The sequence below is a fragment of the Melozone crissalis genome, unplaced genomic scaffold (genome assembly GCF_028551555.1).
Source record: "Melozone crissalis strain CALT ecotype California unplaced genomic scaffold, PUWL_Pcris_2 ptg000114l_1, whole genome shotgun sequence".
Classification (NCBI taxonomy): domain Eukaryota; kingdom Metazoa; phylum Chordata; class Aves; order Passeriformes; family Passerellidae; genus Melozone; species Melozone crissalis.
The window spans coordinates 1,418,513-1,479,460 of NW_026535891.1; the positions used below are offsets into that span (position 1 = coordinate 1,418,513).

Consider the following 60,948-nt stretch of genomic DNA (forward strand, 5'->3'; position numbering starts at 1 on the left):
GGGCTCAGAGGGGTTTGGGGATTTGGGGATGGGTGTCCAGGGGAATGGGGGGTCCCAGGGATGGGTTCCCTGGGAATGGGGAGCTGAGGAGGGGGAGTCACTGGGAAGGGGGGTCCCCAGGGCTGAGGGGACTCAGGGTTGGGAGTACCAGAGGAATCTGGGCTCCAGGGATTTGGGGTCATGGGATGGGGATGCTGGGGGAATGGGGGTTCCCATGGGAATGGGGGTCCTGTGGGAAGGGAATTTTGGGGATGGAATGAGTTGGAGAGGATTCCTTGGGAATGCGGTGCTGGGCCATGGAGATCCTGGGGAATGTGAATACTGGGATATGGGTTCCAGAGAGGGGGAGACATAAGAAATGGGGTACCCATGATTTGATTTCCAGGGGAATGGAGGTGCCAGGGATGGGCAGTGGCTCGATGGGCCCATAGGTCCCAGTTCCTTCCCTGGGTGCCTCAGATTTTTGGGTGACCCAGGGCCCAGCACTGCCCACACAAGGTGCCAGCAGCCTGGGCATCACCCCAGACAGATTCCGAGGGGCTCTGGGTGTGTGGAGCTGCTGCAGAGGTGAGAATTCTGTGGAGCAAAAAGGCCTGCCCATGGTTTGCTCAGCCCTGCAAGAAGTACAGACTCCAAAGGGAGTCCAAGCAGTGGCTCTGCGAGGGCCTTTGATGGTTTCAGAGCAGAGCTGGCTGGAAAATGCCCCTGCAGGGGCAGCTGAGAGGGAACCAGTCCAGAAATGCAGCAATTGTTCATTTGTTCCTCTTTGTAAGGGACAGAGAGAACCACAAAACTACTGCACAACCTACAACATACTGCTCAACAACGTGCCTGGGACCCTCCTTCTTGAACTCTCCTGTGTTGGCTATATGATGCTTCTATCCCCAAACGTCTCATACTGTTTATATTGAATAATAAGTGTTGTACCTTTAAGAGTGTTCCAGAGAGTGTAGGGGGGAAGAGAAGAAGCGCGCAGTTTGTTTTCAGACACTGCACTCCTCCTCCACATTCCTGCTCCTGGACTGTGTTGTCTGCGGATGGACAGACAGCAGGACAGAGTTCTTCCTTTGCTTTTTAGTTACTTCTAGCTAGCTGAGACAGAGAAGTTCCCTGGACTGTTTTTTTTCTTTTTTCTTTGGACCTGTTGAAACTGCTCTGGACTGAACACCCAGGAGAGCACCGGCAGCTGCAGCTGTGGCCCACCGGGCCAGGCCTGGCCTGCGACAATTCCAGCACCAGAGGGACTGATCAGAGACTGAGTGAGCTGCAACCCGAGGACGGGATTTTTCTCAGTTTGTCATCTCTTTTAGGATGGCACGGGGTCTCATTGTTTGATATTGTTTTAGTTTTATTGTTTGATAAACAGGTTTTTTCCCACCTTTCTCCAAGGAGGTATTTTTTTTCCCTCCTGGACCAGTTGGGGGGAGGGGCTGATTGGATCTGCTTTTCCCACCGGAGCTCCTTTGGGGGATTCTTCTCCAAATTTGCTGTAAACCTGGACAAATACATGAATGTATTTTGGATGGCTGGAAAGTCTCATTCTTGGCTCCTCCTCTAACAGACTGAGTGTAATTACTAATAAATTCCCAAAATGTACTACTGGAATTGGGATGCAGGGTAGGACGAAGAAACCATAAACCATATATATCGTAAACAGAGGCCAGTATCTTTGTAAACGCTTTATAAATCATTATCACCAAGGCCAGCACAACAGCTATTCCAATCCGTACCCCTCTATCCTAAAAATTACTTGTTAAGGACAATAATCCTAGTGACCAGAAAGGTATTGAAACCTCAAAAAGGTCTAGAGCCCAGAGCCACACGGAGGCTTTCATAACCAGAGACATCAGGGGTTCAAGAAGCATGGCTACTAACTCCTTTAATAACAACAAACACACAGTTAATAGAGCTTTTTTCCACCTTTTCCAGCCCCATGTTGGGTGCCTATTCTTGTATTTGTCCAGGTTTACAGCAAATTTGGGGAAGAATCTCCCAAAGGAGCTCCGGTGGGAAAAGCAGATCCAATCAGCCCCTCCCGCAACTGGTACGGGAGGGAAAAAAAATACCTCCATGGAGAAAGGTGGGAAAAAACCTGTTTATTAAACAATAAAACTAAAACAATATCAAAAAATGAGACCCCGTGCCATCCTAAAAGAGATGACAAACTGAGAAAAACCCCGTCCTGGGGTTGCAACTCACTCAGTCTCTGATCAGTCCCTCTGGTGCTGGAATTGTCGCAGGCCAGGCCTGGCCCGGTGGGCCACAGCTGCAGCTGCCGGTGCTCTCCTGGGTGTTCAGTCCAGAGCAGTTTCAACAGGTCCAAAGAAAAAAGAAAAAAAACAGTCCAGGGAACTTCTCTGCCTCAGCTAGCTAGAAGTAACTAAAAAGCAAAGGAAGAACTCTGTCCTGCTGTCTGTCCATCCGTAGACAACACAGTCCAGGAGCAGGAATGTGGAGGAGGAGTGCAGTGTCTGAAAACAAACTGCGCGCTTCTTCTCTTCCCCCCTACACTCTCTGGAACACTCTTAAAGGTACAACACTCATTATTCAATATAAACAGTATGAGACGATAGGGGATCGAAGCATGATATAGCCAACCCAGAACATGAACAAAACCTGCAGCCTTCTGGAACCTCATGGAAAGAATTTTTAAGTTCTGGATGTGTCCGCACGATGAAAGGGAAAAGTGTGGAAATACTGAGCAGTGGCTCTGCCCGCACCCATGGTGGGGCTGTGGGGAGTGACTCTGTGTGGATTCCAGGTGTCCCCAAAGGAGCTCCATCCCTGCCCTGCTCACGTGACTGAAAGGCTGGGGGTTTGCAGGAATTGTGGTGTAAAGCCAGCAGAGGTGCTGCTGTGGACCCGAGACCTGCCTGGGGTCAGGCGCTGCCTTCCTTCCTTTCGGATCATGGAGAGCGGTTACGGGTGTTGTGCAGGGCGTGTCCCTGGCCTCAGGACACTGCTACGGTGCCAGCGGGGGCTGGGATCCAACCTGCTGCCTTGGCGGCTTCTGCCCGCTGCCGGTGGTGGTGCCGGGACCGATTGGTGCCCATGAGTTTGCAAAAGGAGCGATTTCCCCTCCTCCCTCCCGTCCGAGGCCGCCATGGCCCCTGAGGGGATGGAGCTGGACCAGGGCGCCCCCTGCTGGGCGGGAGTGTTCCCTGCACCGCCCCCTGCTGGCCGCGGTTATATCTACCACAAAAATCAACAGTGCTGAGCGGGAGGGAAAGTTCTGGGTTTGTGTTGTTTGTTCTGTTCTGGTTTATAAATTTCCCCGTGAAGAGCTGGTATTCCTTTTCCTACACTTTTGCCTGGTATCCCCATAATCTTTGAAATTAAAAAAGAGGTTTAGAGATGGGTCTTCTTATTCCAGGAAGGTTCCTACTTTCCTTGGCAGATATTTCTCATTTAAATGAGTTGCCAACTCCTTGGCTCCAGCGTGGATGGGACAGGCACCCCAAGAAGAGAAATGGTCAGGCACTTGCCCACCTCATGCTCTGCTTTTAAAGCCAGTTGGGCCAAAAAGGGCCCTCTTCCCAGGCGGCACTTCTCGTCACCCGGTCACTCAGCAGCTGGCTTTGGCAGAGCGTCACACTGTCCCCAGAGTGCCATGGATGACTGACTGATGGACAGATGGGGCCCTATCTCACCAAAAGCAAGGCCTGACCCATCCCTGCAACACAAAGTTTTTCGAAAATGCCTCCTGACATGAAACTTTTCCTGTCTCTGACACCCCACCCTGTGCCATGCCCTGATCCTGACTGTCTTGGAAAAGGGGGAGGCTCTGGAACCCCCACAGGGACTTTGTGTCATCCTGGTGTGGGGATCTCGGCAGAGGAGGGGTTTGGGACAGGGAAGAAGAAAATCTGGAGCCTCTTGAAGGCTGATTTGGCCATCAGAGCAATGCAGGTCCAGGACCCTCCTGGGTTCCTCTGGTGGAGGAAACGTGCTGGGGAAAATGTCTGGGATTTGTTCCTTATTGGTGGCTTTCCCTGGAAATTGTACTTTGTGTGACCATTTGGAGTCTGAACCTTGTTGCTGTTGCTGTTGGTTTTATTCGCTCTCATTGCTGTTTCAGGAAATTGTTCTTCTCTCAGCCCTTTGGGATCCTTGTGCCTCCACGAAGAGGGAGAGGGGCAGTTTTAGTGGCAGTACACACACGAGTGGGTGCCCATGGGTGGGGACACCCAGTGACCCCCAGTTCCCCCCAGTGTCACAGCACATTCCCGTAGATGTCACTGGGTTCCCGTGGTCACCCCTGGGGTCCCCGCAGCTCTGCGTAAATCACCTGGGGATCCTGGAGGGTGGTGGCACGGGGGGACGCTGCGGGAGACACAGGCTGTGGGATCTGGGTGGGGTGACACTTGTGGGTGACGTGTCCCTCTGCCTGTGTCCCCCCTGTACTCACCCCCTGCCCTCTTGGTGACCACAACGTGGGTGTACAGCACCTCCCCCTCCTCTGGGGGGCTGGGGGATCCAGGGGGCCCTGAGGGAATAAAGGGGATGTGGGGGAGGGAATGGGAGGTCTTGGGGGTTGGGGTAAAATGGGAGAGTGTGGTTGGAGCCCCCCACTCACCTTTCCTGGTTCTTCATGGCAGCTGCAGAGGAAAAAGGAAAGGGTGACTGCGGGGTCCCGGGGCCGTGACCCCTCTCAGGATTCCTGAACCCCCGCTGGACCCTCAATTTCCCTCAGGGCCCCCAAGCATCTCTGAAGCCCCCCAGAATTAATGAACATCCCCAGTGCCCTCGACCAACTCAGTCTCAAGAACCCGAAGCCCAGCAGGGACAGAGACCCCCAGATACCCCCAGGACTCCTGAAAGAACCCTCAACATTCCTGCAGGACCCTCCAGTGTCTCCCCAAACCCTTCAGGACCCCCAGACATGGTCACAATTCTGGGGCTGTGGGTGCTGCCCTATCGCTCCCCAACTCTGGGGGCCTCTACAGCTCCCTGGTAGCCCTGTCCCCACGTTGCCACCCACCCACACTGTGCCACCAGTGACAGGTCACAATGACACCCACAAGGAGGAGCAGGAAGAATAGGGCCCCACCGACCCCTGTGGCCACTGCAAGAAACAGAGGGGAACACATTAGGGTCACCCATAACCCCAGGGGTCTTGCACTCCCTGGTGACCCTGTGTGACCCCTCCTGTGACCCAGGGTGAGCCAGGTGTCACCTCCAGGGCCAGCTCTGGGCTCAGTGCCCGGAACACGCGGTGCCCGTCCTGTCCCAGCTGGTTGGTGGCCATGCACTGGTAGGGTCCTGAATGTCCCACAGCAACAGTCCCTGAGCTCCAGGAGGGGACCCTGGGCCACCTCCTGCCCGTTGTGCAGCCAGATGAAGGTGACAGGGGCTGAGCCCACCTGCACCGAGCAGCGCAGGGTCACGTTCTCACCTGAACACACCTGGTGTGCCAGGGGACCGGGGGTGATGGCGGCATTGGCCACGGGCACTGTGGGGACAGAGACAGGGCTGGCACCTGGCGAAGTGGGATGGGGGTGCCGTGAGTAGGGTCACCCCCAGCCCGAGGGTCCCACTCACCCAGGAGGGTGACATTCAGGGGGTCACTCTCGTCCACTCTGTCCCCGTCACTGACCTGGCACCGGTACTGGCTGCTGTCATTGTCCCCAACGTGTTGCAACTCCAGGTGGGGGCTGGTGCCCAGCAGTGCCCCTGAGCCCTCCCGGTGCCAGGAGAAGGACAGGGGACCTGTCCCTATGGCCACCGCACAGCTCAGCACCAGGCTGTCCCTGAGTGCCACCTGTCCCCTGGGGAGCTGTGATGATAGGGACATGCTTGAGAGTGGGACCCCTGTGGATGGACCCAGAAGGGATTGGGGACCCAGGGAGGGTGGGAGACACGGGAGGGGAAAGAGGGGATTGGAAGGGCACAGACAGGATCCCAGGGAGCAGAAGGGGACCCTGGGAGGCAGGTTGGGACCTAGGGACATTGGTGAGACCCCATGGAAAGGTGCAGAGACCCAGGCAGGGATGGGGAACCACAAGAGAGACTGAGGAGTCTCCGGGAATGATTTGGGGTTTATAGATAGGCCGGAGGACACATGGAAGGAAGGGAGAGCAGAGGGTGGAGCAGGGACCTTGGAAAGGGTGGGAAATCCAGGGAGGGATGGGGAGGACAAAGAGAGGGATGAGGGATCAGGAGGGGGAACTGGGCAGTCATGGGGGAAACCAAGAGGGACTTGGGAAATTTTATATGACCCAGGGAGGAGAAAAGGGAGGGAGGAAGGATTCAGGCAGTGATAGGAAATCCTTGGAGGATGTCGGGCTTCCCTGTCCCCATCGTTGCACTCACTGTGTACTGTCATTGTCACCATCTTCGACTCCCTCCACTTTGACACCACTTTGCTCACCCAGCCCTCACAGTGGTAGTTGCCTCTGTGGTGCTGCTGCAGAGGGGACAGGGACAGCTCGGTGCCATTGCGGATCCCCTCCATTTTCTTCCCCTCATGGTAAAATGACACCGAGGTGACTGTGTTGTTCTGCCAGCTCCGGCAGTGCAGTGTCACCGTGTCCCCCTCCAGCAGCGTCCGTGCTGGCACCTGCAGCACCAGCCCGTCTAGGGGACAGAGGGGTCCTGTCATACCTGATGGCACTGAGATCCCCAATTGGGTGCACCAGGGGTCCCCAATTCCAACAAAGGGTTCCCCCACAGTGGGATGTTCTGGGATGTCCCCACAGCACGGGACGGGGTCTCGTCACACAGCAGGTGACCCATGGAGGGGAACCCACCCAGAGCCCTTGGGGTCCCTGCAGGTGCCAGCCTGGGGACACCTGAAGCCCCCTCACCATCTAAGGCTCTCACAGCAGGACTACGCCCGGTGCCGGAACTGTCACAGGTGTAGGTGCCACTCTTGGTGACAGTGAGGCGGTCAGGTCCGTGCTGCCTCCAGCGCCATCCATCCTTGTACCAGGTGGTGGCACTGGCGGTCCCCGAGCCCTGGCAGGTCAGTGTCACCCGGTCCCACAGCACTGCCGGCCTCCAGAGGGGCTCCAGGAGAATCTGGGTGGTCTGGGCACCTGCAGGTGACAGGGGACACCAGCCTGCCAGGGCCAGTGTGGGGCTGGGGACAGCAGGATGGGGCCATGGCATCCCCCGAGGACTCACCCGTGAGGCTGAGGGTCTGGGCTGGAAGGGAGAAGGGGCAGGGCTGGGTGGGGGTGGCACTGCAGGGAAAACAGCACAGGGGCAAGGCGTGTGGGGGCTGTCCCCAAACAGTCCCTCTGGGGAAAGCAGTTCTTGTGGGAAAGTGTGGGTGGTCCCCAAAAGATTCAGAGTGGCAGGGGGACATGCCTGTGACGCAACCAGTCTGGGAATGCAGCAATTGATCATTTTGTGCCTTTGCCCAAGGGACTGAGAGAGTCCCATAACTACTGCAAAGACAACAACAATTGGGCTCCTTTTGGGTTTTTGTGCTGCTTTAAGGGCTGAGGAAACCACAGGCAGGGCCTTTTATCCCCACAGAATTCTCACCTCTGCAGCAGCTCTAAAGCTGCCAGAATCAAAGCCAAGGGGGCAGGGGGGACCCTCAGGTGCTGGCTGCCACCTGGGGCTGGCCAGAGCAGGGCTGGGCAATGGCCATCCCTGTGCAGTGGGGCTGGGCCATGGCTGGGCCCCATCCTTGCATTGACAGGGGTCCCCAGGATGTGCCACCCCTAGGACACGCACCCGGCCAGGAATGTGCAGGGGCAATTCTGGAGCTGCCACCCCTTGGGACAGGACCCCCCATGCCAGGATGTGTAACCCCCTGGGACAGGATCCCCCAAGGACAGGACCCTCCTGGATGTGCCCCCCAGGACAGAAACTCCCCCTTTTCCCATCTGACTCTTAACACAAACGGCCTCTTCCTCCTTGTCCAGGAAAAAGAATGTGTTGAGAGGGCACAGCCCAATACCTCCATCCCCAAAATCTCCTCCTCCCTCCCTGAAGCCACTTCTCCACATTTTCCCCCTCCCCTGGGTGCCCCCAACCCCTTCCTTGCTCAGGTGCTCTCCGGGATTGCTGGGCCAGGAACCGGGGGTGAGGGGACATGGCACGAAAGTGAAGAAAAAAAGGAAAAAAGAGAAATAAAGAGAGGAAAATTCAAAGGCAGGGGAGGGCGCAGAAGCTGAGCTATCCAAAACCCCCATGTGATGCCTGCCCAGGAAAGGAGTACCCCAGGAGGGGCAATGCTGGGCCCCTCGGTCACCCCAAAATCTGAGGGATTCAGGGAAGGAGCTGAGACACCTGTGCCCATTCAGAAACTGCTCATCCCTGGCAGCCCCCATTGTCCTGGATACCAACCATGGGTGCCCCATTCCTTAAGTCCCACCATGCCAGGGACCCGCATCCCAGTACTGACATTCCCCAGGATCTCCATGGCCCAGCACCCCATTTCCAAGGAACCATCTCCACTTCATTCCATTCCCTGAAATCCTCTTTCCTCCAGGACCTTGATTCTCCCAGGACGCCCATTCCCATGGGACTCTCATTCCCCCAGCGTCCCCATCCCATGGCCCCAAATCCCTGGAGCCCACGCTCCCCTGGGACTCCCATCCCTGAGTCCCCCCAGCCCTGGGCACCCCCATCCCCAGTGATTCCCCCTCCTCAGGACCTCCATTCCCCAGGACACCCATCCCCACGTTCTCAAACCCACCAAGCCCCCCCCTCCTGGGAACCCATATCACACCTTGTCTCACCCAGCCTTGTCCCCATCTAGTCCCCAGCTTGTGGCCACCCTGCCCCCACCAAGGGCCACCTACACATGGGGACGAGATGTGACCTCGCTTCCTTCCCTTTCATCCGAAGAGCCGCCAGCCAGGGGAGCGGTGGCCACAGCAGCGAGTGACAGCCAGTGCACATGGCTGGGGACACCGGGATGGCCGGGAAGGTGGCGCTGCTCCTGTGGACTGAGTGTGCTGGGCATGGGCCTGACACCCTGGGGATGGGGAGGGGAGGGGGCACAGGGGGGCTGTGGGGTCTCCTGACTTCCCCAATGCTAGCAGAGCACAGAGCCCAGTGTGACCAGAGTTGTGGGGTGGCTTTGGGGACAGGAACACAGAACAGGAACAAAGAACTCAGATGTGGGGACAGGGGGATGGAATGTGGGGACAAGGATGTGGCAGAAGGAACCTTGGAGCTTGAGCAGCTTTGGGGACAGGGACACAAAGATGTAGGGACAGGGACAACAGGACCGGTACCATGTGCTTGGGCCATGAGTCCAGGTGCCATTGGAATGCGACGATGGGCACAGTGCCAAGGGGATGTGGGCATGGGGCTGGCAAGGGTAACCTGTGCCAGCATGGGGCCCCAAGCATGAGCATGGCTTGACTGCTGTGTCCCTGTCCTTGAGACATCTGTGCCACACCAGTGCCCCCACACAGACTGTTTGGCAACAGCCCCTAAACCCCATGCCCCTGTGCCTCTGTCCCTGCAGTGCCACCCCCACCCAGCCCTGTCCCTTCTCCCTTCCAGCCCAGACCCTCGGCCTTGCTGGTGAGTCCTCGTGGGATGCCATGGCCCCACCCTGCTGTCCCCAGCCCCATACCGGCCCTGGCAGGCTGGTGTCCCCTGTCACCCACAGGTGCCCAGACCACCCAGCTCCTGGTGGAGCCCCCTGGATGCCAGCGGTGCTGTGGGACCGGGTGACACTGACCTGCCAGGGCTCAGGGACCATTGGTGCCACCATCTGGTACAAGGATGGGCAGCGGTTGGGGCAGGAAAGGCGCGATCACTTCACTGTCACTGAGATTGGCACCTACACATGTGAAAGACCCGGCACTGGGCTCAGTTCTCCCATGAGAGTCTCAGACGGTGAGGGGGATTTGGGTGTCCCAAGCTTGGCACCCACGGGGTGTCTGAGGGCTCTGAGTGGTCTCTGTTCCATGGGTCACCTGCTGTGCGACCAGAGCCCATCCCCTGCTCTTGGGACATCTCAGAGCATCCCAGTGTAGAGGGACCCCCATGTTGGAACTGGGGACCCCTGGTGCTCTGGGTGTGACATAATGGGGGGGTCGTGGTGCCATTGGGTGTGACAGGACCCCTCTGTCCCCCAGACCCGCTGGTGCTGCAGGTGCCGGCGTGGGCACTGCTGGAGGGGGACACACTGACACTGCGCTGCCGGGACTCGTGGAACAACATGGTCACCTCGGTGTCCTTCTACCACAAAGGGAAGAAACTGAGGGGACTCCGTGATAGTATAAAGCTGTCCCTGTCCCCCCTGCAGCTGAGTCAAAGTGGCAAGTACTGCTGCAGGTGCTGGGTGAGATCCTGGGGACAACAGGAGTCACCGCAGGTGACAGTGACAGTGCAAGGTGAGCATCCCAGTGTGGGGAACCTGTGTTGGAATTGGGGACCCCTTGTACGCCGGATGTGACCCAATGGGGGGATCCCCATGCAAACGGGACCCTGTTGTGACAGGACCCCCCTGTCCCGCAGCCCAGTTAGAGTTGCGGGTGTCAGCACGGGAGCTGCTGGAGGGAGACACGGTGACACTGCGCTGCCAGCGCTGGCGGGACAACCCCATCACCAAGGTGCGATTCTTCCATGGAGACAAGGAGGTGGAGGGGTCCCGTAGTGGGACCGAGCTGTTGTTGTCCCCTCTGCAGCTGCACCACAGTGGAAACTACAGCTGCAGGGGCTTGGTGGATTCCGAAATGTCATCGTGGGCACAGTCAGCAGCCATGACAGTGACAGTGCACGGTGAGAACCCCCATGGCTGGAACTTCAATATCCTGACGCCCCCAAAGACACTTCCCAGCACACTCAGACTCACAGTCCTCACCTCCCCTCTCCTTCCCAGAGCTCTTCTCGGTGCCTGTGCTGGAGAGTCCCCTTGAGCCCATCGCGGGGTCCCCCCTGCCTCTCAGCTGCTGCAGCACCCCCAGCCCCCTGTGGCCCCAAGCCCCCCTCCTGCACGTGTTCTACCAAGATGGGCAGGTGGTGGGGGGCCCTCAGGGGTCCCCACAGCTGCTGGTGCCCACCGTGGGGGCCTCCCACTCAGGGAATTACTGCTGCCAGGTGCACTCCAAGGCGGGGGGCTGTGCGAAAGAGCAGCGCCTGGATCCACATCAAGGTGCGCAGTGAGTGTGGGGATGGGCACAGGGAGCCCCCAGAGACGCCCGGGGTGCCCTGGTTGGGGACCTCCAGGTCTCCCTGACACCTTTCTTGGGTCCCCCCACCTCTCTCCTGTGTCCTTCACCCCTCCCTGATGTGACCCCATCCCCAACATCCCCCATCCCCTTGTCCCTATCCCCCCATACCAGGTGCCAGCCCCTCCCTGTGGCCTCAGCCCTGTCTTTGTCCCTGCAGTGCCTGTGGCCAATGCCACCATCACCCCCAGTCACCTGTCACACCAGATACATGCAGGTGACAACGTGACCCTGCGCTGCTCGGTGCAGGTGGGCTCAGCCCCTGTCACCTTCACCTGGCTGCATGTCCTGGGGTGACGTTATGATGCTTGTATCCCCATTCATCTGTTCTGTGCCTTTAAGACTGGCTCTGAAAAGTGGAAGTTTTGTTTGGGTTTCCCTTATCAGGACACAGAGACAAGGCAGTACTTAGGGCTGTTTTCACTTCTAGCTCGAAGCTCGCTGCTTTTGCTTGCTTGCTTTTCTGCTCTTGCTTCTGCTCTCGCTTTTGCTTCTGCTTATTAGCTAGTTTAGCTAAACAGTCCAAATTCCTTCCCGGACTGTTTCTCCTCTCCTATTCCTGTGACCATCTCGAACCTGCTCCGGACTGGGACTCGGGAACACCGAAGGTTTGGCTGCAGCAGCTGGCCCAGCGCCGGAGGGACTGAGAACAGAGCAACCACCCCCGAAAGAGACTTTCTGATTTTGTCATCTTTCTCAGAGCGGTGTCAGCTGGTATTGTTCATTTTGTGTGCGGGGGGTGCTGTGCCAGTCAAATAAACAGGTTCTTTCCACCTCTCTCCGAGGAATTTTTTCCCGAACCGGTTGGGGGGAGGGGCCGTGTGGGTTTTGCTTTCTGGAGGGGCCCTCCTTTGCAGATTCTCTAACAAATTTGCCCTAAACCAGCACACTGCACAATGGGCAAGAGGTGGCCCGGGGTCCCCTCCTGGAGCTCAGGGACATTGATGTGGGACATGTGGGCACCTACCAGTGCGTGGCCACCAACCAGCTGGGACAGGACAGGCACCGCGTGTTCCAGGCCTTCAGCCCAGAGCTGGCACTGGAGGTGACACCTGGCTCACCCTGGGTCACAGGTGGATTCACATGGGGTCACCAGGGAGTGCAGGACCCCTGGGGTGATGGGTGATCCTGATGTGTCCCTCTCTGTTTCTTGCAGTGGCCGCAGGGGTCGGTGGGGCCCTTTTGTTCCTGCTCCTGCTCATGGGTGTCATTGTGGTCTGGCACTTGAGGCACCGTGTGGGTGGGTGACAATGGGGGGACAGGGGTTATGGAGAGGGGTGTCAAGGGCCCCAGAGTTGAGGGGCCATAGGGCAGCACCCACAGCCCTTGACTTGGGAGGGGCTGAGTCCTCAGTGGCCATGGCTCAGAGCTGTTGGAGGGTCCTGCAGGGATGTTGGGGGTTCTATCAGGGGTCCCCCTCCCTGCCAGGCTCGGGGTTCTGGGGGCTCAGGGTGTTGGTGCAAGTGGAGTGGTTCCAGGATACTGGGGGGGCATCAGGGATACTGGAGGGCCAGGGGAGAATTGTGTGTCTGGTGGTGGTTCAGCATTGCCAAGGGTGGATGGGAGCCCCTGGGTCTCCAAAGTCACACCTCCAGTTTTCCTTTGCAGATGCCAGGAAGCACCAGGAAAGGTGAGTGCAGCCTCCAGCCATGATACACCTTTTACCCAAATCCCCAGCACCTCCCATCCCCTTCCACACACCTCCTTATTCCCACAGGGCCCCCACAGACCCCCTGGAACCCCCAGTGGAGGATCCTCAGACGACGTACATGGAGCTGCGAAGGCAATGGTGGGAACCCAGTGACACCTATGACAATCTACACCAAAAGTTGTGATGCTCTGGGAAGTGGGATGCGCTGGGTGACACTGGGGGTGCTCCCTCCATGGCTCCTGTGATTGCCCATCCTTCCAAGGGAGGTGGTCATGGGTCAGTGGGAGGCTACACAGGGCACCCTGAGCTCCCCATTTCCTCTCGCAGTATCCCCAAGGGCTCCCCCATCCCTTTGCTGGTTCCTGCGGGGGCTCCCCAGCCCCATCCAAGTGCCCAAGTACCCTCAGGGACTGCCCCATTCTCTCCCCACAGTGCTTGCAGTACACCCAGGGCTTCCCCATTCCCCCTCCCACTACCCCAGTCCCATCCCGCTGTAAAAGGGGGAGTCGGGGAGGATTCTTGCTGAAAGGTTTCTAAGGTGAAAATGAAGCACAAAGATGGCAATATTATATCAGAGAACTGTTTATTGATAAAGGAGGGTAAGTGTTCTTACTGAATGTGGAGAGAAGGGAGTAGAAAGGGACAAGGATAGAGAGAGAAACAGAAGACAGGGACAGCGCTACTGCAAGAAGCCCAGGCGCTCTGTGGGCATCAGCTGGGCAGATGGAGTGTGTGTGCTGCAAGCCAGGGCGAGCCCACATGGCTTTTGTGAGTGGCTGGGTGTGATTTCCAAGGACAGCACCTGCGTGTCTCTGGCATGGGCGAGCGATGGCTGCAGGCTGGCTGCTGCGGGCTGGCTGCAGGCTGGTGCTGCGGCACTGGTGACTCTGGGCTGGCTGCCGCGGGCTGGGGCTGCGGTGGGCAGGTGCAGCAGGCTCGGTGCTGTGGGCAGCATGGGAAACGCGGCAGAGGTGGTGGGGGGATGCAGGCAGCATCTCCTCCATCGGGGAGGCAATGAAGGAATATCCAGGACGAGCAGGAATGAGCTGCCTCATGGAAGCAGCGAAGCAGGGAAGAACGGGTGTGGACAGGGAAGAAGGACCACCAGGAGGAAAAGGCAATGGGGGTAGTATAGGTGATATTTTTGCCCAATGTCTGGGAGGAATGATGCATCTGACTTCATCTTTTCAGAAGGCTAATTAAGTACTTTATGATACTGTATTATTCTATATTCCATTACATCTAAACTGAATCTGCCAAGCACTCAACTGCATCCACTGCACACAATCTCATGACTGTCAGACAACAGTCCCCACACACACACACACCTGGATTCAACTGGTCAGTGAATCAAAACACTCACACCAGAATCCAATTAGCAATTCCCTTCAGGTAAACAATCTTCCACAATGCATTCCACGTGTGAAAAACACAGGAGCAGAAAATGAGATGAGAATTGTTTGGATCATTCTTTGCTTCTCTCACTGCTTCTCTCAGGTTCAGAGAATGTGAATCCCACAGGGGAGGAGGGCCAAACTGACCCTCCGAGCGAGCCCCTGATCCCTGCAAGAAACCTAAAGCAAAACACTCCTGTTGTGTCACAGTTAGCTGCTTTTATTTGCAAAGGCTCCTCCCACAGCCTGATTTCCGGGGCATTTTTCATAGATATTTTTCCTCGGGCATCTGTCCCACCAGCCAGTGGGGGTCACTCATAGCCCGATCACTGAAGCTTTCTCTGCCCTGATCGTCTGTTTTGTGAAGCCTTGCGAGGGACAGGGTTCCCAGCACATGTACAACCACAGAGTAATTATTCACCTCATGTGTAGCGTATGTTGAGACATAAATCAAAATCAGATTTGATCCTCTTAACCCCAGTGTGCTTAGTGGCTCTGCAGTCCCCATCCCAGTGCTCCCAATGAGGTGGCTTACTGGTGCCCGTGCCAGTTCCAAGGGGGCACAGGACCTGGTTCCCAGCTCCTGGGACAAAAATGCAGCTCTTTGGTGAAACTGGCAGAAATGGTGTTTCTTTGTTCAGCTGTGTCAAGGAAGCTGAACAAGGGGGGAACCTCCCTTGGAATGGAAAATACCACCCCCTTCTCTCTGAACTATTATAATTCTGAAATTACAGGGCTTTTAGGTAAAGATGTGGGAACAGGAATAACAGTTCTTTACTGGTATGTATTGTGAGAAACAAGTTAATGGAAGTTGACTTTTACTGGATATTATATGAATTGATATTACATTATTGGTTATACTGTTGATTAAATATTGCAATGTTGTTCAGATAGTGAAAAGTATTGTGGAGTGGCTTGTTGGAGAGTTTTTCAAGAATGGCTTGAAGAAAAAGGCCATGAGGCATACAATTGAGAGAAAAGTAGAAGAGAAAAGTAAAGCAGTTTCTAACAGTTCTCAGCCTTCTGATTTGTATAAACAATTAGACTATCTTTATAAACAATAAAGTTCTCAGGCTGTCTTCCCATAACAAGAAGAACACCGTCTCTGGGAAAAGCTGGCACCCTGAGAACTGATGAAGAAGTTTTGGGAACACTGGTTCTGTTTTTAATAAACAATTGTAGGTATTCTAAAACAAGAGGAGTGGTTAGAAATTTCTCTGTTAGCCTATCATGACATTGGATTACAGAATATGCATGAAGTTCGTTAGTACTGTTATTTAAGGTGATTGATTGATCAATAAAGTTGGAGTTCGATGCATTAAAGGATGGTCGTCTCCCCTTCATCTCCAACAGTGGCTGATGTTGTTGTGGTGGCCATCCAAGGGTGGGGCATAGCCATGGCCCAGCCCCACTGCCCAGGGATGGCCATTGCCCAGCCCTGCTCTGGCCAGCCCCAGGTGGCAGCCAGCACCTGAGGGTCCCTCCTTGCCTTCTTGGCTTTGATTCTGGCAGCTTTAGAGCTGCTGCAGAGGTGAGAATTCTGTGGGAGAAAAAGGCCTGTCTGTGGTTTGCTCAGCTCTGCAAGAAGCACAAAACCCAAAAGGAACCCAAGCAGTGTCTCTGTGAGGGCCTTTCATGGTTTTCAGAGCAGGGCTGGCTGGAAATCGCCCCCTCTAACGGCAGCTGAAAGAGAACCTGTCTGGAAATGCAGCAATTGATTATTTTGTCCCTTGCAGCAAGGGTCTGAGATAGCCCCAAAAGCCTTGCATACCCCGCAAGAATCTGCTCAACAACCTGACCAGTTCCCTCCTCCTTCCTGCTTCAAACATGAAGCCCTTTAGAATGGCCTGGGAAGAGTGTTTGGCTTTTGGCTGTGGTTGCCAGACAAGAGGGAAAAGTGTGGAAATATCAAGCTGTGGCTCTGGCTGCAGCTGTGGTGGGGCTGTGGGGAGTGATCCTGCGTGGATTCCAGGTGTCCCCAAAGCTGCTCCATCCTTGCCCTCCTCACCGTAGTGAAAGGCTGAGGGTTTGCAGGAATTGTGGTGTAAAGCCACCAGAGGTGCTGCTGTGGACCTGAGATGAGCCTGAGATCAGGCGCTGCCTTCCTTCCATTCGGGATCATGGAGAGCGCTCGTGGGTGTTGGGTAGGGTGTGTGCCCGACCCCAGGACTCTGCTGCACTGCCAGTGGGCACTGTGATCCAACCTGTTGCCTTGGCGGCTTCTGCCCGCTGCCGGTGGTGGTGCCGGGAGCGATTGGTGGCCGTGAGTTTGCAAAAGGAGCGATTTCCCCTCCTCCCTCCCGTCCGAAGCCGCCATGGCCCCTGAGGGGATGGAGCTGGACCGGGGCACCCCCTGCTGGGCGGGAGTGCTGCCTGCAGCGCCCCCTGCTGGCCGGGATTGCTCCCTGCAGCGCCCCCTGATGGCTGCGGTTATAACTGCCACAAAAACCAACAGCGCTGCGCGGGAGGGAAAGTTCTGGGTTTGTGTTGTTTGTTCTGTTCTGGTTTATAATTTTTCCAGGAAAGAGCTGTTATTCCTTTTCCTACACTTTGGCCTGAAAGCCAGATCATCTTTGAAATTAAAAAACGTTTTGGAGATGGGATTCTTTCAATTCCAGGAACTTTTCCCAGTTTCCTTTGCAGATATTTCTCATTTAAATGAGTTGCCAACTTCTGGGTTCCAGTGTGGATGGGACAGACACCCCAAGTGCAGATAGGATCAGAGAGCAGATAGGATCGGGGACAAAACTGCCTTTTAAGCCAGTTGTGTCACCAAGGGTCCTCTCCCTAGGTGGCACTTCTGGTCACCCAGCCACTCAGGAGCTGACTTTTTCAAAGTGTCACACTTTCCCCAGTGTGCCATGGCTGACAGATGATGGACAGACGGGGCCCTGTCTCACCAAAAGCAAGGTCTGACCCACGCCTGCCACACACAGCTGTTCCAAAATGTCTCCAGACTTCAAATTTTTCCTGTCTCTGACACCCCACCCTGTCCTATGGCCTGATTCTGACTGCCCTGGGAAAGGGGGAGGCTCAGGAACACCCTCAGTGCCTTTGTGAGATCCTGGTGTGGGGAAGATGGCAGAGGAGGGGTTTGGGACAGGGGACAAGAGAATCCAGAGCCTCCTGAAGGCCACTTTGGCCATCAGAGCAAGGGAGGTCCAGGGCTTTGCCAGATTCCTCTGGTGGAGGAAACATGATGGGGGGGGGGGTAGTGTTCGGGGATTGTTCTTTGTTGGTGGCTTTCCCTGGAAATTATTCCTTGTGTGACAATTTGGACTCTAAACCTTGTTTCTGTTGCTGTTGGTTTTGTTCTCTCATTGCTGATTCAGGAAATTTTTCTTCTCTCAGACTTTTGGAATCTTTGTGCCTCCATGGGGAGGGGTAGAGAAAGGGGCAGCAGCCCATGGTTTTTAGTGGCAACCCAGAACTGGAGAATCCCATTCCTAAAGCCCAACAAAGCTTAACAAACACCATCGCTGCCAATTTAACCAAGCAGCCTCATTTTGGACTAAATAAAAAGGAAATGGGTCCAGTGTCCTGTGGCATAGGGAGGAGCCTGGTGAGCCATGGGTGTACTGGGAGCACTGGGAGGGGGAAAGCGGAGCACTGGGTGCCCTGTGCAGCCCTCCCGACTCATGGTCATCACCCCAGGCAGGATGGGCCACCATGGGAGCCATGGGATGGGGACTCCCAGCGTCCCCCAGTGTCACAGCAGATTCCATGGATGTCACTGGTGTCCTGCAGTCGCCCATGTGGTCCTGGCAGCTCTGTGTGGGTCACCTGGGGGTCCTAGGGGGGGACAGTAAGAGACACCTGGCTTGGGGTGACACCCATGGGTGACATGTCCATGTCCCCACCCATCCCCCATACTCACCCCCTGCCCCCTCATGTCCAGCCCCTCCCCCTCCTCCAGGGGATAAGGGGGTTCTGGGGGGCCCTGTGGGGATAAGGGGGGTCTGAGGGGTGTCTGGGGAGGGGGTCAGGCAGAGTCATGGCTGGACTCCCCACTGACCTGTCCTGGGACTTCCTGAGAGCTGCAAGAAAAAGAGGATGGGGTGATCATGGGGTGTCCCGGGCCCCAACCCCACCTGGGACCTTTAAATGCCCACTGGAGCCCTGAGCCCTCACCAGGCACTGATTTCTACTGGACTCCCAGGCCCCTGCACCCCAAAGCACCCCTGAGGAGCCCCAGAACACCTGAGTCACCCAGGTACTCCAACCCCCTCCCCAGGAACCCTGACCCCCTGAGCACCCCTCAAGCCTCAAGGAACCCCAAGAATGGAATGCAGGGAACCCTCGAAACTGCTCCAGGATCCCTGAAGAGCTCTCAACATCCCTGCACAACTCTCCAATACCTCCCAAAAAGCCCCCAGGAGATCCCAGTGCCACGCCAATATTCCTCAAGGCCCTTCTTGGGACAGCCCAGGACCCTCCAAAATGCCCCCAAACCTGCGAGCACCCCAAGCAAAGGTCACTGGGGGCTCAGCTTCCTCCAGCTCAAGGGCTTTGGGTGATGCCCCAACAGGGCCCCCAGTGTGTGGGGCTTTCCACGTCCACCTCCTATGTCACCCACCCTGGTGGTGCCACTAGTGACAGCCCCCGATGACAGCCAGGAGCAGGAGCAGGAACAGGAGGGTCCTGCCAACATTCACAGCAACTGCTGCAGACAGAGGGGACACATTGGGGTCACCCTGAACTGCAGGGGTCCTGAACACCCTGGTGACCCCCTGTGACCCCACCTGTGACCCAGGGTGAGCCAGGTGTCACCTCCAGGGCCAGCTCAGGGCTGAGTGCCCGGAACACGTGGTACCCATCCTGGTTGGCGCCCACGCACTGGTAGGTGCCCAAATGTCCCACATCGATGTCCCTGAGCTCCAGGAGGGGACCCTGGGCCACCTCCTGCCCATTGTGCAGCCAGGTGAAGGTGACAGGGGCTGAGCCCACCTGCACCGAGCAGCGCAGGATCACGCAGCTGGTGTGACAGGGGACCGGGAGTGATGGTGACATTGGCTACAGGCACTGTGGGGACAGAGATGGTGCTGGCAACTGGTGAGATGGTAAGGGGGTGCCGTGGGTGGAGTCACCCCCAACCCGAGGGTCCTGCTCACCCAGAACAGTGACATTCAGGGAGTCACTCTCGGCCACGCTGTTCCCGTTGCTGACCTGGCACCGGTACTGGCTGCTGTTATTGTCCCCAACGTGTTGCAGCTCCAGGCGGGGGCTGGTTCCCAGCAGTGCCCCTGAGCCCTCCCGGTGCCAGGAGAAGGACAAGGGACCTGTCCCTATGGCCACCACACAGCTGAGCAGCAGGCTGTCCCCGAGTGCCACCTGTCCCCCAGGGGGCTCACCAACAGGGACACCCCTGAGGGCGGGACCCCTGCGAGAGAGTGGGACATCAGGGGACAGTGAGGGACCCGGGGGGGTGTCAAGGTGGGGCAGGGGAATTCCAGTGAGGGAGAGAGGGTGCAGAGATTGGGGCGGGGGGGGCTTAGAAAGGAACCCCGAGAGATGATAAGGGGGTCAGGGAGGGAACACCTGGAGAGGCAGGTGGGCAACACCAGGAAGGGTACAGGGACCCTGGGAGGGGTTGGTGAGACTTGGGCAATGTGCAGAGACCTCAGAGAGGGGTGGAGGGACCCAGGGATGGGGAGGGGACCCAACGAAGGATGGAGGGAAACACGAGCCAGGAATGGGGGGACCTTAGGAGCAACCCAGGGCAGCTATGGCAGGACACAGAAAATGCACCAGGGAACGTTGAGGGTACCCATGTATGGGGCTGGGCGTCCTGGGGAGAGCCCCGAGAAAGGATGGGGGGGGCAGGGGGGGATCTGGTAAAGGTTGAGTGCCCCAGAGCAGGCGTCAGGGAGGTCTGGGGGGTGCCAGGCAGTGTGGGGGACCTGAGCCATCTGTGAGGGCTCCCTGTGCCCATCCCCGCACTCACTGCACACTGTGACGCGGAGCTGGTTGCTGCTCTTCTGCACGGACCCCCCCTGGGAGTGCACTTTACAGCCATAATTCCCCGAGTGGGAGACCCTCACAGCGGGCAGCAGCAGCTGTGGGGACCCCTGCGGGCCCCCCACCACCTGCCCGTCCTGGTAGAACACGTGCAGGAGGGGGGCTCAGGGCCGCAGGGTGTTGGGGGTTCTCAGGCAGCTGAGATTCAGGGGGGACCCCTCAGTGAGCTCGTGGGGACCCTTCAGTACTGGCAACGAGAAGAGCTCTGGGAAGGAGAGGAGAGGTGAGGACTGTGAGTCTGAGTGCACTGGGAAGTGGCTTTGGGGTTGTCAAGATATTGGAGTTCCAGCTGTGTGGGTGCTCACCATGCACTGTCACTGTCACTGGTGCTGACCGTGACTGCCAGGACCCCACCAAGCCCTCACATCTGTAGCGGCCACTGTGGTGCAGCTGCAGAGGTGAAAGGGACAGCTTGGTCCCCCTGAGGGACCCCCTGATTTCCTTCTCCTCCCGGTAAAATCGCACCCTGGTGAGATGGTTGTCCTGCCGGCACCAGCAGCGCAGTGTCAAGGTGTCCCCCTCCAGCAGTTCCTGCGCTGGCACCTGCAGCACCAGTGGGTCTGTGGGACAGGAAGGTCACATCTCACTGATGAGACTGTTCTGAGGTGGGTGCCCATAGCACTGGGGACATGTGGGTGCTCTGGGGTGCACTGGGATGTCACTGTGTGCAGGGCACTGGCTCATGTCACACGAGGGGTGTGAGGCCACCTATGGAGTGGAGCCCACCCTTACCACTCTGGGGCCCCCATGATTATTAAAGGTCTCCCCTCACCATCTAAGACTGTCAAGGGGGGGCTGCGCCCTGTGCTGGGTCTGTCACATGTGTAGGTGCCACTCTCAGTGACACTGAGGCAGTTGTGTCCCTCCTGCCACCAACGCTGCCTGTCCTTGTACCAGGTGGTGGCACCGGCAGTCCCTGAGCCCTGGCAGGTCAGTGTCACCCGGTCCCACAGCACCGCCGGCCTCCAGGAGGGCTCCACAAGGAGCTGGGTGGTCTGGGCACCTGTGGGTGACAGGGGACACCAGTCTGCCAGGGCCAGTGTGGGGCTGGGGACAGCGAGGTGGGGACATGGCATCCCCTGAGGACTCACCAGCAAGGCCGAGGGTCTGGGCTGGAAGGGAGAAGGGGCAGGGCTCAGTGGGGGTGTCACCATGGGGACAGAGGCACATGGGGTACAGGGTGTGGTGGCTGTCCCCGGACTGTCCCCGTGGGGACAGATGCTCTTGTGGGAAAGTGTGTGGGTGGTCCCCAAAAGATTTGGAGAGGCAGGGGGACATGTCTGTGTCACAGCCACCCGTGCACCAAATCCCTGTGGTACAGACACCTTGGGAACAGGGACCCTGAGGTCACCCTGGGCTGAGGCAGAACATGGGGACACTGTGGACACCGTGGGCATGAAGACACCAAGGACACAGCCCATGCTGGCCCAGGTCACCCCCACCAGCTCATGATCCCATCCCCATGATCCCATCCCCATAGCCACATCCTCAGCGTTCTTGTCTCCTTCTGTCCCTGCATCCCAGTTCCCTTGTCCCTATCCCCGGAGCTGCCTGAGCCCAAAGGTGCCAGTCCCCACATTCCTGTTCCCCCATCCCCATCCCCAAATTCCTGCCCCTTCTTCCTGTCCCCAAAGCCACCCTACATCCCCAGTCACACCAAGGTCCACTGTGGGTAACATGGAGTGGCTCTTCTGGCATTGGGGACCTCAGGGGACCCCACAGTCCCCCTGTGCCCCCTTCCCTCCCCATCCCTGGGGTATCATGCCTGTGCCTGGGGCACTCACCCCACAGGAGCAGCGCCACCTTCCTGACCATCCCGGTGTCCCCAGCCATGTGCACTGGCTGTCACTTGCTGCTGTGGCAACCGCTCCCCTGGCTGGTGGCTCTTCGGAGGAAGGGGAAGGAAGCGAGGTCATTTCTCGACCTCATGCGTAGGTGGCCCTTAGTGGGGGCAGGTTGTGGACAGGCTGGGGACACGGGTGCATGGGACAAAATGGGTCATGGGGTTCCCAGAAGTTGGGAATTCGGTGGTTTTGGGGAGGCAGGAATGGGGTCACTGGTAAATGGGGTCCGGAGGAGGGGGAATATCTGGCAATGGGAGTGCCATTGGAATGAGTGTCTCCATACCTGGGGGGACTCAGGGATGGGAGTCCCAGGGGAATGTGGGCTCCAAGGATTTGAGTTCATGGGATCGGAGAATGGTGGGTCCTAGGAAGATTTCGGGGGATGGAATGAACAGGAAGGGGTTCCTTGGGAATGGGGTGCTGGGCCATGGAGATCCTAGGGAATGTCATTGTTGGGATGGGGGCTGCAGAGAGAGTGGGACATAAGGAATGGAGGTCCCATGTTTCTGTTCCCGGGGAAATGGGGGTGCCAGGGATGGGCAGCAGTTGGCTGAGCCCATGGGTTGCAGCTCGTTCCCTGGATGCTTCAGATTTTGGGGTGACCCAGAGCCAGCACCACCCCCACATGGTGCCGATGTCCAGGGTGTCACCCCAGAGAGATTCTGAGCTGCTCTGGGTCTGTGTCCCCCAGCCTCCAGTGATTTTTCCCTCTCTTTATTCCATTTCCATCATTTTACCCCTCCATTTCACAACCTCCCAGTTCATGCCTTGATGGTCCTTGGGGGCACCTGGAGCAGGGAACAGGCTCTGGGAAGCCCAGGGTAGGGGAAGCAGGGGTGAGGGGTCTGCAGGGAGGGCTGGGGAGGCTGTGGGGGATGGGGGAGTCCAGCTTTTACCCCCCAACTCTTTCACTTTCTGTCTCCCGCAGAAGAAGGAAAAGGCCATTTGACACCTTTCTCACATGGGGGGGAAGGGTTCTGTCCTTAGGGGGCACATCCAGGGGGCTCCTACCCAGGGGGGCTCCTGTCCCGGGGGGACACATGCTGGGAAAGAGGGTCCTGTCCTGGAGCTTGGCAGCTTTGGAGGGGTCCAGACTTCTCCATTCTTGCTCGTCCCCTGCTGGATCTGAGGCAGCAAGAGGAGCTGGGGAATGGAGCCCCAGGCAGGAAGGAGCTCCCATACTCCTGCTCCTTGAAGCCAGTGGCCATCCAATGGTGGGCCCAGTCATGGCCCAGCCCCACTGCACAGGGATGGCCATTGCCCAGCTCTGCTCTGGCCAGCCCCAGGTGGCAACCAGGACCTGAGGGTCCCCATTGTCCCTTTGGTTTTGATTCTGGCAGCTTTAGAGCTGCAGCAGAGATGAGAATTCTGCGTGGGCGGAAAAGACCTGTCTGTGGTTTGCTCAGCTCTGCAAGAAGCACAAAACCCAAAGAGAGGTCAAGCAGTGGCTCTGCAAGGGCCTTTGGTGGTTTTCAGAGCAGGGCTGGCTGGAAACCCCCCTGGCAGGGGCAGCTGTGTGGGAACCAGCCTGGAAATGCAGCAATTTATCATTTGTTGCTCTCGGTAAGGGAGTGAGAGAACCTCAAAGTTACTGCAAATCGCTCAACAATGTGCTAACAACCTTCCTGGGAACCTCCTTCTTCAACAAAATCTGCAGTCTTGAGGAACCTCATGTAAAGAATGCTTGGATTCCTGTTGCGGTGTGTCTTAAGCTACCGGGTTCCTTCCCCAGGTGTGCCTATACCTCTGTCCCTTCCCCCTTGCCCCCATGCTGAGTGAGTCCTGTCAATCAGGCTTAACATTCCAGCAAGGCATCGTGTGGTTGGTCAAGTTCAAAAGATGCCCCTATGCCCAGGGGTCATTAGCCTGTCTAGGTGTCATCCCCCCCGAGACCCTGCCCCTCTTACCTGGTTGGGTGGCTCACCTGTCCCCTCCCCTCCCCCTGCTCCGGGAGCTTAAAAAGGTAATCAGGCCACGCAGCTAGGGTTCTGTTGGAGCAGTTGCCTACACTGAGACCTCTGTAACCATGGAATAAAGCTCTGGATTAAACTCTCTAGCAGAATCCTCTCCTTTCTTCTTCACCATCGCCTGAAGCTCTCCTGAGGTAAACGGAGTTCCTAACAAGCCTGGACTTGTTCAGTGCCCAGCTGCAACCACCAGCGAGCCAAGGTATCTCTGGGGTGACACACCACAGTTGCTGCCTTTGGCCCAGCAGTGAGGGTCAGACTGGCCCAGGCACAATATAACTGGTAATATTGGGATTCATATTCCAATAGATTCCGACTTTGTCCACAAAAATAGAGAGAAAAGTGTGGAAGTATCGGTCAGTGGCCCTACCCGTGGCAGTGCTGGGGCTGTGGGGAGTGACCCTGTGTGGATTCCAGGTGTCCCCAAAGCTGCTCCATCCTTGCACTCCTCACCTGAGTGAAAGGCTGAGGGTTTGCAGGAATTGTGGTGTAAAGCCACCAGAAGTGCTGCTGTGGACCCGAGAACTGCCTGGGGTCAGGCGCTGCCTTCCTTCCATTCGGGATTATGGAGAGCAGTCACGGGTGTTGTGCAGGGCATGTGCCTGGTCCCGGGACACTGCCACACTGCCAGTGGGCACTGGGATGCAACCTGCTGCCTTGGCGGCTTCTGCCCACTGCCGGTGGCGGTGCCGGGAGCGATTGGTGGCCGTGAGTTTGCAAAAGGAGCGATTTCCCCTCGTCCCTCCCGTCCGAGGCCGCCATGGCCCCTGAGGGGATGGAGCTGGACCGGGGCGCCCCCTGCTGGCCGGGAATGCTGCCTGCAGCGCCCCCTGCTGGCCAGGAGTGCTCCCTGCCCCGCCCCCTGCTGGCCGAGGTTATAACTGCCCCAAAAACCAACAGCGCTGAGTGGGAGGGAAAGTTCTGGGTTTGTGTTGTTTGTTCTGCTTTAAAAATTTCCCACTACAGAGCTGTTATTCCTTTTCCTACACTTTTGCCTGGTATTCCCATAATCTTTGAAATTAGAAAAAGAGTTTTAGAGATGGGTCTTCTTATTCCAGGAAGGTTTCTACTTTCCTTGGCAGATATTTCTCATTTAAATGAGGTGCCAACTCCTGGGTTCCAGCGTGGATGGGGCAGATACCCTAAAAGGAGAGACGGTCAGGGACTTGGCCACCTCTTGCTCTGCCTTTTAAGCCAGTTGGGACACCAAGGGCTCTCTCCCCAGGTGGCACTTCTGGTCACCCGGTCACTCAGGAGCTGGCTTTGGCAGAGCGTCACACTGTGCCCAGTGTGCCACAGCTGACAGACTGATGGACAAATGGAGCCCTGTCTCACCAAAAGCAAGGCCTGACCCATCCCTACCACACATAGGTGTTCGAAAATGCCTCCAGACATGAAGCTTTTCCTGTCTCTGACACCCCACCCTGTGCCATGGCCTGATCCTAGGTGTCCTGGAAAAGGGGGAGGGTCTGGAACCCCCACAGGGACTTTGTGTCATCCTGATGTGGGGAACATGGAAGAGGACACGTTTGGGACAGGGGAGAAGAAAATCTAGAGCCTCTTGAAGCCCGATTTGGCCATCATAGCAAGGAAGGTCCAGAGCCATGCCAGGTTCATCTGGTGGAGGAAACGTGCTGGGGGAAATGTCTGGGATTTGTTCCTTATTGCTGGCTTTCCCTGGAAATCGTTCCTTGTGTGACCATTTGGAGTCTGAGCCTTGTTGTTGTTGCTGTTGGTTTTATTCTCTCTGGTTGCTGTTTCAGGAAATTGTACTTCTCTCAGCCCTTTGGGATCTTTGTGCCGCCACGCGGAAGGAGAGGTGTAGTTTTTAGTGGCAGTACACACACGAGTGGGTGCCCATGGGTGGGGACCCCCAGTTCCCCCCAGTTCCCCCAGTGTCACAGCACATTCCTGTAGATGTTACCGGGTTCCTGCGGTCACCCCTGGGGTCTCCGCAGCTCTGCGTAGGTCGCCTGGGGATCCTGGAGGGTGGTGGCACGGGGGGATGCTGCGAGAGACACGGGCTGTGGGATCTGGGTGGGGTGACACTGGTGGGTGACGTGTCCCTCTGCGTGTCTCCCCCCTGTACTCACCCCCTGCCCTCTTGGTGACCACAACGTGGGTGTACAGCACCTCCCCCTCCTCTGGGGGGCTGGGGGATCCGGGGAGGCCCTGAGGGAATAAAGGGGATGTGGGGGAGGGGAGGGAAGGTCTTGGGGGTCGGGGTAAAATGAGACAGTGTGGTTGGAGCCCCCCACTCACCTTTCCTGGTTCTTCCTGGCAGCTGCAGAGGAAAGAGGGGCGGGGTGACTGTGAGGTCCCAGAGCCCTGACCCCTCTCAGGATTCCTGAACTCCCACGGGACCCTCAATTCCCCTCAGGACCCCCAAGCATCCCTGAAGCCCTCCAGAATTCATGAACATTCCCAGTGCCCTCAACCAACTCAGCCTCAAGAACCCAAAGCCTGGCAGAGACAGAGACCCCCAGATACGCCTGGGGCTCCTGAAAGATCTCCCAACATCTCTGCAGGACCCTCCAGTGTCTTCCCAAACCCTTCAGGACCCCCAGACATGGTCACAATTCTGGGGCTGTGGGTGCTGCCCTATCGCTCCCCAACTCTGGGGGCCTCTACAGCTCCCTGGGACCCCCGTCCCCCCATTGTTACCAACCCACAAGGTGGCACTGGTGCCAGGTCACAATGACACCCACAAGTCGGAGCAGGATGAAAAGGACCCCACCAACCCCTGTGGCCATTGCAAGAAACAGAGGGGGACACACCAGGATCACCCATTAGCCCAGGAGACTGGTACTCCCTGGTGACCCCACCTGTGTCACCCCACCTGTGACCCAGGGTGAGCCAGGTGTCACCTCCAGGGCCAGCTCTGGGCTCAGTGCCCGGAACATGCGGTGCCCGTCCTGTCCCAGCTGGTTGGTGGCCACGCACTGGTAGGTGCCTGAGTGTCCCACATCGATGTCCCTGAGCTCCAGGAGGGGACCCCGGGCCACCTCCTGCCCATTGTGCAGCCAGGTGAAGGTGACAGGGGCTGAGCCCACCTGCACTGAGCAGCGCAGGGTCACGTTGTCCTCTGCACGCACCTGGTGTGACAGGGGACCGGGAGTGATGGTAGCATTGGCTACAGGCACTGTGGGGACAGAGATGGTGCTGGCACCTGGTGAGATGGTAGGGGGGTGCCATGGGTGGAGTCACCCCCAACCCGAGGGTCCTGCTCACCCAGAACGGTGACATTCAGGGAGTCACTCTTGGCCATGCTGTTCCCGTCGCTGACCTGGCACTGGTACTGGCCGCTGTCATTGTCCCCAACGTGTTGCAGCTCCAGGCAGGGGCCGGTGGCCAGAAGTGCACCCAAGCTCTCCCGGTGCCAGGAGAAGGACAGGAGGCCTGTCCTCATGGCCACCTCTCAGGTCAGCAGCAGGCTGTCCCCGAGTGCCACCTGTCCCCTGGGTGGCTGCACCAACAGGGACACCCCTGAGAGTGGGACCCCTGTGGATGGACACAGAAGGGATTGGGGACCCAGGAAGGGTGGGAGACACGGGAGGGAAAGGAAGGGATTGGAGGGAAGCAGAGAGGATCCCAGTGAGCAGAAGGGGACCCTGGGAGGCATGTTGGGACCTAGGGACAATGGTAAGACCCCATGGAAAGGTGCAGAGACCCAGGCAGGGGTGGGGAACCACAAGAGAGACTGAGGAGACTCAGGGAATGATTTGGGGTTTATAGATAGGCCGGAGGACCCATGGAAGGAAGGGAGAGCCGAGGGTGGAGCAGGGACCTTGGAAAGGGTGGGGAATCCAGGGAGGGATGGGAAGGACAAAGAGAGGGATGAGGGATCAGGAGGGGGAACTGGGCAGTCATGGGGGAAACCAGGAGGGACTTGGGAAATTTTATATGACCCAGGGAGGAGAAAAGGGAGGGATGAAGGATTCAGGCAGTGATAGGAAATCCTTGGAGGATGTTGGGCTTCCCTGTCCCCATCGTTGCACTCACTGTGTACTGTCACTCTAACCCTCTTCGACACCCTCCACTTTGACACCCCTTTGCTCACCCAGCCCTAACAGTGGTAGTTGCCTCTGTGGTGCAGCTGCAGAGGGGACAGGGACAGCTCGGTGCCATCACGGAGCCCCTCCAGTTTCTTCCCCTCATGGTAAAATGACACCGAGGTGACCGTATTTTTTCGCCAGCTCCATCAGCGCAGTGTCACCGTGTCCCCCTCCAGCAGCATCTGTGCTGGCACCTGCAGCACCAGCCCGTCTAGGGGACAGAGGGTTCCTGTCATACCTGATGGCACTGAGATCCCCAATTGGGTGCACCGGGGTCCCCAATTCCAACAAAGGGTTCCCCCACAGTGGGATGTTCTGGGATGTCCCCAGAGCAGGGGACAGGCTCTGGCCACACAGGAGGTGACCCATGGAGCGGAGCCCACCCAGAGCCCTTGGGGTCCCTGCAGGTGCCAGCCTGGGGACACCTGAAGCCCCCTCACCATCTAAGACTCTCACAGCAGGGCGACGCCCAGTGCCAGGTCTGTCACAGGTGTAGGTGCCACTCTTTGTGACAGTGAAGCGGTCAGGTTCCTGCTGCCTCAGCGCCATCTATCCTTATACCAGGTGGTGGCACTGGCGGTCTCTGAGCCCTGGCAGGTCAGTGTCACCCGGTCCCACTGCACCGCCGGCCTCCAGGAGGGCTCCACCAGGATCTGGGTGGTCTGGGCACCTGCAGGTGACAGGGGACACCAGCCTGCCAGGGCCAGTGTGGGGCTGGGTACAGTGAGGTGGGAACATGGCATCCCCTGAGGACTCACCAGCAAGGCCGAGGGTCTGGGTTGGAAGGGAGAAGGGGCAGGGCTGGGTGGGGGTGGAACTGCAGGGAAAACAGCACTGGGGCAAGGCGTGTGGGGGCTGTCCACAAACTGTCCCTGTGGGGACAGCAGTTCTTGTGGGAAAGTGTGTCTGGGTGGTCCCCAAAAGATTTGGAGAGGCAGGGGGACATGTCTGTGTCACAGCCATACGTGCACCACATCCATGTGGCACAGACACCTTGGGAACAGGGACCCTGAGGCCATCCTGCGCTGAGGCAGAACATGGGGACACTGTGGACACCGTGGGCATGAGGACACCACGGACACAGCCCATGCTGGCACAGACCAACCCCACCAGCTCACGATCCCATCCCCATGATCCCATCCTCATGACCACATCCTCAGCATTCTTGTCCCCTTCTGTCCCTGCATCCCAGTTCCCTTGTCCCTATGCTCAGAGCTCCCTGAGCCCAAAGGTGTAAGTCTCCACATTCCTGTCCCCACATCCCCATCCCCAAATTCCTACCCCCTCTTCCTGTCCCCAAAGCCACCCTACATTCCCAGTCACACCAATGTCCACTGTGGGTAACATGGAGTGGCTCTTCTGGCATTGGGGACCTCAGGGGACCCCGCAGTCCCCCTGTGCCCCCTCCCCTCCCCATCCCCAGGGTGTCAGGCCCGTGCCCGGGGCACTCACCCCACAGGAGCAGCGCCACCTTCCCGGCAATCCCGGTGTCCCCAGCCATGTGCACTGACTGTCACTCACTGCTACTCCCCTGGCTGGCGGCTCTTTGGATGAAGGGGAAGGAAGCAAGGTCATGTCCGTCCCCATGTGTAGGTAGCTCTTGGTGGGGGCAAGGTGGCCACAAGCTGGGCACAGGCTGGGGACATGATGGGGATGGTGTTGCCAGGAGTAGGGGGTTCAGGGGATGTGGAGAACCAAGGATGGGTGTCCAGCAGAATGGGGGTCCAGGGGAACTGTGGGAACATGGTCCCCAAGGATTTGGGGTCGTGGAATGTGGGTCCCAAGGTTGGGGGTGCAGGGGAAAAAGGGGACCCTTGGGAACAGGGGTTCTGAGGGAAGAAGTAGCCCATCGGATGGGATCAAGGCAATGGTGGTGGCAGGCAATGGCAGTCCTGGGATGGGGGTCTCTGCGGAGGAGAGACCAAGGCAATGGGGGTCCCATGGTTGGGTTCCCATGGGAATGGGGGTGCCAGGGTTGGGCAGTTGCTACGTGGCCACAGGGGTCACAGCTCCTTTCCAGGGTGCCTCAGATTTTGGGGTGACTCAGAGCCCAGCAAAGCGCTATACCTGAAGCACTCCAGGGCTGTCCTGGGAGACTCTGTGTCCCTGCCCCACACACCCCCAGGTCAGGTCCCCCCATTTCCTGGCTCAGCAATGCCAGGCAACACTTGAAGACCAGTTGGTTCAGACCAAAGCCATAGAATAAAACCAAAAATCTTTCCCACACCATTATTTTCCCAATATGTAAAAACTCAGTGAAAATACAACTGTCAAGGTATAAATGCTCTGCTTTATAGAATCCATTGCTTTCCCAATAAGTCACTCACAAAATACCGCAAACAAATCACAATGAAATGAGAGTTTTCAGTTCTCTTTAGGAGCCCATTGGTACATACCACAGCAGCATTTGCTTGGGGATAACAGAGAGTGGGGAATCTCCCTGAGTGTCCAACAGCTCCATGGGATTGTTCCCTGCCTGCTGGGTAGCAACCGAGCCCTGAAGGAAGCCTTTTCTTGGGCCATCTTTAGGAACTCTCCCCATTTTGCTCATTCCCACCCTGAAACTTGATTGATTTCCCTTGTAGGAAGGGGAGAAGCTCTGTCCATCCCTGGGACAGTGCACAGGAATCTGGGGAAATGCCCCTGTGTACCTCAAGGTCCAAATGATCAATTGCTGCATTTCTGGACTGGTTCCCTCGCAGGTGCCCCTGCAGGGGTTTTTCCAGGCAGCCCTGCTCTGAAAACCATCAAAGGCCCTCACAGAGCCACTGCTTGGGCTCTCTTTGGGATTTTTTGCTTCTTGCAGGGCTGAGCAAACCACAGCTCAGCTCATCCTGTGGGGGGGCCTTTTTCCACCCACAGAATTCTCACCTCTGCAGCAGCTCTAAAGCTGCCAGAATCAAAGCCAAGGGGGCAGGGGGGATCCTCAGGTGCTGGCTGCCACCTGGGGCTGGCCAGAGCAGGGCTGGGCAATGGCCATCCCTGTGCAGTGGGGCTGGGCCATGGCTGGGCCCCACTCTTGCATTGGCAGGGGTCCCCAGGATGTGCCACCCCTGGGACAGGCACCCGGCCAGGAATGTGCAGGGACATTTCTGGAACTGCCACCCCTTGGGACAGGACCCCCCATGCCAGGATGTGTCACCCCCTGGGACAGGATCCCCCAGCTGAACTCCAGAGGAGAGACCTTAGAGGACAGAAGCCCCCTGTATGTGCCCCCCTAGAAACAGAGAATGCCCCCTTTTCCCATCTAATTCTCAGCACAAATGGCCTCTTCCCTCTCCTCCAGGACCATGAAAGTGAAAGTGTTGAGCGGGCACAGCCCAGCACCTCCATCCCCCAAAGCCTCCTCACCCTTCCCTGCACCCCCTGCTCCCCATTTCCCCCCTCTCCTGGGTCCCCCAACCCGTTCCCTGCTCAGGTGCACCCCAGGATTTCTGAGCCAGGAACCGGGGGTGAGGGGATATGGCAAAAAGTAAGAAGTATAAGGAAGAAAGAGAAATAAAGAGAGGAAAAAGTCAGGGGCAGGCGAGGACACAGAGGCCGAACTACCCAGGACCCCCATGCCATGCCTGGCCAGGAAATGAACATCCCAGGGGTGATTATGCGGGGCCTCGCATCACCCCAAAATCTGAGGCACCCAGGGAAGGAGCTGTGACCCCCATGTTCCCCCCCAACCCTGGCACCCCCATTCCTCTAGGACCCCAACCTTGGAACCCAATTTCCTTCTGCCACCCGTTCCCTGAGACCCCCATCCCTGGACTGCAATTCCCCAGGATCTCCAATCCCAAGGAACAGCATCCCAGTAATTTCAGACCGTGGGACACCACTGCCCTTGGGGACCTTGATTCCCCCAGGACCACCATTCTCACAGGGTCCCCCTTTCCCCTGGCACACCCATTTCATGATCACAAATCCCTGGAGGCCACATTGTTCTGGCACCCTCATCCCCAAGTCTGAGTCTACCCAACCCTTGGGACACCCATTTACCTGGGACTCCATCCCTGGGCACCCCATTCTCCTGGACACTCATCCCTGGCTCCCTACACAGCCTTAGACTCCAAATTGTGGCAACATCATGTCCCCACCATGTCCCCAGACTATGCAGCCTTGTCTCCAGCCTGTCCCCATCCTGTCCCCACCCTGCCCCCACCATGGGCCACCTACACGTGGGGACAGACGTGACCTCGCTTCCTTTCCCTTCATCTGAAGAGCCGCCAGCCAGGGGAGCAGCGGCCACAGCAGCGAGTGACAGCCAGTGCACATGGCTGGGGACACCGGGATGGCCGGGAAGGTGGCACTGCTTCTGTGGGGTGAGTTCCCTGGGCACGGGCCTGACACCCTGGGGATGGGCCCTGGTGAGGCAGAGACTGGTGGGAAGGGGGCACAGGGGGGCTTTAAGGTCCCCTGAGGTCCCCAATGGCAGCAGAGGCAGAGCAGGGCATGAAGCTCAGTGTGAGCAGAGATTTAGGGTGGCTTTAGGGACAGAAATAGGGCAACTGAGATGTGGAGACAGGAGGAGGGGGATAGAGATGTGGGGACAAGTATGTGGCAGAAGGAGCCTTGGGGTTTGTGGACTGTGGGGATAGGGACAGGGTAACAGGGATACTGGGACATGGAATGGGGCCACGTAACATGCAAATGTCACCTGGCCATGGGGAAAGGTGCCATTGAAATGGGATCATGGGCATATGGCCATGGGACTTGGCTGTGGGGACAGGTGCTGTAGGGCTGGTGGAGGTGGGCAGTGCAAACATAGGGTGTCCACAGTGTCCCCATGACCCTCACCCAGCCCTGTCCCTTCTCCCTTCCAGTCCAGATCCTCAGACTCGCTGGTGAGTCCTTGGGGGATGCCAGGTCCCCACCCCACTGTCCCCAACCCTGCAATGGCCCTGGCAGGCTGGTGTCCCCTGTCACTCGCAGGTGCCCAGACCACCCAGCTCCTGGTGGAGCCCCCCTGGAGGCTGGCGGTGCTGTGGGACCGGGTGACACTGACCTGCCAGGGCTTGGGGTCAGCTGGTGACACCACCTGGTACAAGGATGGGCAGTGCTGGGGGCAGGAGGGAGGCGACCATTTCACTGTCACTGAGAGAGGCAACTACATGTGTGAGAGACCTGGAAGTGGGTGCAGCCTGCCCGTGAACATCTCAGACGGTGAGGGTGGTTTGTGTCCCCGGCTTGGCACCCACGGGAACCCCGAGGATGCTGGATGAGCTCTATTCCATGGGTCACCCTCTGGTGTGACCAGAGACTGTCCCCTATACAGGGGGACATCCCAGAGCATCCCACTATGGGGGGACCCTCGTGTTGAAATTGGGGAAACCTGGTGTGCTGGCTTTGACCCAATATGGGGGTCCTGATGATATCAGGACCCTCCAGACCCCTGTGATGTGATGGCACCCCTCTGCCCCCCAGAGCAGGTGGTGCTGCAGGTGCTGGGCGTGGGCACTGCTGGAGGGGGAAACGCTGACACTGCATTGCCGGCACAGGCAGGAAAAGTCGTCCACTCCAGTATTCTTCTACCGCGAGGGGACCGAACTGAGAGGGCTCCACAATGGGACCGAGCTGTCCCTCTCCCCTCTGCAGCGGAACCACAGTGGCCGCTACCACTGCAAGGCCTGGGTGAACAACGGGGTATCATGGGGATGGGAGAAGTCAGTGCCGGTGACAGTGACAGTGCATGGTGAGCACCTCACAGCCGCCACCCTGACAGCCCCATAGCGCCTCACCAGGGATTCGGGGTCACTGTTTCCAAAGCCACCCATTTCCTGCCCTGAGCTTGTCCAGGGACCAGTGCTGGAGGGTCCCCCCGAGCCCACCCAAGGGTCCCCCCTCACTCTCAGCTGCCTCAGCACCCCCAGCCCCTGCGGCCCCAAGACCCCTCCTGCACATGTTCTACCTGGATGAGCCTGTGGTGGGGGGCCCGCAGGGGTCCCCGCAGCTGCTGGTTCCCGCCGTGGTGGTCTCCCACTTGGGGAATTACAGCTGCCAGGTGCGCTCCCAGAGGGGTGCCGTGCGGAAAAGCAGTGCCCAGCTCCGGGTCATGGGGCGCAGTGAGTGCGGGGATGGGCACGGGGAGCCCTCACAGCCTCCTGTCGTCTCCTTTCCTGGGCATCTCCATGTCCCTCGGACACCATGCTTGTGTCCTCCGCCTCTGCCCTGTGTCCCCTCACCCCTCTGTGGTGTGACCCCATCCACAACATCCCCCATCACACCCACCCCCCTTGTCCCTACCCACCCACACCGGCTGCCAGCCCCTCCCTGTGCTCTCAGCCCAGACTCTGTCCCCACAGTGCCTGTGGCCAATACCACCACCACCCTTGGCACCCTATCACACCAGGTGCGTGCAGGTGACCCCATGACCCTGCGCTGCTTGGTGCAGGTAGGCTCAGCCACTGTCACCTTCACTTGGCTGCAGAATGGGCAGGAGGTGACCCAGGGTCCTCTCCTGGAGCTCAGGGCAGTCGATGTGGGACATTCGGGCACCTACCAGTGCATAGCCACCAACGAGCTGGGACAGGACGGACACCATGTGTTCCGGGCACATAGCCCAGAGTTGACCCTGTTGGTGACACCGTGGGGACACAGGGACAAAGGTAAGGTCACACAGGGTTATTCGGGGTCGAAGGACCCTTGAGGTTCTGGGTGACCCTGATGTGTCCCCCTCGGTTTCTTGCAGTGGCCTCAGGTGTCGGTTGGGCCCTTTTCTTCCTGCTCCTGCTCGTGGGTGTCATTGTGGCCTGGCATCCGGTGGCACCGTGTGGGTGGGTGACAATGGGGGGACAGGGGGTCCTAGGGAGCTGTAGAGGGCCCCAGAGTGTGGGCATGATAGGGCAGCACCCATAGCCCCAGAACTGTCACCTTGCCCTGGGGTCCTGTAGGGTTTGGGGAGGTGCTGGAGGGTCGTGCAAGGATGTTGGGGATTCTTTCAGGGGCCCTGGCAGTGTTTGGAGCATGTCTGTCCCCTCTGGACTTTGAATTCTTGAGGCTGAGTTGGCCCAGGGCACTGGGGAGGCTCATGAACTGGGGGGCTTGAGAGATGCTTCGGGGTTGTGAGAGGAATTGAAGGTCCTGTGGGGGTTCAGGAATCCTGAGAGGGGTAGGGCCCTGGGACACCACAGTCACCCTTACCCTCTTTCCTTTGCAGCTGCCAGGAAGAAGCAGAAAAGGTGAGTGGGTTCTTCAACCATGAGTCCCCTTTTTCCCACATGTCCCAAGTCTCCATCGCCTCCCACATATTGTATTTTTCCCCACAGCCCCCCCCCCCACTTCGATCCCCTGGCCCTCCCAGAGGAGGGAGAGGTTGTGTACACCCATGTTGTGAGCACCAAACATGTGCAGCGCGAGTACTGTGGATTGGGGGGACAGTCACAATGGTGTCACCCCTTCTCCTTTGATGCCTCCAACTGTTCTCTCCTGCAGGGCCCTCAGGCATCACCGACCACCAGTAACCCTGGGTGGCCCATGTGGAGCTGCGGGGATCCCAAGGGCGACCAAGAAATCCCAGTGACATCAATGAGGTTGTGCTGTGTCACTGGGGGCAACTGGGGTGCACTGGGTGTCCCCACCCATGGGCACCCACTCGTGTGTGTGCTGCCACTAAAAACTGCCCCTCCCTGTGGAGGCACAAAGATCCCAAAGGGCTGAGAGAAGAACAATTTCCTGAAAAAGCAAAGAGAGAGAATAAAACCAAAAGCTACAGCAACAATGTTCAGATTCCAAATTTTCACAAGAAGATCAATTTCCTGGGGAAGTCCCCAAAAGGAACAAACCCTGGAAACTCTCCCCTGCACAATTCCTCCACCAGAGGAACCTGCAACTTGCAACTTCCTTGCTCTGATGGCCAAAGCGGCCTTCAGGAGGCTCTGGATTCTCTTGTGCCTTGTCCCAATCTTTTCCTCTGCCCTGTTGCACCCACGAGGATGTCACAAGGTCCCTTTGGGGGTTCCAGAGCCTCCCCCTTCTTCAGAGCAGGTCAGGATCCAGCCATGACACAGGGTGGGATGTCAGAGACAAGAAAAGTTTGATGTCTGGAGACATTGTGGAACAGCTGTGTGTGGCAGGGATGGGTCAGACTTTGCTTTTGGTGAGATAGGGCCCCGTCTGTCCATCAGTCTGTCAGCCATGGCACACTAGGGACAGTGTGAGGGTCTGCCAAAGCCAGCCCCTGAGTGGCCGGGTGATGAGAAGTGCCACCTGGAGAGAGGGCCCTTGGTAGCCAAACTGGCTTACAATGCAGAGCATGAGGTTGCAAAATCCCAGACCCTGTCTTTCTTGGGATGTCTGTCTTATCCCCAGAGTTGGCAACTCATTTAAATGAGAAATGTCTGCCAAGGAAAGTGGGAACTGTCCTGGAATGAAAAGAAGACCCATGCTAAAACTTTTATTGATTTCAAAAATGATGGGGCTTCCAGGCCAAAGTGTAGAAAAAGGAATAACAGCTCTTTACAGGGAAATTTATAAACCAGAACAGAACAAACAACACAAAACCAGAACTTTCCCTCCCGCTCAGCGCTGTTGGTTTTTGTGGCAGTTATAACTGCGGCCAGCAAGGGGCGCTGCAAGGAGCACTCCCGCCCAGCAGGGGGTGCCCCGGTCCAGCTCCATCCCCTCAGGGGCCATGGCGGCCTTGGACGGGAGGCAGGAGGGGAAATTGCTCCTTTTGCAAACTCCTGGGCACCAATTGCTCCCGGCACCACCACCGGCAGTGGGCAGAAGCCGCCAAGGCAGCAGGTTGGATCCCAGTGCCCACTGGCAGCGTAGCAGTATCCCGGGGCAGGCATACACCCTGCACAACACCCACAACCACTCTTCATGATCCCGAATGGAAGGAGGGCAGCACCTGACCCCAGGCAGGTCTCGGGTCCACAGCAGCACTTCTGGTGGCTTTACACCACAATTCCTGCAAACCCTCAGCCTTTTACTGAGGTGAGGAGGGCAGGGATGGAGCAGCTTTGGGGACACCTGGAATCCACACAGGGTCACTCCCCACAGCCCCACCATGGCTGTGGGTGAGCCCCTGTTCAATATTTCCACACTGTTCCCTCATGTCTAGCAGCCATGGTCAGAACCCAAAAGTTCTTCTCAGGCTGTTACAAAGGGCTGCAGGTTTGAGACAGGAAGGATGATAGACCTGATCAGGTTTTTGAACAGATTGTTGTTGTCTTTGAAGGGTATTTGGGGCTCTCTCAGAACCTTGGGCAAAGGGAGAAAATGATAAATTGCTGCATTTCTGGACTGGTTCTCCCGCAGCTGCCCCTGCAGGGGTTTTTCCAGCCAGGCCTGCTCTGAAAACCATCAGAGGCCCTCGTAGAACCGCTGCGTGGGCTCCCTTTGCGTTTTGTGTTTCTTGCAGGGTTGAGCAAACCACAGACAGGCCTTTTTCCCCCACTGAATTCTCACCTCTGCAGCAGCTCCACAGATTCAGAGCCCCTTGGAATCTGTCTGGGGTGACGCCCTGACTGCCGGCACCTTGTGGAGGCTGTGCTGGGCCACGAGTCTCCCAAAAATCTGAGGCACCCAGGGAAGGACCCTGAGACCCATGGGTCCACCCAGCCACTGCCCATCCCTGGGACTTCCATTCCCTTGGAAATCAAATCAAGGGTGTCCCATTCCTATATGTTCCGCGTTGCATGGGACCTCTATCCCAATATTTACATTCCCCAGGATCTCCATGGCCCTGTGTCCCATTCCAAAAGAACCCTCTCCTATTCATTTCATCCCCTGAAATCCTCCTTTCCCCAGGATCTTGATTCTCCAAGGACCCCAGTTCCTATGGGACCCCACATTCCCCCAGCATCCCAATTGCATGACCCCAAATCCCTGGAGCCCACATTCCCCTGGGACTCCCATCTCTGAGTCCTCCCATCCCTGGGGACCCCCATTCCCATGGCACCCCCTGTCGCTGGTGATTCCCCCTCTTCAGGATCCCCATTCCCAGGGCCCCCATCCCTGGGACCCCCCATTCCCCTGGACACCCAGCTCTGGCTCCCAAAACTCTCTGAGCCCCCCACTCCTGAGAACCCCATGTCCTACTGTGTCACACCCAGCCTTGTCCCCATCCTGTCCCCACCCTGCCCACAGCCCGGGCCCAGCTTGTGGCCACCCTGCCCCCACCAGGTGCCACCTACGCATGAGGGTGAGATCTGACCTCGCTTCCTTCCCCTTTGGCCAAATAGCCACCAGCCAGGGGACAGTCACCCCTGGCAACGGTGACAGTCAGTGCACATGGCTGGGGACACTGGGATGGCCGGGAAGGTGGCGTTGGTCCTGTGAGGTGAGTGCCCCATACATGGGCCTGACACCCTGGGGATGGGGAGGGGACGGGGCACAGGGGGGCTGTGGGGTCCCCTGAGGTCCCTAATGCCCCCAGAGCCAGTCCATGTTACCCACAGCAGACCTTGATGGGACTCTGACTGATGTAGGATTTTGGGAATGGGGATGTGGGAGACAGGAATGTGGGGACTGGCACCTTTGGGCTCAGGTAGCTCTGGGCAGAGGGACAAGGAAACTGGGATGCAGGGACAGAAGGAGACAAGAACAGTGAAATTGTGGCCATGGGATGTGATCATGGTGATGGGATCATGAGCTGGTGGGGGTGACCTGGGCCAGCATGGGCTGTGTCTGTGGTCTCCTTATTCCCAGGGTGTCCACAGTGCCCCCATGTTCTGACTCAGGCCAGGGTGGCCTCAGGGTCCCTGTTCCCAAGGTGTCTGTACCACATGGACGCGGTGCATGGGTGGCTGTGACACAGACATGTCTCCCTGCTTCAACAAGTAACTTTTGGGGACCACCATCACACGCTTTCGCAGTGGGAGCTGCTGTCCCCATGGGGATAGTTTGGGGAAGCCATCATGCCCTGTGGCCCAGGTGGCTCTGTCCCCACAGTTCCACCCCCACTGAGCCCTGTCCCTTCTCCCTTCCAGCCCAGGCCCTTGGCTAGCTGGTGAGTTCTCAAGGGATGCCATGGCCCCGCCTCGCTCTCCCCAGCCCCACGCTGGCCCTGTCAGGCTGGTGTTCCCTGTCACCTGCAGGTGCCCAGACCACCCAGTTCCTTGTGGAGCCCCCCTGGAGGCCGGCGGTGCTGTGGGACTGGGTGACACTGACCTGCCAGGGCTCAGGGACAGCTGGTGACACTACCTTGTACAAGGACAAGCAACGCCTATAGCAGGAGGAACACGACCACTTCACTGTCGACATGGAAGGCACCCACATGTGTGACAGACCTGGCACTCGGTGCAGCCCCCCCATGAAGTCTCAGACGGTGAGGGGTTTGAGGTGTCCCCAACCTGGCACTCACGGGGACCCCAAGGGCTCTGGGTGGTCTCTGCTCCATAGGTAATCTCCTGTGTGACCAAAGCCCGTCCCCTGCTCTGTGGACATCCCAGAGCATCCCAGTGTGGAGAACCCCATGTTGGAATTGGGTACCTGATGAAGTGAAGGGAGACGACCCATCGTCTGATCAGCATCGAACTCCGATTTATTGATCCACCAGGTGCATTTTATAACAGTGTTAATTAAGCTCATACATATTGCAAAACCTGAGCTCATCATAGGTTACAGATTAAACATTAATCCCTCCTTTTGTTTTCAATACCTGTGGCTTGTTATTGAAACCAAGATTTGTGTTCTCACCCTGATATGAATGGTTCTCAAGGCCTCCATGTTTGTCACTTTTGCTTTCCGTAACAGCCAAGGACAGAATGTTTACCTGTTATGAAAAAACAGCCTGAGAACTCTGCTGTTTATAGAAATGTGCCTGAGAAACAGGCTTGAGACTTAGCTGCTTACAGCTGCCTTTTACTTTTCCATCAACTGTATATTTTCATGGCCTTTTTTCCTTCAAGCCATGTCTGAGCAAAATTGTCCAACAAATTCCCGCTTTTTTCTTTTTTGCTCAAGGTGGTTAGTATGCCAGGTTTCTCTATCATTCTACTGACCATATTTTGAATACAACCAAAAATAAAAAGCAAAATAAGCAAAAGCATTCAAAAGCACACTTAGTATCTCTATAAGGTTCCCCAGCCACGGTCCGAGCAATGGCTTTTACCCCTAAGGGTTAAAACCACCCCCAACTGAGCCATAATGTCCTGCCTTATCAGGCATTGCAGGGTAGGTGGTAATTGGACTAAGAAAAGAAGGCTGTTAGCTGTTTTCATTCATGCGAACCCGGAGAGGAGGCAAACAGCTAGGGCTAATAATGCTGGAATCCACCCCAGTGTCCAACAAGCTTGAGAATGATCATTTCTGCCCTTGAAATTCCACGTCCACCCTTTTCTTGGGTTTCTCAGAAAAGTTCAAAGTCAGTAAGGTAAGTCCTCCGGCGGATTCAAAACCATTTTCCCCCTCTCTTGTCCTTTTACAGTCTGTAATCCCTTAGTCATTTGGCTCAAATAGCACCTAATAGATAATTTAACTTAAACTACTTAGCAACAAATAAAACTTACTATAGAAATAAAATATAGCATTTACTATAACTTACTTACAGGCCTGATTCTAAAATACTAAGCTAAAACAATTTTCTTCACGTGTTTGCTGCAGCATTTATACAAAAAAGCACATTCATAACATCTTACTTACACAATCACACCAACACACTTCCAACATCCCTAAATTTTTCAAAATACAATTTTGGAGTCTGATGTTCTACCGACTGAGTTATCTAGGCTTCCGATGCTTAAAGTCCATGTTAATACAGGTGATTTTGACAGCATAACGAATGCTAAGCCAAATCGGCTGAAATTTGACTCCCACATTCAATACGCTGATTTCTGTTTCACAGTCTCTGCCAGGGAGAACAAAAGGTCCTTTTAACTTAGGTGAGAAACGTCTTGATAGCAATGGTCCTTGGTGTCATTTGTTTATTATCACTGGTTTCTTAATTGCAGTAGGGATCCCTTCTTTTGTTGACAAGAGTCACATTTATTACTGCTGTTAGGTCTAAAACTGAAGCTTTCTTGCCGGCTGCGGGGCGGAGAGAGAAATCCTGGCACTGGAAAAGCGCTCCGGTCCCCCGCTGCTTGTGTTGGAGCGGGCGAACCCCCCCGCCCTGGGTGCAGCGTGCGCTCTGTCCGTGCTGCAGCTGTGGCGGCGCGGGTCACTCCCCCCACGGCGGCTCCGCTCCCCCTATGGCAGCTCTCTGTGGTGTCGGGTTGGAGACAGAAGAGGGTGCTGATGCTTCAGCAACGACTTGAGCCAGTGCGTGGTCCCTGCAGTTCACGCTTCCCGGTCTCTGCTTGCAGGCACTTGTATCGTAGGTGTCCGAGCGGCATTTTTGGCCCCAATTAGCTGTCGGAGGCAGTGCTGCTGACGTTTGAAGAGGTGCAAGAGCAGCTAACACCTGACTTTGAGAGGATTTCACCTGTTCTTGTAGGTCTAGCCCTACTTGTTTGATTGCATCTACTACAAAGGCTTCTGCTCCTGTTGGCACCAATGCCATCCTTTCTAATGCCTCCTTCTATAGTCCAATTGGCACCCAGAGTATTAATCACTCTCCTAGTAGTAGAATTACAATTTTGGAGAGCACACTCCTTGAGTAATGCCTCCCTAAGATATTCTGGCACCCCAGCTCTTTCAGTTGCGGCAGCAGCCTTATCAATAAATGACCCAAATGACTCTTCTGCCCCTTGCTTAATTCCCATATACATGGGTACCCCTCCTGGTTCTTTTACCCTCTCTATAGTGAGTCTAACTAATCTCATAGCCTCCCGGCACTTCTTCTGGCCCAATAGAGCTTGTGCCTCAGTACGAAGAAAAGGTCCCAGGCCCATAAGCTCATTAATAGTGATGCCATGGAGAGGGTCACCCGGCTGCCTCTGAACTGCCACATATTCGTTAACAAGCACTTGCCAATGAGCATTAAATAACAGCTGCTGATGTTGAGTAAAAATCAATTTAGCTAATCCACGACAATCATTAACGAGAAGGAGGCTAGTGTCAAAAATATAATCTAACATTTGTTTGACTGGCTCACTTTTAACTCCAAACTGACTGACAGTAGATCGTAGTTGAGACAACCATTTCCAATCAATAGCGGTAATAGTCGCCTGCATGCCACCCCCATCCTGAGGACTGAAGACAACCAGGCAAGCCAGTTCAGTAGCAACGCTTACAATCTCCTGATCTCCCTTTTCCATTTCATCTCTTGCCAAGGCAGCCCACGCCTCCCGTCGCTCCCTCGCAATAGCCGCCACTAGGTCGTTTTCCGCCCCAGGGATCGGCTGATTGCTTTTCGGGAGCTGACCGGGCGGTCTCGGCCATGGATGCTGTTGTTCAGAGGATACGGGAGCCTCAGAAGTGGTCTGTGGAGCCTGGCTTGCCGAAGACAGTGGCGAAGCAGGTAATAAAGCGCTCTGTGTAGCCTGGCTTGCCAAAGGCGGCAGTGAAGCAGGTAATGAAACCGTCCTCATTGCGGGGGCAGATGGAATTCCCCTCTCCTGATCGTATTCCCTATATTGATCATAATCTTTATTACAGTCATGAGCGGTGGTAGCCTGCTGAGCAGCCTTTTTTTCAGCCTACAACTGCAGCAATTAATTGTGAACGACCCGCCATAATTTACCTAACTTCTTGGCAGTTTTATCACCATCTAAAGTAGCCTACCATATTATATCACAGAATTTACGCCACTCTGTTAACTCGTGAACCGTATGGGGGTTAAGGAAAACTCCTCTATCATAACCATAAGATAAAAGTCCTGGTAAATCCCTCTGCAAATCTATCCCTTTAACCTGCCTTTTCTGCAAAAAAGCAATAAATACATTATATGCTGCTTGCCTCTCCATACCTAAATCGAAAGCGCTTTTGCAGCTCCTCGAGGTCGTGGCAGCACATCTCGGCCAGGCTCGCCTTTACGATCACCTAGAGCACGGCGCGTCTTGGCTTCTTTTTTATCTGCTTTTTTTTCTTTGTGCTTTTGCTGTCCCAGCTGCTACGGAACCCGACCCGTTTCTTCACTCCCCGTGGTGTGTCGCAGTATGAGGTCGGGGTCACCATTTGATGCAGTGAAGGGAGATGACACATCATCTGATCAGCATCGAACTCCGATTTATTGATCCACCAGGTGCATTTTATAACAGTGTTAATTAAGCTCATACATATTGCAAAACCTGAGCTCATCATAGGTTACAGATTAAACATTAATCCCTCCTTTTGTTTTCAATACCTGTGGCTTGTTATTGAAACCAAGATTTGTGTTCTCACCCTGATATGAATGGTTCTCAAGGCCTCCATGTTTGTCACTTTTGCTTTCCGTAACAACCAAGGACAGAATGTTTACCTGTTATGAAAAAACAGCCTGAGAACTCTGCTGTTTATAGAAATGTGCCTAAGAAACAGGCTTGAGACTTAGCTGCTTACAGCTGCCTTTTACTTTCCCATCAGCTGTATATTTTCATGGCCTTTTTTCCTTCAAGCCATGTCTGAGCAAAATTCTCCAACAGGTACCCCTGGTGCCCTGGGTGTGACCCAATGGGGGGACCCTTATGAAAACGGGACCCCTGGTGTGTTGAGACCCCTGTGTCTCGCAGCCCGGCTGGTGCTGCAGGTGTTGGCATGGGCACTGCTGCAGGGAGACACGGTTACACTGCGCTGCTGGCATTGGCGGGACATGCCACTCACAGAGGTGCGATTCTACCATGGGGGCAAGGAGGTGGGGAGGTCCTGCTATGGGGCCAAGCTCTGCCTGTTGATTCTACAGCTGCACCACAGTGGCCACTACACCTGCAGGGGCTGGGTGGACACCGAAATGTCAATGTGGGCACAGTCAGTGCCAGTGCCAGTGACAGTGCATGGTGAGCACCCCCACGGCTGCAACTCCAATATCTTGACACTCCCAAAGTCACTTCCCAGCAGACTCAGAATCACAGTCCTCACCTCCCCTCTCCTTCCCAGAGCTCTTCTTGGTGCCGGTGCTGGAGGGTCCCCTTGAACCCACCCAAGGGTCCCCCCTGACTCTCAGCTGCCTCAGCACAACCAGCCCCCTGCGGCCCCGAGACCCCCTCCTGCACGTGTTCTACCAGTACGGGCAGGTGGAGGGGGGCCGGCAGGGGTCCCCGCAGCTGCTGGTGCCCGTTGTGAGGGTCTCCCACCCGGGTAATTACAGCTGCCAGATGCACTCGAAGGGTGGGGCCGTGCGGAAGAGCAGCGCCCGTCTCCGTATCACGGTGTGCAGTGAGTGTGGGGATGGGCATGGGGAGCCCTCACAGCCTCCTTGGGCCGCCAGCACTGCATGGGGACTCCCAGCGCTCCCTGACACCTGCCCTGTGGCCCTAACCTTTCCCAGACCTGTCCCTGCCCCCCCATCCTTTCTTGGGTCTTTCCCCTGATCCCCCAGCCCTACATGGGTACCCCCATCCTTCCCTGACACTTTTTCCATGTCCTGCCCTCCCTGCCCCAGGTCCCTCCCCAGGTGCCCCATTCCTTGCCCATGTCTTCCTATCCCTCGCCGGGTCCCTTCAGTCCTTCTTGCTGCCCCCCACCCCTCTCTGAGGTCCCCGCACGTTCCCCAGGCCCCTCCATCCTCTCCCTGTTTCCCCATACCCTCCCTGGTGTTGCCCCACTCCCTCTTCAGGTGTCTGCCCTGTGGTAGACAGGGAAAGGCGCTGCGGAAGATCTCGCGATGTCACGGAAAGCCAGGACCCTCAGATCCCCTTAGATAAGACCATCTGCTTCCCATAGATAAGAAACTAACATAGGAATGTAGCCTCCCTTAACCAAATTCCAGTAACTTTCCATCCCCTACCCAGTAACAGTCCACCTCTTACTAACCATAGACGGTAAAGACAGACCCATGCTGACATAGAGACCCCTTAGACTATAAAAACCCAAGAGATGAGATAATAAACGCCTTTTGACCGTCCATCACATTGATGTCTGCGTGTGTCATTGGCCCGAGTGGCCCTGGTGAGTGGGCCACTGTGCTGTTCGTCTGAACCAGGTCGCCTGCCTTGCATCAGAAGGCAACAAACTGGTGCCGAAACCCGGGACTGCTGCAGCCCCCCGGGGTTCGGGAACTCTCCTGGCCAGATATCAGCGGCTGTGGCAGCAGGTCTGACCACAGTGGGAGGGACGCCTCCGGACCAGCGTGGACCATGGAAGCCATTGCGAAGGTCGTAACAGAGATGCATGCACAATGGGGTATAGAATGTAAACTTAGGGATTTATCTCTCGCATTGCCGAGACTGATTAAGCTTGGGGCTATTGAAAGCCCCGTGGACGTCCTACATTCGGACGTGTGGGATAATTGTACAAAAGCCCTGGCGGAGGACACCATGTCCTCGGGCTCAGGGAAAGCCCTAAAATTGTGGGGCAGGGTTGTCCAGGCTCTGCAAAAGGCTCGACAAGAGCAAGAAACCTGGATAGCTGCGCGAACTTGTTTATTAGCCGTGCCGCAGTTGGGGGTGGGCGCGGCGACACAAACCGCGGAGGGGCCTGACTCGGGCGGGCGCGCGGAGGCGCGAACGCCAAACCCCCCTCAGCGAGCGGATTCACCATCGGAGGGGGGGGGAACACCCGCGGACGTTCTGGCGGGGGCTCGTGGAGGAGGCGCGGAACGCGGCCGAATTGGCGGACCCCGTAGGGACCGATAAAAACGCCCCCCCACCATATGCGTTTGAAAATGGCGCCGAACTGCGTGGTCCGGGCGGAAAGGAGGAGGCGGGGGGCGGAAGCGCGGTCAGCCCGCTCAACAACGCATGCGCGGGCGAGTGGGGAGACGGGGCGGCCCCCGCGGAGGCGCGTAAGACCAATCAGAGCCTTCAGTTCACATTAGGTCCTTATAGGGCAAGGACCTCCCCCAGCAGGAGGCGGGGGGACCCCAGGGAGAGGGAACGGCCCGACCCCCACAGGAGGGGGCGGGGTCGGAGTCCGGGGAAAAGGCAGAGCAGCCCGGAAGCGTCTCCTTATTCAACTTCCGGCTCGGACTCGGGCTCGAGCTCCGAGCCCGAGATAGGATCGGAGGATTCCGATCGGGATTACGGCTTTAACAGAGAGAGAGAAGCGGCATGTAAGGTTACTAGCCACAGTGCTCCCGCTTGGGTGAAGGGGTTACCAGAGAAAAACCAAACCCCACTCACAAACTGGCGGAAAATAAAAATGGCTTGCGCGGAATGGGCTCCGTCTGCCACTTTAGTGTTCCCGGTCCGTGTGGGGGGGGCAGGCGGAAACCAAAGGACTTATTCACCAGTCAATCCGAAAGATGTGCAGGCAATTGTTAAAGCGATTGCGGATAAGGGAATTAATTCTGCCATGGTTTGCACACTTATTGACGGCCTTTTTGGTGGGGACGATATGCTTCCCTTCGATATTAAGCAGACATGTAGAATGATATTCGATGGTGCAGGGATGATCGTTTTCAAACAAGAATGGGAGGATAATTGCATGAAACAGCTAGCCTTGGTAACAGGGGCAGACCATCCACTGCACGGCTCCAGCATACAGAGGCTTATGGGCACAGACCCCACTATGATCACCCCCCAGCAACAGGCTGAGGGCCTGCGAGCCCATGAGGTCATGACAACGACCCGAGCTGCCCGAGAAGCCATCCGTGATGCTTCTAAAGTGGTAGCCAAACCCTCTCCATGGTCTTCCATAAAACAGGGTGAGAGTGAGAGCTTCACTCAATTCGTGGACAAGCTCCAGGCCGCATTAGATTCCTCTGCGTTACCTTCAGAGGCAAAGGGTCCCGTGCTGGCAGAGTGCTTACGCCAGCAATGCAACTCAGCCACTAAGGACATTTTAAGATCACTGCCACAGGGGTCTAATATAGCTGCCATGATCAGACACGTTGCAAAGGAGGAACATCTAGCTCCCATCCAAGCAGCAGTTCAAATTGCAATAACCAGCGTGATGGCATGCCTTAAGTGTGGCCAGGCAGGCCACTTGGCAGCAAACTGCCCCCAGCCAAGGCGCCTATCAGCAGCTGCTCCACCACGCCAAGCGGGAGGCAGGGGACCGTGCTGGGGGTGTGGAAGGAAGGGGCACTTAGCTAAGGAATGCAGATCCAGGCCCCAGGGAAACGGGAGAGGGAGGGGGTGGCTGGGCCGTGTTCAGCCCCCTCCCACCTGGAATATGCAGCAGCCCAGCTACAGCAACCCCCAGTGGGGCAGGGGACTCTCATACCCTATGCCCCCACAGGGAGCAGTCACCTTTGCATCCCCCCCAGCAATACAATGGCAGAGTTGTGCAGCACCCTCAATACCTTCGCACCCCCCACCACCACAACCCGCGCCGGAGTCACAGGACCAGCAGGGGACACCCCAGAGCGGGATCCCTGGGTGGCCTTGGTCATGAAAATAGGGAAGGAACCCTTGATGGTGTGGGGGACATGCTGCCTTTACGGCAGCCAAGATCCTCACGTCATAGGGCTTCAGTTTTGGGCGGACACGGGATCAGACTGCACGATTATTCCCCAAACGCATTGGCCTGGGCATTGGCAGTTCAAAGAAGTCCCCCCAGTGAACGGAGTGGGGGGGCAGTCCCGGGCATGGAAAAGCACCCAGCTGGTGGCTATAACACTTCACACGAAAAAGGGACCAGAACAGACAGTAGCAATCTAGCCCTACATTTTGCAGAATTCTCCACCCCTGTTGGGAAGGGATGTTCTCTCCTTGCTAGGATTCCGGATCACAAATTTATCCTGAGGGCCACTGCCGTACACCCTCCGCTGCCAATCAAATTGACTTGGAAATCATCAGACCCTGTATGGGTTGAGCAGTGGCCCCTGACAGAGCCTCGAATGGCAGCCTTGCTGGAACTGGTCGATCGAGAACTGCAAAAGGGTCACATAGAACCCTCCACCAGCCCTTGGAACACCCCGGTATTCGTGGTCCCCAAAAGGTCCGGACAAGGCTATCGTCTCGTCCACGACCTGAGAGAAGTGAACAAGACGATCAGACCCATGGGTCCAGTCCAGACACTGCTTCCCGCGAACTCAGCCATCCCCACAGGGCAGCCGTGTGCAGTACTGGACATCAAGGACTGCTTCTTTTCAATACCCCTGCACCCTGAGGACAGAGAACGATTCACCTTTTCCGTGGCATTTCGGAATGGCGAGCGGCCCAACCTTCGCTTCCAATGGAGAGTACTTCCGCAAGGCCTGGTCGACAGTACCACCATATGCCAAATCACCGTGGACAAAGCACTGACGCCAGTCCGACACTCCTACCCCACCGCAACCATCATCCAGTACATGGACGACATCCTGGTCGCAGCACCATCGACAAGCCAAGTGGATCACCTGGTGACCACAGTCACAGAAACCCTTCAAGCCAACGGCTTCGAGATCGCGAGCGCAAAGATCAAGAGAGGACCCTGCGTGACCTTCCTGGGAGTAGGCATCACAAGCTCCTACGTAACACCCCCCGAGATGAAGATCAACCGAGACATCGAGACGCTCCATGACGTGCAACGCCTGGTGGGATCGCTGCAGTGGCTTCGCAACATCGTCCTAATTCCTCCCGAGGTCATGGACCCTCTGTACGACCTCCTGAAAGGAAAGAACCCCTGGGAACCCAAGGAGCTGACACAGCAAGCAAAGAGCTCCCTCGACTTCATCGAAAACCAGATAGCCACTGGCACGCTTGCCAGGTGGAACCCAGCCGTGCCACTGGACCTGTACGTCCACTTTACACCGAAGGGGGGAGTGGGAGCACTGGCCCAAGGACTTGCAGAAAAGGCCCGACCGATCCAATGGGTGGTCCTCGGAAGACCCGCTCGTCCATTTTCCCCAGGAATCGAGTGCATTGCCAACCTCATCATGAAAGGCAGGAGAGTCGCCTTGAAACACCTAGGGACAGAGACGACAAGCATCCACCTTCCGTTTCGCAAGCAACCAACCACAGAGTCAGCCGCAATATCGGAGTACCTGGCCCTTGTTCTCTCCGGCTTCGGAGGAGAAATCTCCTACTCTTCCAAGCCACCCTGGACTAAGCTGCTGACCGTAGTCGACATGGACATGCCACCGAAGGTCAAGGACAGACCGCAGCCGGGACCAACGGTCTTCACAGACGCTTCCTCCACGACTTCAACCGCAGCAGCAGTGTGGCAGGCAGGAGAGCAATGGCACTGCGTCAAAGCGAGGGACCCCACACTGTCAGTGCAACAACTGGAGGCAGCAGCAGTGGTTTTGGCGTGCAGACTCTTCCAAGACGAACACCTCAACATCGTAACGGACTCCATATTCGTGGCAAGGCTCAGCCTAGCCATGGCAGGACCAGGAGTGTCAACATCAGCAGCAGCCCTAATGCTGGAAGAAGCACTCTCCTCGCGACAGGGCACCATGTCAGTCATCCACATCAACAGCCATGACTTGGACTGCAGCCAGATTGGAGATCCAAAGTTTTGGGGTACATTCAGACAAGTAGTAGTTTCAACTATTTTACCAGGAGGATCTGCCAATAAGGCTATGAATTTAGCAAAGCCATTAGGGTGCTGGGCAAAAAATGAGGTGAACAAGACATCCCAAATTCTAGACATGTTAACTGCAGATGTGCAGAGTGTTAACCATGCTGTTTTGCAAAATAGAGCTGCTGTAGATTTTTTGCTCTTAGCACAAGGACATGGATGTGAAGAGTTTGAGGGAATGTGTTGTATGAATTTGTCTGATCATTCGGTGTCCATTCACACTAAGATAAAAGAACTGCAACAGGGACTTCACAATCTCAAAGAAGAAGAAGGTTTAGGAATTGACGAATGGCTTAAAGGCTTAGGGCTTGGACCATGGCTAAGGAACATTGTGACATATGCTATCGGCTTACTGGGTGTGATCTTAATGTTTTTGCTTATTTTGCCTTGTATTTTTACTTGTATTCAAAACATGGTCAGTCGTATGATAGCAAAAATGCAGACTAGTCTTCTTGCTCAAGAAGAAAACGGGGGAAATGTGGAGGATTTTATTAAGAGTTGGTTAGCTGAGAAAGGCCATACTGACTTAATGCCGCTGGTTAAGCTTGAAAGGGAGGTCAGCAGTCTCTGATTCAGTGACTGCTGACAGGCAAGAATGCCGGATGGCCTTGCTGCAACATGAGGAAAGGGAGGTGAGATTAGTCCTGGATATCTGCAGAATGTAACAGAAGAATAAGCACAAGAATGTAGAAGTAGGTGTAGTTGCTGATATGTAACTAACCAATCCTGAGCTCAACTTTTGCAATATGTATGAAGCTTATTAAGAACTATATTTAACCCGCCGTATTCGATCAATAAATTGGACTTGGATGAACCAACTGGTGTCTGGGTCTCCTTCCTCCGACACGGCACCATACTGGTCGCTGTCATTGTCCCCAACGTGGGGCAGCTTCAGGTGGGGGGCCAGTGCCCAACAGTGCCCCTGAGCCCTCTCGGTGCCAGGAGAAGTACAGGGGACCTGTCCCCATGGCCACTGTGCAGCTCAGCACCAGGCTGTTCCAGAGTGCCACCTGTCCCCTGGGGGGCTGCGCTGACGGGGACACCCCCGAGAGTGGGACCCCTGCAGGGGAGGGGGACAGCAGAGGACAGTGAGGGACCTGGGTAGTCAGGGAGGGGCAGGAGGATCCCAGTGAGGGAGAGGGGGCGCAGAGATGGGTGGATTGGAAACAGGGGGATGGGGGGTTCAGGGAAGGGACACCTGAAGGGGGATGGGGATGACACCAGGGAGGGTACAGGGATACAGGGAGAGGATGGTGGGACCTGGGGAATGTGTGGGGATCTCAGAGAGGGGTGGAGGGATGTAGGGAGGGGTAGGGGACCCAGTGAGGGATGGGTGGACACAAGCCAAGAATGGAGGGACCCGGGTCAGCAATGGCAGGACACGGAAAATGTGCCAGGGGAGGATGGGGGTACCCATGTGGGATCCAAGGAGGGACCAGAGAAAGGAGTAGGGGAGCCAGGGAGGGATACAGGAAAATTAGGGGCCACAGGTCAGCTGACAGGAAGGACTGGGAGTCCCCAGGCAGGGCTGGGGGAGCTGTGGAGGCTGTGGGGGCTCCCCATGCCCATTCCCGCACTCACAGCACTGTGATGCGGAGCCAGGCGCTGCTCTTCTGCATGGCCCCACCCTCGGAGCGCACCTCACAGCTGTAATTCCCCGAGTGGGAGATCCCCACGGCGGCACCAGCAGCTGTGGGGACCCCTGCGGGCCCCCCACCACATGCTGTCCCGGTAGAACAGGCGCAGGAGGGGGGCTTGGGGCTGCAGGGGGCTGGGGGTGCTGAGACAGCTGAGAGTCAGGGAGGACTCCACGGTGGGCTTGGAGGGACCCTCCAGCACCGGCACCGAGAAGAGCTCTGGGAAGGAGAGGGGAGGGGGATTTGTGAGCCTGAATCCCAGGGGAGGGGCTGTGGGGGTGTCGGGGTTTGGGGTTGTGGAGTGCTCACCGTGCACTGTCACTGTCACCGGCACTGACTGCTACAACTTCTCTGATGTCCCGAATTTCACCTGGCCCTCGCAGCTGTTGCTGCCGCTGTGGTTCAGCTGCAGAGAGGGGCAGGGACAGCTTGGTGCCATCGCGGAGCCTCTCCAGTTCCTTCCCCTCTCGGTAGAAGGACACCGAGTTGACCGTTCTGTTCTCCCAACCCCGGCAGCGCAGTGTCATTGTGTCCCCCTCCAGAAGCGCCCGCCCTGGCTCCTGCATCAGCAGCCAGGCTGGGGGACAGAGGGGACCTGTCACACCTGATGGAACCAGGACCCCCCCATTGTGTCATACCCAGCACACCAGGGGTCCCCAGTTACCACACGGTTTCTCCCACTCTGGAATGCTCTGGGATGTCCCCGTGTGCCGGGGACAGGCTCTGGTCACACAGGAGGTGCCCCATGGGGCGGAGCACACCCAGAGCCATCGGAGTCCCCATGGGTGCCAGGCTGGGGACACCCAAACCCCCCTTACGTTGTAAGACTATCACGAGGGGGCTGCATCCGGTGCCGGGTCTGTCACACCAGTAGGTGCCACTCTCGGTGACAGTGAAGCGCTCCTGTCTCTCCTGCCACAAGCGCTGCCCATCCTTGTACCAGGCGGTGGCATCGGTGGTCCCCAAGCCCTGGTAGGTCAGTGTCACCCGGTCCCACAGCACCGGTGGTGTCCAGGGGGGCTCCACCAGGAGCTGGGTGGTCTGGACACCTGTGGGTGACAGAGGACACCAGACTACCAGGGCCACCAGGGAGCTGGGGACAGCACGATGGGGCCATGGCATCCCTCGAGGACTCACCAGTGAGGCCGAGGGTCTGGGCTGGAAGGGAGAAGGGACAGGGCTGGGTGAGGGTGCCACTGAACGGACAGCAGCACGGGGGCATGGAGTGTGGGGCTGTTTCTGAAAGGTCTCAGTGGGGGCAATGGTGTGGCACACATGTCTCGAGGACAATGCCACAGCAGCCAACCCTTGCTCAGGCATGAAGATGCTGTCCTGGCACAGGTGACCCCTGCCAGCCCCACAGCCACATCCCCATGGCCCTGTGCCCATGGTCCATTTCTGATGGCACCTGTCCCAATGGCCCATCAACATGGTGTTTGTCCGCTTGTCCCTGTCCCTGCATTCCTGTGTTCCTTTCCCTGTCCCCACAGCTGCCCCAGCCCCAAGGTTCCTTCTGCCACATCCTTGTACCCACATCTTCATCCCCCTGTCCCTGTCCCCTCATTCCTGTCTCCTGTTTCTGTCCCCAAAGCTAACCCACAACTCTGGTCACACATGGCTCCATGCCCTGCTGGCTTTGGGGACCTCAGGGGACACCACAGTCCCCCTGGGCCCCTCTCCCCTCTCTATCCCCAGGGTGTCAGGCCTGTGCCTCACCCCACAGGGGCAGCGCCACCTTCCCGGCCATCCCGGTGTCCCCAGCCATGTGGCTTGGCTGTCGCTCACTGCCAGGGGTGGCTGTCCCCTGGCTGGTGGCTATTTGGCCAAAGGGGAAGGAAGCGAGGTCAAGTCTTGTCCTCCTGCATAGGTGGCACCTGGTGGGGGCAGGGTGGCCACAAGCTGGGGACAGGCTGTGGGCAAGGTGGGGACAGGATGGGGACAAGCCTGGGTGGGACACAGTGGGACATGGGGTTCCCAGGAATGAGGTGCTCAGGGGGTTTGGGGATGTGGGGATGGGTGTCCAGGGGAATGGGGGGTCCCAGGGATGGGGTCCCTGGGAATGGGGGTGCTGAGAGGGAAGAGTCACTGGGAATGGGGGTCCCCAAAACTGAGGGGTCTCTGGGATGGGAGTGCCAGAGGAATGTGATTTCCAGGGATTTGGGGTCATGGGATGGGGATGTTGGGGGAATGGGGGTTCCTGTGGGAAGTGGGGTCCTGTGAAAATCAAGGTCATTTGGGAAGGGAATTTTAGGGATGGAATGAACAGCAGAGGGTTCCTTGGGAATGATGGGACCTGGGCCATAGAGATCCTGGGGAATGTGAGTACTGGGATACGGGTTCCAGAGAGGGGGAGACATAAGAAATGGGGTACCCATGATTTGATTTCCAGGGGAATGGAGGTGCCAGGGACGGGCAGTGGCTGGGTGAGACCACAGCTCCCAGCTCCTTCCCTGGGTGCCTCAGATTTTGGGGTGACCCAGAGCCCAGCACAGCCCCCCACAAGGAGCCAGCAGCCTGGGTATCACACCAGAAAAATTCCAAGGGGCTCTGGGCATATGGAGCTGCTGCAGAGGTGAGAATTCTGTGGAGGAAAAAGGCCTGCCTGTGGTTTGCTCAGCCCTGCAAGAAGCACAAACCCCAAGGGGAGCCCAAGCAGTGGCTCTGAAAGGGCCTTTGATGGTTTTCAGATCAGGGCTGGTTGGAAACCCCCCCGGCAGGGGCAGCTGTGTGGGAACCAGCCTGGAAATCCAGCAATTGTGTGTTTGTTCCTCTTTGTAAGGGACAGAGAGAACCACAAAACTACTGCACAACCCACAACATTCTGCTCAACAGCCTGACCTGGACCCTCCTTCTTGAACAAAACCTGCAGCCTTCTGGAGCCTCATGGAAAGAATGTTTGGGTTTGGGATGTGTCTGCCAGATAAGAGGGAAAAGTGTGGGAATACCGAGTAGGGGCTCTGCCCCCGGCCATGGTTGGGCTCTGGGGACTGACCCTGTGTGGATTCCAGGTGTCCCCAAAGCTGCTCCATCCCTGCCCTCCTCACCTGAGTGAAAGGCTGAGGGTTTGCAGAAATTGTGGTTTAAAGCCACCAGAGGTGCTGCTGTGGACCTGACACCTGCCTGGGGTCAGGTGCTGCCTTCCTTCCATTCGGGATTATGGAGTGTGGCCACGGGTGTTGTGCAGGGCCTGTGTCTGGCCCCAGGACACTGCTACGCTGCCAGTGGGCACTGGGATGCAACCTGCTGCCTTGGCGGCTTCTGCCCGCTGCCGGTGGTGGTGCCGGGACTCATTGGTGCCCGTGAGTTTGCAAAAGGAGCGATTTCCCCTCCTCCCTCCCGTCCGAGGCCGCCATGGCCCCTGAGGGGATGGAGCTGGACCGGAGCGCCCCCTGCTGGGCGGGAGAGCTCCCGGGAGCGCCCCCTGCTAGCCGGGAGTGCTCCCTGCAGCTGCCTCTGCCGGCCGCGGTTATAACTGCCACAAAAACCAACAGCGCTGAGCGGGAGGTAAAGTTTTGGGTTTGTGTTGTTTGTTGTGATTTGGTTTATAAATTTCACAGTAAAGGGCCGTTATTCCTTTTCCTACAGTTCTGCCTTGAAACTCCATCAACTTTAAAATTATAGAGTCTTTTGTATGAGTCTTCTTTCCATTCCAGGAATGTTCCCACTTTCTTTGGTAGACATTTCTCATTTGAGGGGTTGCCAAGTTTCTGGGTTCCACTCTGGCTGGGACAGACACCCCAAGAGAAGACACAGTCAGGGACATGGCCACCACATGTATGTCTTTTAAGCTAGTTGGGCCACCAAGCACCCTCTCCCCAAGTGGCACTTCTGGTCCCGTGGCCACTCAGGAGCTGGGTTTTGCAGACCGTGCCACTGTCCCCAGAGTGGCAGAGTTGACAGACTAATGGAAAGGCAGGGCCCTGTCCCACCAAAAGCAGGGCCTCAGCACCCCCCTTACCACACACAGCTGTTCCAAAATGTCTCTAGACATCAAACTTTTCCTGTCTCTGACACCCCACCCTGTACCATGGCCTGATCCTGACTGCCCTGGCAAAAGGGGAGATTCTGGAATCCCCACAAGGCCTTTGTGGCATCCTAGTGTAGGGAACTCGGCAGAGGAGGAGTTTGGGACAGGGGACAAGAGAATCCAGAGCCTCCTGAAGGCTTCTTTGGCCATCAGAGCAGGGAAGGTCCAGGGCCCTACCAGGTTCATCTGGTGGAGGAAACGTGCTTAGGGGAAATACCTGGGGTTTGTTCCTTATTGCTGGCTTCCCCTGGAAATTGTTCCTTGTGTGACAATTTGGACCCAGAACCTTGTTACTGTTGCTGTTAGTTTTATTCTTTCTCATTGCTGTTTCAGGAATTTGTTTTTCTCTCAGCCCTTTGGCATCTTTGTGCCTCCACGGGGATGGACAGGGGCAGCTATAATTCCCCGAGTGGGAGACCCCCACGGCGGGCACCAGCAGCTGTGGGGACCCCTGCGGGCAACCCACCACCTGCTCGTCCCGGGAGAACACATGCAGGAGGGGGGCTTGGGGCTGCAGGGGGCTGGGGGTGTTGAGGCAGCTGAGAGTCAGGGGGGACCCCATGGTGGGCTTGGAAGGACCCTCCAGCACCAGCACTGAGAAGAGCTCTAGGAAGGAGAGGGGAGGGGGATTTGTGAGCCTGAATCCCAGGGGAGGGGCTGTGGGGCTATGGGGGTGTCGGGATGGGGGCTTTGGGGTGCTCAACGTGCACTGTCACTGTCACTGGTGCTGACTCCTTCCACCTCGAGGTTTCCACCTGGCCATTGCAGCTGTGGTTGCCGCTGTGTTGCAGCTGCAGGGGGCACAGGGACAGTTTGGTCCCATTGCTGAGCCCTTGCAGTTCCTCCCCCTCGCTGTAGATGGACACCAAGTTGACCTTGCGGTTCCACTTGCCCTGGAAGCGCAGTGTCATTGTGTCCCCCTCCAGGAGTGTCCCCGTCGGCACCTGCAGCACCAAACAGTCTAGGGGACAGAGGGGTTCTGACACACATGATATCACCAGAACCCCCCCCATTGGGTCTCCCAGCCCACCAGGGTTGCCCAAATCCAACATGGTATTCTCCACTCTGGGATGCTCTGGGATGTCCCCAGAGCAGGGGACAGGCTCTAGTCACACAGGAGATGACCCATGGAGCAGAGTCCACCCAGAACCCTTGGGTTCCCCCTGGGTGCCAGGCTGAGGACACCCAAACCCCCCTCACCATTTGAGACTCTCATGGAGGGGCTGAACCCGGTGCCAGGTGTGTCACACGTGTAGGTGCCAATCTTGGTGACGGTGAAGTGGTCATCATCCTGCCTCCAGAGCTTCCCGTCCTTGTTCCAGGTGCTGGCGGCTCCGGCAGTCCCCGAGCCCTGGCAGGTCAGTGTCACCCGGTCCCACAGCACCGCTGGCCTCCAGGGGGGCTCCACCAGGAGCTGGGTGGTCTGGGCAGCTGTGAGTGACAGGGGACACCAGCCTGCCAAGGCCAGTGTGGGGCTGGGGACAGCAGGGTGGGGCCATGGCATCCCCCGAGGACTCACCAGCAAGGCTGAGGGTCTGGGCTGGAAGGGAGAAGAGACAGGGCTCAGTGAGGGTGGCACCATGGAGACAGCAGCAAGGCGACACTGGGTGTGGGGGCTGTCCCCAAACTGTCCCCATGGGGACAGCAGTTCTTGTGAGAAAATGTGTGGGGTCAGTCCCCAAAAGGTTTGGAGAGGCAGGGACACATGTCAGTGTCACAGCCACCTGTGCACCACATCCATGTGGCACAGATACATTGGGACACTGAGGCCACCCTGGGCTGAGGCAGAACATAGGGACACTGTGGACACCCCAGGCACGAGGACACCATGGACATAGCGCATGCTGGCCCAGGTCACTCCCACCAGCTCATGATCCCATCCCCATGATCCCATCCCCATGGCCACATCCTCACCGTTCTTGTCCCCTTCTGTCCCTGCATCTCAGTTCCCTTGTCCCTATCCCCAGAGCTCCCTGAGCCCAAAGGTGCCAGTCCCCACATTCTTGTCCCCACATCCCCATCCCCAAATTCCTGCCCTTTCTTCCTGTCCCCAAAGCCACTCTACATCCCCAGTCACACCCAGGTCCACTGTGGGTATCATGGACTGGCACTGCTGGAATTGGGGACCTCAGGGGACTCCGCAGCCCCCCTGTGCCTCCTCCCCTCCCTATCCCAGGGGTGTCAGGCCCATGCCCAGGGCACTCACCCCACAGGAGCAGCGCCACCTTCCCGGCCATCCCGGTGTCCCCAGCCATGTGCACTGGCTGTCACTCACTGCTGTGGCCACCGCTCCCCTGGCTGGGAGCTCTTTGGATGAAGGAGAAGGAAGCAAGGTCATGTCTGTCCCCACATGTAGGTGGCACCTGGTGGGGGCAGGGTGGGGACGGTCTGGGCACAGGAAGGGGATGAGGGTGGGTGGGACAAAGTGGGGCATGGGGTTCTCAGGAGTGGGGTGCGCAGGGGTTTGGTGACCCAGGGATGGGTGTCCAGGGGAATGGGACTCTTGAGGAGGGGGAGTCATAGGTCCGGGGGTCCGCAGGGCTGCGGGGACTCAAGGATGGGAGTCCCAGGTTAACATGGGATTCAGATATTTGGGGTCATGGAATGGGAATGCTGGGGCAATAGGGGTTCCCATGGGAATGGAGTTCCTGAGATCATCAGGGTTCTGAGGAAAGGAGGATTTCAGTGGATTGAAAGAACAGGAGAGGGTTCCCTGGGAATGGAGGTCCTGGGCTGTGGAGATTCTGGGGAATGTCAGTAATGGGATGGGGGTCCAGCAATGGGGGACCTAAGGAATGGGGGCCCCATGTTAAGGTTCCCAGGAAAATGGGGATGCCAGGGATGGGTAGTTGCTGGATGGGCACAGGGATCTCAGCTCCTTCCTTGGGGGCCTAAGATTTTGGGGTGACCCACGGCCAGCAAAGCCCCCCTTGGGTGCTTGTTTGCTGTGCAGGCATCACATGGCCCACCGACCCCTTTGGCCACTGCAAGAAACAGAGGGGGAACCATCATGGTCACCCATAAATCCAGGGGTCCTGCACTCCCTGGTGACCTTGTGTGACCCCACCTGTGACCCATGATGAGTCAGGTGTCACCTCCAGGGCCAGCTCTGGGCTGAGTGCCCAGTACACTCAGTGCCCGTCCTGTCCCAGCTGGTTGGCGGCCACGCATTGGTAGGTGCTTGAATGTCCCACATCGATGTCCCTGAGCTCCAGGAGGGGACCCTGGGCCACCTCCTGCCCATTGTGCAGCCAGGTGAAGGTGACAGGGGGTGAGCCCACTTGCATCAAACAGCCCAGAGTCACGGGGCCACCTGTGCACACCTGGTGTGACAGGGAAGCGGGAGTGATGGAGGCATCGGCCATGGGCACTGTGGGGACACACACAGGGCTGGTACTGGGTGAGGTGGGATGGGGCTGCCGTGAGTAGGGTCACCCCCAGCCCGAGAGTCCTGCTCACCCAGGACGGTGACATTCATGGGGTCACTCTTGGCCATGCTGTCCCCGTCACTGACCTGGCACTGGTACTGGCCACTGTCATTGTCCCCAACGTGGCGCAGCTCCAGGTGGAGGCCAGTGCCCAGCAGTGCCCCCCCCCCCTCCAGTGCCTAGCAGTGCTTTGAATGAACACATTCAAAGCCAGTTCCCGACAAACTCAGAGTCACAGTCCTCACCTCCCCTCTCCTTCCCCCACAGAGGACCTGTCCCTGCGGCCACCGCACGGCTCAGCACCAGGCGATCCCTAAATGCCACCTGTCCTTCGGGGGGCCGTGCTGACAGGGACACCCCCGAGAGTGGGACCCCTGCAGGAGATGGGGGACAGCAGGGGACAGTGAGGGACCTGGGTGGTCGGGGAGGGGCAGGAGGATCCCAGTGAGGGAGAGGAGATGCAGAGATGGGGAGGGGGGCTTGGAAACAGGGGTATGGGGGGTTCAAGGAGGGCACACCTCGAGAGGGAGTGGGACAGCTCAAGAGAGGGTGTGGGGACCCAGGGAGGGATTGGTGTGACCTGGGGAATGGTTAGGGACCTCAGAGAGGAGTGAGAGGACACAGGGAGGGGTCAGGGGACCCAGTGAGGGATGGGAGGACATGAGCCAGGAATGGAGGGACCTGCGGAAGGACCTGGGGCAGGGATGGCAGGACACAGAAAAAGTGTCAGGGAAGGATGGGGGTACCCATGTAGGGCTGGGGGATCTGGGGAGGGAGCTGAAAAAGGAGTGGGGAAGCCAGCGAAAAATCTGAGAAACTTGGGTGCCACAGGGCAGGTTTCAAGGAGGGCTGGAATTCCCCAGGCAGGGCTGGGGGAGCCGAGGAGGCTGTAGGGGCTGGGGATGCTGAGGAGGGGGAGACAACAGGGATGGGGGTGCTCAGGGCTGGGAGGACTCAGGGATGGGAGTCCCAGGGAAACGTGGGCTCCAGGGATTTGGAGTCATGGGTTGGGTGTGCTGGGGGAATGAGGGTACCTGTGGGAATGGGGGATCTGGGAGAATAAAGGGCCTGTGTGGAGGGACATTTCAATGGATGGAATGAACAGGAGAGGGTTCCTTGGGAATGGGGGTCTGGACTATGGAGATCCTGGGGAATCTGAGTACTGGGATGGAGGTTCCAGAGAGGAGGGGGCATAAGAAATGGGATACCCATGATTTGATTTCCAGGGGAATGGAAGTGCCAGGGATGTGCAGTGGCTCGATGGACTGTCGGTCTCAGCTCCTTCCCTGGGTGCCTCAGATTTTGGGGTGACCCAGGGCCCAGCACAGCCCCCACAAGGTGCCAGAGGCCTTCGGGTCACCCTAGACAGATTCCAAGGGGCTCTGGGTCTGTGGAGCTGCTGCAAAGATGAGAATTCTGTGGGGGAAAAAGGCCTGGCTGTGGTTTGTTCAGCCCTGCAAGAAGCACAAACTCCAAAGGGAGCCCAAGCAGTGGCTCTGCAAGGGCCTTTGATGGTTTTCAGATCAGGGCTGGTTGGAAACCCCCCCGGCAGGGGCAGCTGTGTGGGAACCAGTCTGGAAATGTAGCAATTGATCATTTTGTCCCCTTGCCCAAGGGACTGAGAAAACCACAAAACTACTGCAAAGACAACACCAATCTGCTCAACAACCTGACCTTGACCCTCCTTCTTCAACAAAACCTGCAGCCCTTTGGAACCTCCAAGAAAGAATGTTTGGTTTCTGGATGTGCACACCAGAAGAGAGGGAAAAGTGTGGAAATATTGAGCAGGGGCTGCACACAAGGGGCTGGGGAACCGGGGTGTCACAGCAGGAGCAGGGAGTGCCCAGGCAGGGGAATTCAGGGCAGATGGGAGTAGATTTACCAGGGAATCAGACCCTGAGACACACACGGGCATTTCCACAGATTCCTGTGCACTCTCCCAAGGATGGACAGAGCTTCTCCCCGTTTCTCCATGGGAAGTCAATCAAGATTCAGGGTGGGAATGAGCAAAATGGGGAGAGTTCCTAAGGATGGCCCAAAAAAATGCTTCCTTCAGGGCACCCCCATTTCCATGGCAGTCCCATCCCTTGTGGCTCTCTCTCCTCAGCCCCCCCATTCCCACAGATCCCATCCCTGGGACCCCTAAATCCCCTGGAAAACTAGTCCTGGGTCACCAAACCCCCTAAGACACCCATTTGCGTTAGACAGGGAAACGCGCTGCGGAAGATCTCGCGATGTCACGGAAAGCCAGGACCCTCAGATCCCCTCAGATAAGACCATCTGCTTCCCATAGATAAGAAACTAACATAGGAATGTAACCCTCCTAACCAAATTCCAGTAACTTTCCATCCCCTACCCAGTAACAGTCCACCTCTTACTAA

General features: G+C 57.1%; 1 protein-coding gene across 1 annotated transcript; it reads right to left on the reverse strand.

Annotated features, from left to right (window-relative positions):
• Positions 1–17,971: 17,971 nt before the first annotated feature.
• On the reverse strand, positions 17,972–52,150 carry LOC128948100 (Fc receptor-like protein 3; the record flags this gene model as incomplete). Its single annotated transcript, XM_054292697.1, is given in 15 exon segments — positions 17,972–17,984; positions 18,208–18,229; positions 19,140–19,214; positions 19,304–19,572; positions 20,545–20,600; positions 25,946–26,029; positions 26,886–27,163; positions 27,253–27,522; positions 42,942–42,948; positions 51,062–51,153; positions 51,156–51,200; positions 51,203–51,331; positions 51,422–51,530; positions 51,532–51,689; positions 51,931–52,150. Coding segments are annotated over 15 exon segments (1,827 nt in total), but the record flags the coding sequence as incomplete, so codon positions are not given.
• Between the last annotated feature and the right edge of the window lie 8,798 nt (positions 52,151–60,948).